Below are 70,905 nucleotides of genomic sequence, written 5' to 3'. Positions count from 1 at the left end.
ATCCTCATGCAACTGAGGCACATCCTCAGGTCTCTCAGTGACGCCCTCACGCAGACGAACCCGTTGCCTACGTGCTGAAGCAGTAGGCCTGCGACGCCGAGGAACATCAGCCTCATGTGCATCCTCACTAATGCCTCTACCTCTACCAGCTCCTAATGCATGACCTAAACCTTATGTTCTAACCATGATTTGAAATCATAAAGAACATTTATTTTTTTCGGTCAAATTAAATATTCAAATAATTGGTAACAAAGCTTTGTCATTACAAATTTGTTCAAACACATGTTTTGTATGTTTCTTACTAATTTGTTCAAATTAAGTTTTCAAACCTCTATTTGCATGTAAGGTTGAAATGCCACTGTGTCCAAATGTATCATTTCACGACTAATACAATTTAGTTTATGTTGTTTCAAAGTACAAATAGTATAACAACAATAATAATAATAATAATAATAATGATAATAATAATAATTATAATAATAATAATAATATTATTATTATTATTATTATAACTAGGTTAACTTATTAGATTTAAAAGATGTTTTGAATAGTCTAAGATCTGAAAATATTTGTATTGCCCCAAGCAAGGATCTATGGTATTTCTACTCATATCCTAAATAAATAAATGAATAAAACAGAAGAAAATATCATTTCCTCAAATATTGTTCTCTCGTTGTTTCATCTCAAAAAGAATAAACTATCCCAACATCGTCAACTAATCCACCAACCATGATGTTGCAATTGGCCCTATCCATGATGGTCTTCAATTCCTCTTGATGATGAAGTAACTCTATCGTATTTTCTTTTGATGCTTAAATGGAGCTCCCTTTGTACACATAATTTATTTTTATTCTTTCATATATAAGTATTTCATAAGCTCTTAATCTCTTCAATGAAGTAACTCTACTTAGGTGCTTAAATGAATTAGGTGCTTAAATGAGTCTCATCAAAATGCTTAGATTGTTACATTTTATCGATTATCTTTATTTATGAATTAATTAAAATTAAAAATTAAGAAATTTTTTAGACTATTATTATGTGAAATATTTATGATAAAAAAAATAATTCAACTATATTTTATTTAAAATGATGGCTATTATTATGCTAAAATCACATAGTTACTTCCCAATGCATATATAAATCACACCAAATATAATTTCATTTTCCATACAAACATAATTTTTAATAACAACTAAATAACACAAACTACCTAATAATATGAACAAATTCAGGTATAATCTAAAAAAAAAAACAAAATACACAGCAAAACATGATCCGCGGAAGAACTTTCGCAGGATATTCCGCGAGAAGAAAATGTATTGTGAATGTATGTATACATGATTTTGATGATGTCAAAGAAGAATCTAACAAGGCTGCTTCAAATGATAAGCATTTGCTTCAAGAATAATTCAAGATTGCTTCAACAAACAAAGCCTTGTTTCAAGATTCACTAAAGACCAAGCCTTGCCTTAAAACAAAGTGCTTTCAAGACATGCAAGGCTCTGGTAATCGATTACCAGGAAGTGTAATCGATTACCAGAAGACAGGGTTGAGAAATAGCTGTTGAAAAAGGTTTTGAATTTGAATTTTCAACATGTAATCGATTACCATATGTTTGTAATCGATTACCAGCAACGAAACTTTGGAAATTGAAATTCAAAAGTCATAACCCTTCAAATTATAATTGTGTAATCGATTACACAAACATTGTAATCGATTACCAGTGGAAAGTTTTCAGAAAATCTGCCAACAGTCACATCTTTTCATTAGATTTGTGAATGGTCATCAAAGGCCTATAAATAGGTGACTTGGGCACGAATTTTAGAAAGAGAGTTTTGCTTGGCAAAAATGTCTTATCCTCTCAAAAGACAATGAGAGAGATTCCAAAAGAACTTCATTGTCAAATGCTCTCTCAAAAGAAATCCTTGGCCAAACACTTGCAAAATCTATAAGGATTCCTACATGATCTTTATTGTAATATTCTTCTCTTGAAGAGAGAATTCTTCTTCCATTCTTCTTATTCAATGAGATTGGTTAAGAGACTGTGAGTCTCGTGTTGTAAAGGATTCCTGAACACAAGGGATGGGTTGTCCCTGTGTGGTTCAGACTTTGTAATGGATTTTACAAAGATAGTGGAAATCTCAAGTGGGTTGCTTGAGTACTGGACGTAGGCACGGGTTGTGGCCGAACCAGTATAAAACTGTGTTTGCATTCTCTCTTCCCTTATCTTATTTATGTTGTTGCTTCTTCTGCATTCTAAGCCTATCCCTCTTAAGATTATTGAGGCCACAAGGTCCAACATGTACCATGCGGAAGAAGCTTCCACAGGTTCTTCCGCGACAACAAAATGTAGCCTGCGGAAGAAGGTTCCGCTGGATCACGAGAAAAATCCTGCAGAACCTTCTTCTGTTGGATCACGCGGAAGATCCTGCAGAAGCTTCTTCCGCAGGAATCCGTGGAAGAACCTTTCACACTTCTTCCGCGGGAGTTCCCAGAAGCCCTTTTCCTACGCGCGGAAGAAGGTTCTTCTCGCAGAAGAACCTTCGTCTTCAACCTCCAGCACCACAGGTCACTAATGTCGTCTATCCTAAGGTTCCTACAACCATTTACGTCATTCAAACAGTTACGAGGAGGTTAGAAGACTAACCTTGATGGCGGAGGACACAAACAACAACTTCAATGGAGGATGCCAACTTCAATGGAGGACACGAACAACAACTTCTTCTCCAAATTTCAAATGGAGAAGGAAATGAGGGCGCACAGGAAGAAGAAGCACGAATGGAGATTGCTGGGTGCACGGGGAAGAAACAAGCGCAGAAGCAAGGGGAAGAAGAAAGCTATCGCGGAAGAACAAGCTTTTTTTTTAATTACGTTACTTTTATTTTTTAAACGAAGGGTATTTTGGATACTTCATTGAATTGCTGGGTGCACCAGCAATTTTGCTAGGTGCACCTAGCAACAGCCATTACTGAACATAGACAAAGCCCAAATTTCAAATCCTTACAATAAATTGTGTTTGTTTTATGTCCATGCCGGACACAACGGGAAGTAGCAAATTTTTTCCCTTATTGGGTGTCTCATCAGCTATGGCAGGCAGAGATAGATAGGATATGCCCTTTTCACCTATCCTTCCTCAGTTCGTTTCCTACACCGTACCCTCATTGAAGAGTGACTTTTGGTACACTAGCAAATTGGAAATGAAAAAATTATACATGATATTCATATTAAATAATTATATGAAAAAAAAAGTCATTCCTAAGGGGGGTTTATTAACACAACGTCTTAACAAGGAAGTGTTAATGTAATATATTCAAATTTAAAGAGGATTCGTATAGGAAAATCAAAAAGGGAGAAATTATGTGTAAGTTGATCAAAGTTAGGGGGTATTATTGTGATTTGCTCTTAATTTTATATTATTTTATTTTTGCATGAAATAAATAAATGTAACATTGAGTTTCAAATTGAAGCTATTCTCATCGAGTCAAATTGAAATGACTCAAATTCGACTGAATTATAGTCTAATTATATTGATTCTCTTAGAATTTAGTTCTAAAGTACTAAATAACTTTGTTTGGGAATAAATTTATGTAATTAATATAATATAAATTATTTTTAGTAGAGACCACAAATATTTATGTGAAACATTTTTGCTTAAAAGGATTAAGAATGATTAATATGTGTGACCAAAAATCTCATTTGAGTATCAAATTGTCAAATATTCAAACTCAAGAATATTAATTAAGTTGGAATAATTCAGTGACAATTAATCCAAAAATATTTGGTTAATATGACCCTCGAGCTGGTGGTTATATTTGATTGCCTAGTATATCCTCTAAAAATGTTAAAAACTAATCCTTCAAAGTATGAATGTCTATTTAAAAGGTGGATCTCTCTTAACATATTTTTTTTAATACACATAGACCTAAGAATTGAATACCTAACTCATGCTCTATGATAATATGACCAGGACGGATTTTTTTTGGGGGGATGGGGTCTCTCACTCAATATCCTTTGTATGTACATGAAAAAAAAAAGATATTAATAGAGAAAAATAGAGGATTAAGTTAATATTTATTTAATTTTCTTCCAACAATACATTTTATACATAAATTTAATAATAGATATGTTTGTAGAACTTTTTATTTATTATAAGTTAGATAATTAAGTAATCGTGTAAAAAAAAGTTGTAATTCTCATATGAGCTCACCAATAATTACATTTTACATTCAATGCGAAACAAATAAAAAAAAAATCCTTATACGCTTATAAAAATATTAAACTTATTTTTGTAAAAAATATTTAGTTAATTTCAATACTTTTTCCCTTCGTAGACTCCTCTAAACTCGCAAAATTTTTACAATAAATATAATCAAATAATTAAATATTTGTTTATATTATTTTACATTTATCAACTAGCTAGTTTATTTTTGTCAAAAATAAAACTAGCTAGTTTATCAACTAAATTTACTAAACACTAGCAATTCAGTCCCACTTTACAAGTAATGGTTATAGCTAGTTAATCAACCTTCAGTTTTTCAATTCCTAACTTCTATCATATTTGTGTCAAAAACAAAATAAAAACTTCTATCATATTAAGATTTCATCTTTTAAACTAATTTTATCAAACACATTAGAAAATAATCAATTTGAGGGGCTTAAATAGCTTCATGAGAATATCTAGTCTAAACAAATATATAATAATTTAAAAAAATCTGCCAAAAATTCGAGAAAAAGAAAAGGCGTTTCTTTTGTTTATTTTTCTTCCAGCTTAGAATCATTCATTATCCATGTGAGTACGTAGACATGGAATAATCATATAGTACGTAGTCATGGAAAAAATTGTAAGTGTGCAAATGTAGGTGGATGAGGCTTTCACGTTCAAGTACATATAATAATTAATAAATGATCATTACAATGTCCCAATGAATATCCCATGCACCTTTTCTCAGTGACCATATATAGTATCCTACTTCTTTACAGCAATATTATTCACTTGTTTAATAGGATCTATCCGAACAGTTGTAGCTTATTACCAACCATATATATAGGTTCATTGAATAAAGTTTTGAATTTAACTCTCATGTACATAAATAAAATTCTACTAAAAATTAATTTAATCATATTATAAATGTTTTTCACTCAAATAATAAAATTATGAAAAAATAATGTTACCTAGTTGTAGCTAGCGCTGATGGATTTCATCTTACTTGGATATGTTTTTTTCCTCCCTAAGTAGTCTTTTTTTTCAGTTTTAATTTGTGCTATTTAAGTTTTTTTTTAGTCATATATAGGAAGTTAGTGTTTTTTTTTTCAATTTTGGTTTCTGTAAATTTCTGTTTTTTTTTAATCTTTGTATGTTTGCATTTTTTTAACTTTAATTCCTTTTAGATTTTATTTTTTTTATTTATAATTCTCATACTTTTATATTTATAAGGATCAAAATTACAAAACACAAACTTACAAAAATTAGAAATGAATAAAATATTTTAAAGAAATCAATTTTTTTTAAAAAAAATCCAAAATTACAAAGAATAAAAATCTTACTGGGACCAAAATTAAAAAAAAAAATACAAAATCATATTTAACACATTTCATTATTGTATTTGTACCATTGAGACCATAAGTGGAGAGAGTGCTTGGGTTTACAGTAGATGTAATGTAATGGTGTGGTCCAGCCGAATGTGTCATATATATATATATATATATATATATATATATATATATATATATATATATATATATATATATATATATATAAATTAAATGTAAGAACAAATTGTACTGATATTCTTGTGATTATTTGGCATTGCACGATATTTTTTTTGTCCTTTTAATTAACTTTTACGCTATATATTACATCGACACTTTTGTTACTTAAAAAACACATTACATTACTATATCTCTATAAATATGACATTAAAAAGATAAGAAAAAATATCACATGCAATATGAAAAAATCACAGAGATATCAGTATAATTTGCATTAAATGTAACGACTGAAATACAGTCAAAGGGAATAAATTTATCATTTTATTGTTTAAATATTTTATGATGAAATAAAAAAAAGATACCAGTTTTATTTTGTATCCATAATTTAGAACAAAATGAGAGATATTTAATAAAATGAATGCATTATATATCAAGTTTTTATATTTTTTATTAATATTTTTTGGTACAATCAGATTTCATTCCATTTTATATTAATTTAAAGAATTTAAGCAATAGAGCATATTACCATTTGCTCATAAAAAAACGAATATATTGTCACTTCTAACTAACTATTTTGATCAATCTAAAATATGGCCTAACAAGTATGAATTGAATTAAATGTTAATTATATGTTTGAATTAGTTAGATTTTTTAAGCTTCAATATGCATTAGGTACTTTTGAGGGTAGCGAAATTAAAAGGTGACATATTCAACCCAAATTTGTACTCATTTATATACAACAACAACAACGCCTTATCCCACTAGGTGGGGTTGGCTACATGGATCAACTTTCGCCATAATGTTCTGTCAAGTACCATACTTCTATCCAAATCATTAAGTTCGAGATCCTTCTTGATAACCTCTCTTATAGTCTTTTTGGGTCTTCCTCTGCCTCGAATTGTTTGTCTTCTCTCCATCTGGTCTACTCTCCTCACTACAGAATCTACCGGTCTTCTCTCTACATGCCCAAACCACCTAAGTCTATTTTCCACCATTTATATAATTTTGATAAAATAAAACAATCAAACTTATAGATATATAGGTGAATATAAAAATATTGGTGCATGTTTAAGTATATCAGTAACCAATTGCATGATGTAATTGTGTGAATAGAAACACTTGTTTGGTTTCATTCTCCAAACCCCCACTTTTTTCTATCATCTCATTTAGTTTTCACATGGCTAATACATGCATGCACATGGGCAAGTGCCCATATGGTGGTTTATAAAAGGAAAAGCAAAATTTAAAAAGACAAATTAAGAGTTTTTAGACTTTGGACTGAAATGAAAGCAATCAAAGGAGTTGCTACGTCAATGTCTAGCCTCTAACTTCACGTTCTTCTGTTCCTTCCAATCTTACACATCTTTCGTCTTTTATAGCTCTTTCTCTCTTTAATTGGTTTAATTAAATTGTGTCGTTAAGAACCTTCAGCACCGTCTTCACACCCATGACCCATGTGAGGCCATTTATTTAGTTATATTCCTTCAAATTTTATCTTTTTGGTTAAAAAAATTTAAGAAGTGGAACCAGTGCTCAGAGAACAAAATGTATCTATATATGGTTTTTCTTGTTCGCATCAATGGTTACAAACAAACATACAAAGACTTAGTTCAATTTTAGATTTTCTGTTTTTATTTTTATTTTTTTTAGTAGGCCAATTGAGCTGTGCCATGCAAACAGCTTCGTGTTAAATATGTAATCAAAATAATTTTCTCTCGTCCTATTCCTTCCATAAATTCTTTCAGAGACTACTTCTGACATATCTTTTCATATTAATTAATTTGGTAATTGGAATAATGAATAAAAGTATTCTCTTGCAAATAGTTTTAACCAGAAAAGAAATTGCATGTTGAGCAGTTGAGGAACATAAATTTTGTTAGGGTCCATTGTGTCCTTATGGCATGAGGTTCCAAATCTGTCTTGATTTTATCTCGGGCAGAATTTAGAATTAGCCTTTTTTTTAGCCTTTTTCTCCCTTACAAAAAAAATACTTTCTCTATTTCTTTTATAATACTCTTTTATTAATGTATATTCTTATAAAAAATATATATTAAAATTATTAAATTCTAATGATACTTAAAAGATTCATAAATACAAATTAAAAGTAGAATATCGGAATGTTTCATTAGGGGAGGAACGAATAAAAAAGATTAAATGAAATAACTTATTACTAACATAAACTTATGTTTAATTTGCTAAAAATATATGATGGGATACGATAGCATGAAGTTTATTTGTTTCGTATTTGATTTTAAAAATAATTGTGAAAACGTACTACTAACATAAATTTTAAGTTACGTTTAATTTACTAAAATATACTATGATGAGATTTTTTTTTATCACAATAACATTAATGTAAAATATTTATCAATTTTATTGAGGCTAATGTACGGTGAAAATTAAATAATAAGTCCTACTATAATTTTGTAGTTTTCTATCCAGTTTAACTAGTAGCGGAGAGTTTATTAGAGGAAATGAGTTGTTAGAGTGTATTTATATAAATTGCTTATAAAGCAACTCTAATCTTAGTTATTATAAATTAATTAATTAATTAAAATAAGAAGTTTTGTGTGAGTAGAGAGATAAAATGAGTTTCATTAAAACTAAATTAAGAACTCAAATGGAATTCTACTTTTGGAGTGAAAATTATTAAGTGATTTGTTCTTAAATCATATTTAGCAAATTAAAGGATCCATTCAATTAAAATTAAAACCCAAAATTAAATTTTTGCGTTATAAATGCTCGTAGAAATTTTTTTAGAAAGTATATTATTGACACTTCTCATCCACATAGATAATAATATATAAGACAATTGTAATTAAAATTTCAGGGGAGTTTGAGCAATGAACAAATTGTTTGAATGTAATTCACCTGTGCAATTTCTGTCAAAAACCGATCTTTGACTGCCATCCAAAATCCTTCATCATGAAGGGTTTTTTTCTTCTTCTTAATTTTTTTTGGAACATCTCTTCCTTTGGAAAATGATAATCAAGCCCTCCCTTTTTTTTAGATAGAGCTTGGTGTTTATGGCTTTTTTTGCATGGATTTGGTACGTATAATATGCCCCCATGGTTCCGGTTTCCTTTGACTTTTGGTTTTCAGTTTAATATATTTTAGGCCCTGTGGTGTTCTTTCTGCTTGGCCTGTTTTGCTTTTTAAAAAAACTTACCTGTACAACTAACTAAGTTTAAATTTTTTGTTCGAAATGATTTATATATAAGCGTTAAGCAAATTAATGAAATGAATTTGAGTTCCATCACAAATTGTTGTATAGATATATTGTTTTGATTACACCTCATTTATCTCTTTGTGTGGTTCTATGCAAGTTATTATACAACGTCTAGATGACAGGTATATGTTTTTTTTTATATTTTTTAAAAGTAAGTAGTTTGAATTTGAAATTAAATTAAAAAAATTAGTTAATAATAGACTTAATTTGATTGTTCATAGATCCAAACCATGGACAGGTGGTGATGAAAAAAAATCCTAATACAACATTGAAATTAAAGGGTATAATATCACAAGGGAAGTTAATTAGTTAGTTCTACACTTAAGAATTTTTATTTTTAATATGACAGGAACCTGAATTAGGTAGAGTACGTTTGACTTAATAAAGAGTCATTTTATAGTAGATTCGTTTTTGTAGGATGTGTAGTGCTTTTAAGACACAACTCATTTTTTTTTTCAGTGTATAAGAATATATTCAGCCTTCAATTTCAGTGGATTAGGACTGGATATACTTTGAATTTTAAATAAAATTATTTAAAATTCAAAGTTTCCATGCTAACGATCTAACACACTGAACAAATATAATCACAAAACAAATATGAACAAGAAATCTCAACAACTACATGCCTTAATTAGAGTTCGTGTGGAATGGTATGTTAACGAAAGTACCCCACCTCATTAGGATATTATAGCACATAATTCTGGCAGAGTTCCACTCTTTAGTCACCTTCTAATGATCATTGCTTTTGTGACATGTACAATATATTAACTTTAGTTTTTAAGTTTTATTTTTTAAAATTAAAATCAAATTTATGTTTCTTATTTTAAAATTTGAACACTTTTGTAATAAATTAGAGGTCATGTGGGTTTTTCTCGTACTTAATTTAGTTTTGCAGAAAGTTTTGGGTGGGGTAACACTATAACAGTGTATTAATAAGCTAGGTGAATTTTCCAATTAGCTTGGACTGATATATCTTTTGTAATTTTGTTTTTGGCCTGACAAACCTTCTGTTCAATCCTTGCTCTTACTTAAAGTATATGTTTCTTTACCTTCTAAAAATAAAATAAAATAAAATTGAACACTTTCTGTTTCTATAATACAACTATCATAAATATGTCAAATACTGAAGTGTGATATTGTCATTTAATAATAGTTTTTTTTAGAAGCATTTAATATAGCTAGTATAGTATTTTTTTTTTTTTGCTGTAGCATAATTAGTATAGTATTTTAGTACGTGCATTACAGTGGAAAAATATTTACTTATATAATTAAAATTTTAATAAATTTGACATGTGAACATCAACGGGACTATGATATAAAGACTCCAATAGTACACTTAATTTGGCTTTTATAAAATAAAAGGTCAATTTAAATTTTAAAGAACACTTGATATCTTTACTACAGAGAAAAATATGTTTTGCGATAAATTCTAGTTAATTTTTTAGTAGTTGAAAAATTTATTTGATTATTTGATAAACAAGTTTTTTTAATAATTTTTTGGTAGTTTTTAATATTTTTTGAAACATTATTTGAAGTAGCATTTTTTAAAATGCTACATTTTAGTTTATAATTTTTTATTTTTATCATCAATATATTTATTTATTTTTTATTACTTTTTTAAATAAATCATTATTTTATTTATTTTATGTCATTTTCTACTTTTAAGTAAGAGTATTGTCAAAGTGAGTCCAAATTTAGTGAGTCAGCCTGGCTCACCACGGGTTTGGGTTAGGTTGGACCAAAAAAAAAAAATTCACAATATTGAGAAAAATAAATCAGTTCACTTAATCCATGAGTTAGACAGGTTATTCAAGTTGGATTGAGTCAGGTTGACCCGTTAAACCAAATTAAGTAACTAAGTGAATAAACTAATAACTTATTAATTGAATAGAAGGGTTTAGAATTTTAGGATACCAAGAGAAGAGTCACAGGGTCTAGAATTAATAATAAACTAATAAAATTTATGCATTTGAGAATTAAGATATTTGATAATTTGAATGGTTACATTCATGAATATATTAAATACTTAAATGGTTATTTAAGATATTTTTTTATTATTTGTATTTGAATAATTGGAATGCCTTTGGTTAAAAAAATGTCACCTTTAAAAAATAAAAAATAGAGAAAAATGTTTTTAATTTTTTAAAATTTTATTTTTGAATTTTTCATTATAAAAATTTGGTGAGTCAATCCACCCAACCCGCCAACCCATAATGGACGAGACAAGATTGATATTTTTGTGTCTTATTTAAAAGTGAGTTAGTTTGGTTCGTAGTGGTGGATCAACCTATGTGGACAATGCTGATTCGTTTTGACACCTCTATTTTTTAATTATTTTAACAACTAATTTTATCAAATATTTTTAATAAAATAATTTTTCAGTTCCTAATCACATGCTAACTTATCAACTTTCAAGCTAATTTTACACTTAATTTTATCGAACATAACCAAAAACACATTTAAGACTATGGAACTAAACAATTTGTTTTTTGGGAGATCGCTGATCAGGGTGGTTCAACTTCAAGTTGCAAAGATTGTGGCAAATTAGGTGTAATAGTCAAAATATGGGAGTCAAAAAAAGAAACCTTAGTTGGATTTGAGTAGAAAAGCTATACATAACATACTTCGACTACTGAAAACGCTTGACCCACCATATTATAAATTGACCTATAAAAAAAGATAAAGATAAAGATATAAAAGGCAAAAGTGAAAAAGAAAATGGTAACAATATCATACTAAACATTACGCTTTAATATACAATAATCTTGTTTAATTAAATATATATTTTTTGTTGATTATAATAACTTCAGGGATTTCAAACAACTTAGAATTTATTTGCCCTATATCTGGCACTCACATTCTCTTCTCCTTAATTTCCAGGGGATTCTGTAAATGTAGCATAACAAGAAAAGTATAATGTTCGCACAGCAAATAATTAGCCATAACATAACTGAAGAAAGGAATAAAGTAATCAATCACGTGGCTGTCGGTGGTTGAATCTTCTGCTAGCCTTTGATTTGGCATTTTCCTTTTTATCATGTTTATCAAAATTGAAAAACTACTCTTTCCTAATTGCAATAGAAAACTACTTAATTAGCTAAGGAAAATTAAAGTTTGTATGGTCAATTTCACAATTTGAATTTGCCAAAAGGAAAAAACTTCACCATTTTTTGTTTGCTACTAGGACTTGAGACTTTGCTCTAAATTATCTAACAAAGCTTTGCAAGTACACTTCCAATTGGCATATCACGACTTTGCTACTATTTGTATAGCTGTATTAGATTTCTAGATAGAGGGAATTCTTATTTCTAATCCGTTGACTATTGGGGTATATGTATTATTATTATTATTATTTTAAAGACTACGTTTGTTATATAGGAACTATAGGCACTAACGAAGGTGTTTGGCGTAGAATAAGTGGGCGTCCCAAACCCATTTAAAAAGAGGTGAAGAAAATTTCTAGGGATATTTTGTAAAAAAGAATTCCAGTCATCACGCTTTGCATTTTTGGATCTATCTTAGAGTTTGTGACTTATGAAAAAAAATCTTTTTCCTTTTTCCTTTTTATGTTTTCGTTTATCCAATCTACTTCATTTGTTCCTAATTATAACACTTTTTAAAAAAATTGTTTGTCTCTTTTTATAAGATTATTTTTTTAATTTATAGATATATTAATTATTTTTTTCTTACATATTCTTATTTAATTATTTTTTCTCCAAATATTAATGAGAAATAATTAAATAGATAAAAAAATAAATAAATGATAATATTAAAATGATAATACAATTAATTGACAGATTTAATGTAATTAAATAAATTAATTACTTTTTTAAAAAAATATAAATTAGTTGAAAGGTTCTCAAATGAGAACGGAAGGTATTACTAAATCTCTTTTTGTCAAAGTTAGGTGAATTTGATGAAATTTATGACTAATTGATTTAGATCATTAATAAAATTTAATTTCCTTATAGCGTGTGTTTGTGCTTAAAATTTAATTTTTTATTTTTATTTATATGTCATTTGTAAAGTTTAAGATCACATCAATTATTATTTTATTAATTATATCCTTAATGTGTCTTTTAATTTTTAATTAACTTACACATATATGTATTGTAGAGTGAGAAAAAGGTATTAGTTTCTACGAAATAACATTAAACCATAAATAAAAAGGTAAGAAGATAATACTTCTTAAAACTTGATCAACCTTATATTATGATGATTTTTTTTATCTTGAATGATAATTTGCTCTATAAACGTGCTTTAAGACATGAATCCTTTAATCTTTTAGGGTAGGAATAATTATTGGATTTTTAAGTTATGTTTGTTAAGTTATTTCAGTTAACTTTTAGTTGTTTTATTAGTTAAAAAATTTATTTGATGATTTGGTAAACAAATTTTTTTAGTAGTATTTAGTGTTTTTTGAAATAATATTTAAAATAGTATCTTTTAAAATATTAGTTTATAACTTTTTATTTTTTCTTTCATTTTTATCCTCAATACATTTATTAAATTTTGTTATTATTTTTTTAATTAAATCATGATTTTATAATTTTTATGTTATTCTACACTTTTCGACTACAGTTAGTTTTATTGACCATTTATGATCTAATAAGTTAACTTTTCAGCTTTTAACTAACTTTTCAACTAATTTTGTTCAACATAATCTTACCATCATTAGGAATTTTCACTCCTAATGTTTATTATAATTTTTTAATTTAACTTAAAGAATAGAGTTCTCCATTAAAAATAAAGGTTTAATTGTCATAGAAATCAATATTTAAATACATTAACAAATCTAATAGACAAATTTAGTGGTTTAACATCAATATTTACATCAATTTCATCAAACTTACTTTCTATGCCTTGACAAAAAAAAAAAAACCTCTATGCCTTCATCAATAAATAATGCTTTATTTAATCTTTGATTATTATTTCCTTCAAGTCTCAACAATCCAAATCAAACCGTTATTCTATGATTATTCCCAGCTATAGTAGATATGTCTGTGAATTCTAAGTCAACATTTTATCCCCTTGCAAATGCTATTCAGACCTAATGCATTTCAATTATTTACAATGATTCAATTGTTGTGATCACATCATATATCTATTTAAATTTATTCAACTTGGCTATCACTTGCATGGATGAGTAGCCTTGAGACGCTTGTTTGACCTAAAAGGTTTTTGAGTTGGTCCAAACCATTTGAGCCATCTTATAGGTAGATTGGAGTTGGCTAATTAAAGAACTTTAAATGAACTTATCGTCTTGATTAAAGTGTGACAGGAATGTATTAATGATGGCAATATTTTATATTGATGCACATATGGACCTGCAGGTACATTTCGATATATCAATTACTCACCATATTAAATATGTATAATTCAGAATAATAACTTATAATGCTAGAGACTCACACCATTAAGATTAGACTTCTAGAGGCAATTCCAGAAAAGGAAGTTAAAAAAACTAGACGTTTGGTAGAATTCCTGTAAGTCTACTTTTACAAACGACAGCGATTGGTTCAAGAAGAACATAATATAACCAATTCCCAAGTCATTAACATTGTTTTCTTTTATCTTTCTAACTAGTCATTTTCTTTTTCATGTCAAAATAAAAAAAAAATAGTTAAATTTATCTTCAAAGTGTGATACGATGATAAGTTAATTACTGAAAGATGAAAAATATAAATTTAGTCTTTAAATGTGTAAAAAATACGATAAATTAGTTTTGCTGTCAAATTTGTAAGACCATTTTGTCATTAAGTTATAATATTCAATGATCAATTTGAAAATAAGTTATATTTTTTATTATCAATTTGACATTAAGTTATAAAATTTAGAGACTAATTTGTCATTAAATTATTTACAAGACTAATTCATTGCATTTTTTTTTCAAATTCAAAGACTAAATTTAAATTTTTTATCTTCCAAGAACTAATTTGTTAGCGCCTCACACCTTTAGGAACAAATTTGACTATTCAGTCCAAAATTATATACGTATAACTTTGACAACTATTACATTGTTTTTATAACTTTATATAGAATATGATTCTTATTGATTAAACCTTTAAATTATATTTATATATTATCAAGTTCATTAGTATCAAATTTTGTCAATATCGAACAACAAGAAAATAATCAAATAATCTATATTTTATTATATTTTGAAATATTTATATTACATCAATTTAAACTTATATGAATAAGGTAGTAAATGATTTTAAATTAATATAAAATTTGCATATATATGTTGGAATTTTCTATTCCAATAATTAATGTGGGCTAATATTATAAGATAATTATATTAGCTATTTATCATTAATGAGTTTTATTTTATGTGATCAAATTAAGTGAGTACGTTAGACAACCAAATTAAATAATATAAACTTAAATAAGCAGATGTCAGTGTTGGTCCATTAGAAAATGATGAGAATCCTATTAGGTTAACACATTATAAGAAGACTATGGTCCCCAATATACCGAGCCGTCATATATAATTTCGCTTCTCCCCATCTGAAGAGTTACAAAGGTCCTATTAAGGAATAAAGAGGTTCCGATTGAGGAAGAACCATGAAGTCACCGGTTACCTACGGATTCAGATTCCGCTGCATTTGTTGATCAATCATTATAGATCCAGGTATTCCTTAAAACCTCTTGATAATCTGACGTAATGTGTTTTAGTGCTCATTTGATATTTTATAAGGTTTATTAAAAATTCCAACAAGTGGTATCAGAGCCATCATTACTATTAGATTATTGGGATTTAAAGTTATTTGATTCCAATTATACCTGGATTGCTTTGGTTATATGAACCCAAGTTTTTTTAGAACCACACATATTAATTGTTGGTAAATTGGATATTTGATTTAAATTTGGGTGTATTTTGTTTTTTTAACATCGTTATTTGGATTTGTGAATGATTTTTCTTCATGGCTATTGTTAATAATATATATAAGGAAGTTTTTTGTGCATGCAGTTTTTGTTTTTATTATTTGTTATTTTTTTTGTTAAAAAAAAAAGAGGGGAAAAGTTATATAAGGGAGTATATAATGAAAATGTCTAACTTAACATTAAAACTGAAAACACTTAAGATAGAGCTTGGTGAAGAACTACTCGTACATTTAGTTTTGATCTCACTTATTGTGCACTTTGGGCAATTCAAAGTGAGTTATAACACTCAGAAGGACAAATGATCCATTAATGAGCTTATATCTCATTATGTGCAAGTGGAAGAGAGGCTATAGAAAGACACATTTGACAGTGCTCATTTAAGCTTAACCTCTAAGAATAAAAAAGGAAAACTAAGGCTGCTTTAAGCAAAAGGAACAAAAGAAAGATGTTTGTGGTATTTTAAGTATAAATCAATGATAACATTAAATATAATTTAAGGATATGATATTTATTTGTCGTAATTAATGTTATATATTTTTTTGCTATCATGATTGAAGTTAATTTAGCAGTACCAGATCTTTCCCATTTATTTGCATATCTAGTGATTTTTAATTAAATTGATTGACATGATATATTGTCAAAGTAATCTTTATTGTGAAAATTGATTTGATTAAAATTACATAGATTTCTATATAAAATTATTTTATGCGAAATGTGTTCGGCCCAAAGGAAGACGCAATTTGACCAAATAATATTTTGTACCTGTAATGATAAATGTGTGACAATTATAAAGGTATTTTCATGTGAATAATAGTCAATCCAAAGAAAGACTATTATTTGACAGAATTTATTGTCAATATTTGATCATTGTGTTGAGAGTATTAATTAAAAATTAATTTTTGTGTCCAAAGACTATGAATTAATGTTGTACTAGGTATCTTGTGATGGATATGCTCTGTAAAATATTTGCATGTTTTGTTATATCTTATATAACTAAATTATATGTGAAAGTTGTGTAATTTTAAGACTTCTCATTTATTATATTAAATTATCTTGTATGTTTTTGGTTAAATTGATTGAAAAAACATGTTGCCAAAGTAACCTCTGTTACGTAAGTTAATTTGATTAAATTTATATGGATGTTGCATGTAATTATTCATGTGAAGTGTGCTTGGCCCAAAGGAAGACACAATTTGACAGAATAATTACATGCTTGCAATGGTAAACATGTGGTGATTATAAATAGTGTGATTTTTCATGTGAATAATGAAAAGTTCAAAGACAATCATTATTTGATCGGAGTAATCATCATATAAGTTTTCCATGTGAGCAATGAAATGTCCAAAGACAACTTTTATTTGACAGGACTTATCATCAATGTTTGATTAATGCGTTGAGAGTACCAGTTACAGTTAGTCTTTTTCAATCTAAAGATTGAGGATTAATGGTGCGCTAGGTATCTTGTTTGGGTCTTGAAATTTACCATAAAGATTATTTTTGCATTGCAAGTTTATTATTCTCTTCTTTAATTGTTGTTGTTACTACTATGATTTAAATTACTCATATCATAATAGCAATCACTTCACATAAGGATCCATACTTAACCATGTTGGTGGAGTTAATATTTTGCTATGAGACATCATATTAGAATTTATGATTGCTAAATTATTATAATTGGCTTGCCTGTTGTCGCCAACATTAAGTAGCCATCGAGTGTTTATTGGGACAATATCTTAGCGGTCTTATTAAGGATTCAACTAAGTAAAAGTTTGTTGACATAAAATATTTGGTTGTTAAATAAAGAATCTAGAAAATATAGATTTGTATAGAACATATAATGACTCATTTCATGCTAACTGATCCACTTACTAGAGGTATGACACTTAAAGTTTTTTATGAGCACAATGTTCATATGGGTGTATTTCCTGATAGTACCTTAGTTGAGTGAGAGTCTTACTTATGTTCTATATCTTGTGATTTACAAATATTTTGTTGTTTGGATTTTCTGTAGAAATAAAGTTGAAGTTAATCATTTCATTATAAGCTTGTTTTGTTTGCAATATTTATGTTGTGTTTGGATTGATTTCTATAAAGAATAAAGTTTGGACCAATTGGAAATAGGCATGACTGAGATCATATTGCATGTAATTTTCATGTTGCTTATTCATATTGACCTATGTCATTGAGTGTAGTGATGTGGTCGTCATTAGGGTCTAGTTACATTTGTTGTAGTGACAAAGACACAATGATTTCATTATTGATGCATGAGATGAATCAAGTTGTTAAGGTGGAAGTCTAAAGGTAAATAACATACAGATGCATGCATGCACGCTTAAGGATTTTTGATAAAATTGTTACAATATGTAGTCCAAGTGCGAGATTATTGGAATTTTCTATTCTAATAATTAATGTGGGCTAATATTATAAGACAATTATATTAGCTATTTATCAATAATGAGTTTTATTTTATGTGATCAAATTAAGTGAGCCCGTTAGACAACCAGATCAAATGATATGGACTTAAATGAGCAGATATCAGTGTTTGGCCCATTATGGGATAATGAGAACCCTATTACGTTAACACGCATTATAAGAAGACTATGGTCCCCAAGCCGTCACATATAGTTTCTCTTCTCCCAATCTAAAGAGTTACGAAAGTCCTATTAAGGAATAAAGAGATTCCAATTGATGAAGAATCATGAAGCCACCAGTTACCTATGAATTCAGATTCCGCAACATTTGTTGATCAATCATTATGGATCTAGGTATTATTAAAACTCTTCCTAATAATATAACGTAATGTGTTTTTGGTGATTATTGGTATTTTGTAAGGATCTCCTAAAATTCCAATAATGTAATCCATGTGAAAAAGCTTTTAATCCAATAATAAATTTTAAGAAAATATTTAGTTAAAAATTATAAAATAATATAAGGGAGTTTCGGTTCGAGTAATTCACAAAATAGAAATAATAAGAATAGATAACAAAGTGATAACGAGGACACTAGCTCGGTGTTGAGTGTTGACAAAGGAGATTTGATAGAATAAACATGACAATATATAATTAAACCAAGTCAATAACCATACCCTTCGTTTACTTTCCTATTTTTTATGCTTTGTTATTTCCTTCTTTCTCCCAATTTATTATTGTTAACACAAAATCATAATGGAAACAGCATGTTTTGAGAAACAAACAAAAAGTTGGGGACCGAAGAATAAAATACTACAAGAAAACCGTGTCTGTCTCACAAAATTCAAGAAGAAATTAAGAATTGTTAAAAGCGAAGAGGTTGTTCATGAATGTCAGTGGTATTAATACTAAAATCAAATTAAGAAATAGAAAAGGTGACATGGGCAGCATAGTAAGCAGCACCGCAGGGACAAAAGATCAATTAACAAATGTAGGAACGTGGCTACGTGAGAGCACTCTACCTCATTCTCGTATATATATATATATATATATATATATATATATATATATATATATATATGCTATTATTAGACAATGGTGTTGTTAGTGCTGAGGTTGTATTCATCCATCATGTTCGTGCTCATTTTTCTTTCCTAGGTTTTAATATTTACTAATAATCTGCAAGATTCCTGCATATACCTGAATAATTTAATTTAATATTAATTAAAATATATTTTAGTTTTATTTTATTTTGTAATAATTATTTAAAATTCAAATTTAAAATGATTTAAAATTAATTAATTGACAGTGTAAAAATATTTATATTAATAAAGTATAAAAATTAATCTTCTTTTAAGTTATTTTTTACACACAGGAAGTTATTTCATAAGCTTTTAACAATTATGATTTTCGTGAAATGCTCCTTGCTTGGTCAAATGCTCAACGAATATTTCATCATTTTTTTTTCTTCAGCCAAAAAAGAATTCGTATTGGTTTTTACGAAACAAAGTCATGATACCGAGTTATTACCATTTCATTTTCAAAAATCATTTTTAAGATAAGTGTTAAGACATCTAATACATTTGATAGTTATTTATTTATTTTTAAACTTATTGAATGATATGGTTGGTTGAGTATGTTATATAACTTTAAATACGGGTATTTAATATTTTTAAACTTATTGAACATAGTTTACATAACTAATGTTTAAAAAAAACTATATGATGTATGAAAATTAATAATCTTAAACAACTTCACCACATCTCTCTAACAATACAATTAAGTGTCGGCAGTGAACTCAGTTTGAAAACTTGAGTTGTTTCAAGTGTCAACTTTTGCGGGCTTCGCCAATCACATAGATAGATCCAATCTAATGATTTTGGCTTAGAGTGACTAATTATTATTATTTTATGTATTTATATGCTTTATGATTTCCAAAACGCAAGCCCCACTTGCCTTTGCCTAATTTCCTCTCTAAAAAAAAAATCCCTTTTCACATCTTACCTTATCATATCAGCAAATTATATGTAACTTAAAAAAACATAATTAAGAATTGAATAAATGTAATTAAATGAAAAATCTACACACACTTGACACGCATAAATAATGAAGGTATTTTTATATAAATAAATAATGAATATTGTAAATTTTACTTACACGTATTTCAAAGTGAAAATTTTAACACCTCGTTCTAACAGGCAACATTGGTTTTTTTTTTTTTTAATTTATTTATTTTCCACCACAATCTACCTATGAGAAAGCCTTTCGGTCCTAGTTTTTCTTTGTTGTTATTTTTTTTAATCGCCCTAACTTTTATTATTATTTCTATTATCTTTGTTGTGATTGTGACGCATTGATTTTTTTAATTCTTTTAACATTTTAAGATGGAGATTTTCGCTAAGGATATTCGCGTCAAAGTCCTCCTTTTTTTTTCTCACAGTTATTCTTTGTATTTTTCAATTTGAATATTTTAAATAATTTTATCTATAATACTTTAGTTTAGACTTGTGAAATTTAGTTTTTGTTTTGAGTTTATCCAATTTTCCTTCTGACGTTTTCAAAGTAGGTGTAATGAAGTGTAACAGAAAATGCAATGGATTAAATTGGAAAATAAATATACTGTTTACTGTTTAGAGTAAAATCAAATCAAAACGTCTTCTCTATGAAATTTGGATGTTTAGGCCATGGTTCCTTGTAGAATGGTAATACCTTAAAACCTATAGAGCAAAACTATTAACCATGAGGGTGTGCTAAAGCATGGCCTTGGAGATTGACAATTTAATGTTTGTGTGCATGTGTTGATCGACACAATTACTTTAATGTATGTGAAGTTTTTTTTTCAAAAAAAAAAAATTGATATATGTTTCTACTAATAATTACATAAATATTATCTTATTAGTTTTAATTTATTTTCTGTTTTTAATTATTTTGAAAGAAAATGTAAATTATTTCAAATGAAGTAACACAATCTAAACAATCCGAATTTGTCAAATAATGGAAATATATTAGGGTGGTTGTTATCATGACAAGCATGAAGCGTGGCTTGGTTTTCTGAAAATTTAATAATGATCATAGCTAGCTCTAGGAAATGAACAAGTATACATGTTTCTTGTGGTCTCAACTATATTCACATACTAATCATGATTTAGATCCCAATATATAGGATATCCAATTCTGTTTGGTGAACTTGCCATTAACCTATGTTTCGAATACATATTTCGTAGCTTATAAAACGAGCAAGCAATCCAAAAAAAGAAAAAGAGCAAGCAAGATATAGCAAATACTTGATGGGTAAAGTTTTTTTTAATGTAAAGTTTAGTTTTGAAAATACTTTATTAAGGTTTAGCAAATGAAGTGCAATAATTAAGTAATACAGTATCATTTTTTAAATACAAGGAAGCCAATTAACTTAATTGATATATTTTTTGTTCTCGTTTATCTATTCAACAAGTTAATAAAATTATTGATATTTATTTGTCCATTCAAAAGTTCAAGATTATATTAGTTATATTCTTAAATCACATAATAATTCTCAAATAATATTGAATTCTTACTCCAATATTGATGAGATATAGTATATGTATTAGAGTAGAATGGACAATATGGAGTATAACTAGAAATTTTAAAATATATAGTATATGTGTTAGAGTAGAATGGACAATGGAGTATAACAAGAAATTTTAAAATATATAGTATATGTGTTAGAGTAGAATGGACAATGGAGTATAACAAGAAATTTTAAAAATAATTTTAAGAAAGGTAAAAATATTAATTGCGCTTTGAAAATAAAAACATTAATTGCATTTCTTTAGCAGGATTCTAAATCAACTTCAGTATATCAAAACTATTAATTTTTCTTCTCATTTTTTCTCTGAATAACTAATTTTCATGGACCCCATGAAGTTTCATAAATACATAACATTTTTTTTGCCAAGAATATATATTTATTAACCAAGTGATAAAAGAAAATTAATATTTCAGGAATACAAAATTTGGACGTTTATATAATCAATGTCACTTGCAACAAAAAAGGAAACTACCAACAAACTCCTTCATAAAGTCTATGAATATAATATAGTATGTTGCTTTTGTAATTTAATTAAGTGTGATCCTTAAGGAATGTTGTTCGGTTCTCCTCATGTTTCTAGTTTTTATTGCGTTTGTGATAAGTAATCCATCCAGAAAACTTGTGTAATTCTATCACATTGCTTTAGAACGTACACCTAGTAAGTGTGAAGCTTTTGTATCTAGGTAAAAAATAAACTAAATTAATTCAAAATTAGTTTAAGAATTGATCGGATAATTAATTTGTTGAATTTAATTTATGAATTAAATAAAGTGAAATTAATTTATAACTTAAACTAGTTAAATAAATGAATTTTACTTTAATTATATATAATTCTACTCATTTAATTTATCTCATATGTGATCAATAAAATTCATTCCACTTTTTATAACATTGTTTTGTGAGGGGACAGATCTTTTTAAGTTAGATTTTCTCTCAAGGTGCATTCGTTTATCGAGAAAAAGGTTGAAAAATGAGAAAAATGAACACTAAAATAATGTGAGATCCATATTTTTACATTTTATTTTAATTCATTTTATTTATTTATTTTTACTCTTCCAAACAAATCCTTAAATTCTTTTATGTGAAAATTTTCACCATTTTTCTTTTTTTATTATTTAAAATTTCCTTCTCTCACTTTTAATCAAAAATTAAGATTTTACATCATAAAATGCCACGAGACAATATTCAAACTGGAGAGATAAAAAGAAGTAGAGGAAAGAACATGTTTTTTTTTTTTTTAAACATGATTCTCTCAGTGTGTATGATTGAGTTAAAATTGTGAAGAAAGAGATTTTTTTTTTCAAAAATGAGTGTTAATCTCACATTTTTTTTTTAATCTTTCACACAACCATACAAAACATTGGGCAACAAGAAATATTTAAAAGAAAAATGTACATGTACTCCATATACTGCTATCTTCAAAATCACCACCAAGGTTTGCCATGAATCATACCATCGTGACTGCATAGGTTCAAGTGAGCATCACTCATCGTCCATAGGTACAGCATTCAAACCAGTTTCACTTTTTCCCATAAAATATGAACAATTCTATCAGTCCGTACAATCAAAAGAGTCACGACTTTTTATTTGCATTCAGGAAGTATACCACTACGGAGGTGGCCCTATAAATGTTTTTATTTCTTATATTCTTTGAATATTATTTGTCACTAATGAATTATATGTAAATATTGTTAACTAATACTCCATCAAAGAGACATTATTTACCACTACGGAGTATAACTTTTTTTTTTTTATCAATCTAATTAAATTTTACCGACATTATAAAGCTCTTAATTAATTTAGTTTTTCAATTACAAAATAATTGTATGATAAATTCCTTAAATTTTATAATAATTACTATAGAAATCAAGAAAATAATAATTTATAGTTTCAAAACTTTTACACTAATAATAACAATAATAATAAAAAATACTTTTATTTGATAAAATTCACATAAATTGTATATCATCCAATCTCCATCAAATGAATTAGAATGAACTGATTTATACTTCATTCTACTCAAGATCTAAAAGCCACTCACTTTGAACCATTGAATGGAAATTGAAAGACACATAAGTGACAATAATTAACATAATTTACGGACAATACTATACCAAACGCACTTCTCAACTTGCAATCAATCTATTGGCGAAAGTGCTAATGTAACTCATTTTGGGCATCCCATATTTTCAGCAGATTCAGCGTCAACACGGAATAATTATACGGCGATTAATAATTATGTTCACAGACACTACTATAACAAACAATAATAACTTTTATTACATGGTAGCTTTAATTTTTCTTGCTCAGGCAAAATAGTGTCTTCTTAAGACATTTGATCAAGAAATTATAAAAAATAAAATATTTATTATGTAAATAATATCATAATGCAAAAAATCATGAATAATATAATTTTTCGTCTCTTAATAAAATATTTATTTTTTAAGTTTTTTAATAGAAGTCCAAAAATAATCGTTAGCATTTGACGTTTTTTCTTTGTTTGGCGTAATTAATTTAATTACTACCTCTATCTCTAGTCCTAATAAACAATCTAGTATAAATCATTAAAACTAAGGAAAGTGGTGATCAAACTTAATAATATCATGGTAGATTTAAATTTTATTCCAAAAATATCCTTCAGTTTAAATATTATAATTATTGATTTTATTTAATGTTAATAATTATAGTTAAATAAGTGAGTGTCTAATAAATAGAATTAATAAAAGAAATTAAGAATATAAGAGATATTTAATTTTGAATAAGTTAGAAAATTAGTGATGCTTATAAATAAGATTAAAGAAAAATATGTTCATATACCATAGGAGCTAGTATTAGATTACAGGAAGGAAGGAGAGAAGAAGGGACAACCAGGCACATGGCGAGCAAATAGTTATATATATGGTTGATCTATCTTTAGTTTAGCCTCACACACAAATCTGACTTATCGGTTGGTCCCTTCAACCTTGGCCTTTCACTTTCTCTTCCTATCTCTCTCTCACGTTCACATTCCATGCCAGTGTTTTAGGCAGCACCCCTTCATATTCTTTCAACCAGACACAGAGCCAGAAAACCCTGAAGAAGCCAGAGTCAGAGAGAAACAGAGTAATACTGTACACATATACACCCTTTTCATTCTGTTTTTTTTTTTTTTTTTCTCTCTCTCTTTCATTATCCTGTCTGTTATCTTTTGTATTTGTTCTCTTCTATCTTGTTCTTTCCATCTTGCAAATCTAGATCTCTTCAGATTTGAATGCCATACTCTGTTTTCTTCTTCTTCTTATTTTTTTGGTATCTTTGAATGTCCTTAACGCTTCTTGTGGTGAGTGTGGCGTGTTTATTCTGTGTGTTATCTTTGAAGCTCCTTTCTCTTTTTTCTTTCTTTCTCATTTTATCATTAAACTTGAGAATGGTATGAACCAAGTAGCCGGATTCATCTATTGTTATATTTTTTGTTGAGTTGAAACAACCCGTGCTAATTAATCCACATGTTTGGTGGTTGCTTTGTTATATACTCGAGATGGGGTTTCTTAGATTGTTGGAAAAAAAATCAAAAAATGATTTTTTTCTGTTTTTTTTATTGAGCTGGGAAATCAGCACACCTTGTTTCCGTGTTTTTTCTCGGTTGTCACACTTGCATAGCCATTGGTGGATGTAACTTGAGAGTTCAGACAAAACACAGTGGATCGGGTATCACTGACACATGCATGATGGGAGCTTTTCGTACGTGTGAAGAAAAATGTTTCACATTGGTGGCTTTTCCTTTTACGTAGAAGAAGGGAATATGACACAGTATGGTGTGAGATCCAGTGCTTCATTTTCCTTTTTGTGTGGAAAGGGTCCTCACAAGAACCGATTATTGTTGGGGCCCAGTGTCATGTGAACATCTTAAAGGCAATGTGACATGGAATGGAAAGTAACTAGTGTCGGTGGAAGTATCAGATTTCGTTTATTAATAAGCCCATGTCGTTTTAATGCTTGGTGACTGTGTGTGGAGTATTGACCAGCTGGAATTAATCATCAATCTCCTTTTCCTTATTTCTATTTTTTATTTTCCAAAATTGGATCTGCTATGGAATTTGTGCCTTGTTTCTCAGGTCAGGTTGATCTGATTTTATTTTTGGGAGGTGGGGGTCGGTGGTTTTTAGTTTTTTTTTAGTGTTGTTATGAGTGCTCAAGTTGCTGTTAATCAACCTTTGTTTGTTGTCTTTTCTTGGTTGTTGGTTTTTGGATCATGTTGCTTTTGTCAGTGTTCTGATCTGAATTGTTGTGGCCTTTTCTTCTTTGGCTTCTCTAGTTAGATGGTGGAACTTGAACTTAAAGGGTATGACAATTCAGATCAAGTGGTTTTTTTTTTTTTTACCAAATTTAATTAAGTCATGATTCTAGTCCTTGGTTCTTTTTTTGAATTCTTATTATAGGGGTGGTTAGAGTGGCTTTTCTAAGTTCCAGGTTTCCTTTTTCTTCAATCACCTATGATTGGAGAATGATGATTCCTGACACCTTGCTTTTCAAATAATAAAAAATGTGTATATGAGTAGGTGGAGGAAGTGGCATAGTTGCATTGCACTGAAGTTTTGTATGTTGTGTTTCTGCAGATAGTGGAATATTTGTTGGACCATGAAGCATAAAGATGGAAAACCGATTAATCAGCCAAATAAGAACCGGGCTGTGACTTTGGCAGTCACTTTAATTGCTCTATGTGGTTTTTCTTTCTATCTGGGAGGAATCTTTTGCTCTGGAAAGGATGGGGTTGTGGTTAATACCATTCAGAAGACCCTTGATTCTCCTAAGCAATCCTCAGGTTCTCTGCAAATTAAGCCAATCAGTTTCCCTGAATGCAGCATAGACTATCAAGACTACACTCCATGCACAGATCCAAAGGTATTAAATGGTAGTCATTTGCTAATACTGTAGGATTTGTAGAAGAATGTTTCATTGCTGATTGAGCATGCATAATTTTACAGAGATGGAGAAAGTATGGTGTGTACCGGCTTACTTTGTTAGAACGCCATTGCCCTCCAGTTTTCGACAGGAAAGAATGCTTGGTTCCTCCCCCAGAGGGTTACAAGCCTCCAATCAGATGGCCAAAGAGTAGAGATGAATGTTGGTACAGGTATGATACTATACACTTCATGATGAGTTAAATAACAAAAGGTTCGATTGATTTAACTCATTTATGTAGCTTGCTACTGCTATCTATGACTGTGTAGTCCACTTCAGCTTTTTTGTTATACTAATGTCAGGAATGTGCCATATGACTGGATCAATAAGCAGAAGTCTAACCAGCATTGGTTGAGAAAGGAAGGGGAGAAATTCCTGTTTCCAGGTGGGGGTACTATGTTCCCCAACGGTGTTGGTGAATATGTTGATTTGATGCAAGATCTGATCCCAGGAATGAAAGATGGGACTGTGAGAACTGCCATTGATACTGGTTGTGGGGTGAGTTTTACTTATATCTTATTTTTCTTGAGGTGTTTTATTTCATTTAGCTAATGATGGCAATGCAACATTGCAATTCTCAACACTCCTTAAACATCAACTTACTCTAGTTCACTCATTTAAATACTAATTAATTTCAGTTACAAATTTCGATCAGGTGATAGACAAGGAGTGCATCAATTAATCCACTTAACTCTGATTTGTTATAGGTTGCTAGCTGGGGTGGTGACTTGTTGGATCGCGGGATTCTAACAGTTTCTCTTGCCCCAAGAGATAACCATGAAGCTCAAGTTCAATTTGCTCTAGAGCGTGGTATCCCAGCTGTTCTTGGTGTCATTTCTACACAGAGACTTCCTTTCCCATCAAACTCCTTTGATATGGCTCATTGCTCCAGATGCCTTATCCCATGGACAGAATTCGGTAATTCTTCAGTGCATATTGGATTTTATTGGTTAAACAGAAATCATTCTTGTTTATGCTATATTGTTATGAACTTTGCCTGCATGAAACTGCTTCACAAATCTGGTGTAAATGGTGTGATTCTTTCTATAATGATTTTTAATTGGCATCTAGTTTTGTCAGATCGTACTAATAAAAAAATTTAGTACTTTGCATTTTTGTGAATGTAAAGGCAACACATTTTATGATTTACTATATTTCCCTGAGTTGATGAGTGATCATTGATAAGATGATATACAATATGCCCTTGATCCTGTAACTAAGATTTCACATAAACTCAGGCAGACAATTTCATTCTAATTATGCTGTTTATATGTCTTGTTAACTGCTATCCAAGCTCAAGCTAAATTTTCATTCACTATCTGATGGGGATGGATATTCATGTATGCTTTTAGGTGGTATTTATCTCATGGAAATACACCGTATCCTTCGTCCCGGAGGATTTTGGGTTTTGTCTGGTCCACCTGTTAACTACGAGCACAGGTGGCGTGGATGGAACACAACCATTGAAGACCAGAGATCAGATTATGAGAAGTTGCAAGAATTACTTACTTCAATGTGCTTTAAATTGTACAATAAAAAGGATGACATTGCAGTATGGCAGAAGGCTAAAGATAACAGTTGCTATGAAAAGCTGGCCAGAGAGTCCTATCCACCACAGTGTGATGACAGCATTGAACCAGATTCAGGATGGTACACTCCACTTCGTGCTTGTTTTGTGGTTCCAGATCCAAAATACAAGAAATCAGGCCTCACATACATGCCTAAGTGGCCTGAACGGTTGCATGCTACCCCTGAAAGGGTCACAACTGTTCATGGTTCTAGTACTAGTACTTTCAGTCATGACAATGGCAAGTGGAAAAAGCGCATTCAGCACTACAAGAAGTTGCTGCCTGAACTTGGCACTGACAAAGTTAGAAATGTCATGGACATGACTACAGTATATGGAGCTTTTGCTGCAGCCTTGATCAATGATCCCTTGTGGGTCATGAATGTGGTCTCATCTTATGGTCCCAACACACTCCCTGTGGTTTATGATCGTGGCCTTATTGGAACCTTCCATGATTGGTAATTTTGAAAATTTAAAATTATGAAGCATAAGGTTATTATTTATGAATGTATTTGTGTTAATATCATATGGTGTGGTATTTATTTTGAATTTTATTATTTGGTAGGTGTGAAGCTTTTTCAACATATCCTCGAACCTATGACCTCCTTCATCTTGATGGACTCTTCACTGCTGAAAGCCACAGGTGAGTATGTGAACTCATTTACTCTCATTAGTAACATAAACATGGAGACACTCACTCTAAACTTAGATTTTTGAATATGTTTCTGACAATGGTTGTTTTGTTACTTTACAGATGTGAAATGAAGTATGTGTTGCTGGAAATGGATCGAATTTTAAGGCCTGGTGGGCATGCTATCATTCGAGAGTCCACTTATTTTGTGGATGCCATTGCTACTATTGCCAAGGGTATGAGATGGGTGTGTCGCAAAGAAAACACCGAGTATGGAGTTGACAAAGAGAAGATTCTGATATGCCAAAAAAAGCTATGGCACTCATCCAACAACGGTTCAAGATGACAAACTCTGGAACCTGTGCAGTGGTGAGAGGGGGTGGCTACAATTGTAAATCCAGAAGCAGAAGCAAAGGGAAATGGATTCAGAGCCACCATCAACTAAACATTGATTCATTCTATAATATAGAAGCCAAGAATCGGTCGAGTTCAAATTTATCAAATGAAGAATTGGTAACTCAATAATCTGATCTTGTTAAGTTATATAGAAAATTTTCATATAGATACTATTCTTTATATGGCATCAATTGTATCAGCTACCACTCTCCTATATCTATTTTTTGTTGTTGTTGTTGTGTAATATCCAAGTGAATTCATGTGAGAAATGAAAGTTTTAATTCCGACAGAAAGCATATGATATGCTACCTATACATAAATTGGAATTCCGTACCAGACAATACTACAACATTTTGTATTAATATTCGCACTCTATAATCATTTAATTCAATGTCGTATTATACAGATTTTATTTATGGAAAGTTAGTTATTGAAATCGTAATAGAAGTGGATAATTGAATGCGAAACATTTACTATGTAGTAGTGGTTAAGTTGTTGTGTTATCAACGGGTCGTTTTACTTAACAAGATGATATATGGCATGAAATATAAGTTACTATGTGCACTGTTTTGGAGTCATTCTCAACCCAAAAGTATTGTTTCTCACTACTCCACGACCACTTTTTAGGTGCATTGTTTTAAAGCACCGATTAGTAGCAGTTCTCCTTGACCATCGAACTTTGAGTTGTGCAAGGTTTTGCACCATCCAACGTATGCAAAGAGGCATATTTACGTAGTGTTGGACTAGCCAATGCTAAAGTGGAAGCTAATTCAGTAGAACTAATCCTAGTTAGAACACTAAGTTCATGACTACATTTGTTTTCAATTCTGAATTTTCGCATTGCTGGATAGATTTCCCCGAGTGTGGTTCAAGTTCAACCTTATAATGGTTTGACGTCAATTTTAATCAATACATATCTTTCAGCTCTAGCCAAGGAAATCGAGTATGTTATGTTTATTACTTTTTTATATAAGATTTTTCTTTATATTCCATTTTATAATAAAATTAAAAAATGTACATTTATGCAATCTTTATTTAGCCCAAACTAAAAAAATATTAAAATAATGTAATAATTCGTGAGAATAAATAACATTCCGTATGGAATTAATCACTAACATGCTCAGCTTCATCCCTCAGGTGTAATTAGGCATCACCTATAAGAAATTTTATCAGAAAAAAACTAACAAGTAACATTTGTCTATATAAAAAATCTTATCAGCAACCCAAAGTTTTGTAAATGAAATAGTCGATTGCTTTACTATTAGAGTGGACTAAGTTGACAAGAAATTACACTTTAGCTACATTGGCACCTTTGGGTAGAGTCAACTCAACCAAACCCACCAGAGTTGTGGTTTTTCCATGCGTTGAGCAAATATGTGCACTTAAATCTTATACATTGTTGGCACTTAAACCTTGTGGCTTCAGATTGGATGCACAAGCCACAAGGTTCTACAGCCAGGACTGATGCCAACTGCCAACATTGCCCACCTTAGCCCGAATAAATAAACAAATATTTTTTTGGTATGAGAAAGAGAGCAGAGAATTTTTGGATCCAAAACAAGGCTAACAATGCATATGATCATAATGCAAAATTATCATGGCAAGAAAAAATATGACAGGATTCAAATTTTATAAACAACTTTGAAGTGTGAAGTGTAAATGGCCAAATGCTCTCTCATAGTAGCATATTTTTTGAAGGTTAAATACACTTTGCCCCTGAATTGTAGGCTTATGTTAGCTGACCCCCCTAATGTTTTTTTTCCTTGTATCACTAAACCCCGAGTAGCATGGTCCTCGTTGAAAACGTTATCTCAAGTTAAAAAAAAAAAAAAGAAGCTTTTTGAATATGAAAAAAGCTCCGAAAAAAAAATTGGTTTTGGAGGTGTGTTGAAATTGAAACAGAGAACAGGCTCATGGATTCCTTTGATTCTTTGCCCCTATTTCATGGTCCAGAGCGTTCATTGGTTTCTTATGTTTTCTTCCTTATCCAAATATGCCAACCAAAAAAGTAAACTCCTCTCATTTGTTTTTTAGAGCCTTTGCGCTGTATGTGATGCTTAACATGAGTATTCCTCCCATAAGATTTTTTTTGGGTACCTACTAAGCTACTGCAAAGATAAACTACTGCTAATGAAGGTACATGTTGAGAAATCTCACTTCTGCTGGCATGCTTATGACAAATGCTACCACCTACACGGCCAATACTGAAGAGCAGCCTCTTTCAACAAGGGAAGAAAGAAGCTACAGTTGTAAACTTAAGGTTGCTTGCGTCTGTTTTGCAGATTCACAATCTCAACTTCTCTGAAAGCGAGAGAAGAAGAAATAAAAGGGGTTGAAGGGACCATCAACAAGACATCAAACATATTGAAAAACTTGCAAAATGACCAAGTATTGAGTTTCATTGTCATGCATATTGAAAAATTTGAAGCTCCCTATCTTGCCACTATGTATGGAATAAATTTGGCATTTATGTTTCTATGCATGTAGTTTTGGATATGATACTTGATGAGTGTAAAGTGAAAACATGGAGCAAAGGGACTCCTCGCTGTGAAGTGCTAGTGATTTTGGTGTTTAAGGCATTTTATTTGAGTGAAGTGCATGCAAGTGTGAAATGTAGCTAGCAGAGGAATTTAGACCATGAAGATTATGGATTAAATCCACCAGTACTTAGAACTCCCCACTGTAGGATAGCAATAGCATTATTTTTTTTTAGCCCAGGTAAATCCAGGGTATAACTTGTACAATCTTTCCATTTTCCAATTTGGTACAATCTATTTGTTCATGGATATAGGTGAAGGGAAGGCGAGGTCAATTTTGGACATTCAGAAATCACTGGCCGATTGAAAAGATATGAATGTACCTATGCTTTTTGAGCTTTGGTACTTGGAAGGTATCATAACAAAATATAAAAGAAATGTAGAAGGCAGCCATTTGGCATTTTTAGAAATTCTGACATAGCAACTTACATGGCAGTGTTACAGTCAGCCTGAATGTATATATTAAAATAGAATTCATCAAGCACTAAATGTAAAAATTACTATTATCAGTCATGGTTACACATAGTAAGAAGTTATCCATTGAAACCAATAAAAAATGAAGAAAACAGTCAGTAACACTTATTGATCGATCACATTAATAATGGAAGGAAAAGTTGAAACATGTTTTTGTTTTTGTAAATTTATCTGGCTCAAGTGTTTTCAGACTTACTTAAAGAACTAGAATACACAAATGGAGTGCTTATAATGTAACTAAAAATAATAAAAGTAGTAGATGTGCTATGTCATATATTTTTTTGACTGTTTATGGATTTTCTCCCCACTTATGTATGGTGTTCAACTTTTCTATTTTTTCTAGTGATATGGGACTTCACCTCACACGTCAACCATTAAGTCAAATTCAGTTACGCTTAAACCATGCAGTATTCTGCTCTTGAAGAAGGTCCGTGACCACGATGGTTGAATTCTCTCTGCACCCAATTTCAAACATCAACATATACACTGTGCAAAGGACTCGATGCAATTTTTCATGGACAGTTTGACACATTAAGGAAAAAAAAAAAAGCACTCATTAGTATCCTCTCATCCCAAAACTCTTGAGAGTTGAGGGAGGTTCAAGGGTTTCCAGTACTAGCTCAGCGTTAACATTAGTACCTTCTGAATTACCCCATGACAAGTTTCAGCGATTCAGCTTCTTCTTACTAATAAAATTTGATTGTTTAGCATCCAACCCATAGCCTGACTTTGAATCTACGATGAAAGTGCTCAATGTTCTTAGATGGCTCAGCATGCCAATATTGAGAGGCATATCTGCTATTGAAGGACATCTATAAATCACAAGATGTCTTAGATCCTGTAATGGTGTCAAGTCTTTAGGCAACAAATTATGCGACCCAAAATATTCCAGTTTCAATATTTGCAATTTCTTCAACCCACAAATAAAATTAGGCAAGCTTGTGACAGAATTTCCATGCAAATTCAAGTATCTCAAATATGTTAAATCCTTGAGTGGGGATAACAGAGAAGAGCTTGTGCGTAGTGCTCGGAGACAATGGATTGATGGCAACCAATGATTATGTCCAAGTTTAAATCCAAAATCAAGAAAAGTCCCGCAAGGATTCAACTTTCTTAAAGGAAACCATATTGACGGACTCATTAGAATTTAACAAGAGTAAATGATGAACTCTACTTGACAAATGAGTCAACCTTATATGATCATGAACCACACATTCTTCACCCATTATAGACCGGGCCAGATCATGAAATAGATCATGCATCTTGAAACTTGTAATGATACCTAACCCATCTAACTTTGCTTCTTGAAAAAATGATCTATTGTATAATTTTCTCCGCACTTTATTTCCAACATCCTCCACCTCTAAATTTCCTTCAGATTTAATAAATCCATTAGCCATCCAGAGATGAATTAGTTCTTCCTTGACAATTTCAAAATCTTTGGGAAAAATTGCACAAAAAGAAAAATATCTTCCCCAATGACAACTCCAAATTAAAATAGCTTAGTTTCAAAGCACGCATGATAGAAGTTTCCTCACCAGTGATGGAACTTTCTTCCCGAATATTCCAAAACTCACTTCCCTTTATATTCTGCCATTGTGTTACCTCAATTTCATCACACAAAAGGCTTCCTAGTGTTTTGATTGCAAGTGGCGAACCAACGCATTTTCTCACTATCTCTTTGCCGATTGCTACAATCTCTTCCCTCTCTTCTCTATTTGGTCCAAATGCATGATGTTTGAACAATGACCAACTGTAATCTTGAGACAATTTTATCAAGCGATAAGCAGGGTGGGTTTCCATGATGGACGCAACTTGCTCAAGTCGAGTAGTGACCAAAATGGTAGCTCCTTTGGTTCCCATTTGTTGAACTTTTTTTCTCATTGCTTCTAAAGTATTGAGGTTGTGATTTTGTCCCATGCCACATTCTATGATGGATTGCAGTATTGTCTTTGTGTTGAAATCATTAGAAACACAAACCCAAATAGTCAAGTCAAAATTTTGGCATACCCTATCATCATTGAATACCTATTTGGCAAGTGTAGTTTTTCCAAGTCCACCCATGCCAACTATGGGATAGATGGAGAGGTCTTCACTATTACTAGCATGTTCCAGAAGAAACTCCACAGTTTTCTCTCTATCTTGGTCTCTACCGTTGACTATGGGCTCAGTAATGATAGAGGTAGTTTGGCGTCAATAACCATCCTCTCCTTGCTTTTCTGTGACACTGGTGCGTAATTCAAACATGCGCCTTTCTTCATTGATGTCTTGGAATCTTTTGGTAATGTCTTTCATCCTCTTGCCAATACAATAATGAAAAAGAATGTTCTTGAGATGGACATGGGCTAATAAGCATGAATTATGCTCATCAGAATGCACCCTTTTGGATTGTATTGAACATTCATCCAAGATATCATCGAGCACATATGCTGCATTTGTTAGTTTTTGCAGCCAATCCTTCAGTACATGGCCTGTTACTTGCTTTTTCTCAGCATCTTTGAGAACAGCACGGATTGCAGTGAGATTGGTGCAAAGCTTATGAGTCTGTTGGCCAACACCCCAAAACATAGTAAGTTCGTCTTGGACAAAAGATGGCAAGTTTTCAATCACAGTTCCCAGCAAAGCCTCAGCCATTGGTAGAAACCAAAGCTAGAATAAACGAAAAAGCTTGGTGATGATTTTGGATCTGGACAAGGAAGTATGAAGAAGAAAGCTATAGACGAGTGAATAAGAATTTCATTGGAAAGATCTTTTGCAGTGATTTAAAAAATTATTAATTTGCATTGACTAACTATTGTTGGAGTCATTTGTTGCGAGCGATGGCAAGAAATCTAATGTTAATTCCACCCTTTTTGTTTTTGTTATCAAGGAGTCAAGAAATTTAACGTTAATTCCACCCAAATTAAGACTAAGTTTGTGTTTGGTCTTCTGTTTGGAATTGATTCTCAATATAAAAAAAGTGATTTTGAATATATTTTTATATATTTAATTTTATATTGAAGAAGAATTTAGAAGTAATTCTAGATTTAAAATTGATTTTGAGTAATTTTTACATCTAAAATTTTATATTAATTTTTTTTAATTTAATTTTATAATAAAATATTCAAACATAAGATACATTATCTTAAAATTAATTTTATTAATGTTGATCCAAACAAACACTATAAATCTAACATAACAATCAACTCCTTGAATTTTCAAACCTTATATATTTGTCTATATATCCTAATTTTCTTGCACCTCTAACCACAAAATGACTCTCGTATAATAATAAATTGTTAATAGAATAAATTTGTCATTCACCTTGTAAAATAAAAAATAAAAATAGCATTGTCATCTTTGGTTACTTACAAGAGATAAATATATGAATAGGTGAGAAGAAATAACTAATGAGATAAGATAGAATATTAGAATACAACAAATGTATGATGAAAATTGATTGTGAATTACAACCTAACCTAGACGACCAATCAAGTAGCCAGTGGCCACTATCCTGACCGAACTTCATCCATTATTGAAGTTTCTGTCCCAACTTCCCAACATTATACACTGTGCACTCCTACATTATAGGGAAAAGCAAAATGCTCTTGACTTATATGGTACACAAAAATTGATTAGTTGAAAGACAAACAAAATTAAATAAGATATGATAAAATATAATTTTGACTATTATTGATTTGGGAAAATAATTTGTTAATATATTAATCTTATAGCTAATAAATTTATAAGAGAAAATTTTTCCATGAGAAGTTCATTCATTGTTATTAACTATCAATAACATCCCGTAAAAAAAACTATCATTAACATGTTTATTTACATTAAAATGCTGAATTTAATGTAAATAAACATTAAAGTATAATATAAAAACTTTCTTTCTTATAGGAGGTATAGATTTTAAAATAAAACTAAGTGGAAAATACTAAATTAAATAGTAAACTAAACAAATGAATTGAATAAAGTATATTAAAAATCATATATACTGTGTATCATTTATTCATTTAAAATAAAATTTATTTTAAATAATTAAAATATTTGATTGATTTAAAATTATTGTATCAGACATTAATTTAACCATGAACCAAAAAAAATAGTAATGTAACAGTTTCAAAATTTTATTGTACATTTTATTATATTTGCACTAATTAATTTATAATAATCTTGAAACTGATGATTTTGTTTTTTTTGTAATCATGCTCCACGAGAGACATTTCCATTAAAGTTGAGAGGGATTATTGGTGGTAAAATTAAATCTGAATTTTTAACGGAACTATATACATAAATCTCGAACTTAAACAATTAAATAAGTTGAAAAAATGTCACATTACTTGATTCGAGTGCTTGGTAGTTGGTTTTATTTAAGAAAAAAAATATTATTCTCTCTAAATTATGGATTTTAATTTTAATATAAGAGTATATGTATTGATTTAAATTATTACAACGGATATGAATTGATTTGTTTAAGTATTTTTGTTTTGAATAATTTATAATAATATTGAAATTATAGTTGTTGGTAATTTTTAAAAAAATATTGTAAATGAAAAAAATAATAGTAACATTATCATGTATTCCATGATATATGGTAATAAAATTTTCTTTTCTAATTTCATGTAGTTTTATATAAAAACTTGTTATAGTTAATTGTAAAATATAAAAAAAATTGGCATGTGTTATATGTGACATAAATACTTTCACAAAATCTATATCATGATTAGATGTCACGTGAACATGTGTAGTAGTATAATACAGTGATCATTTGATACTACTACATTAAAATGAAAAGCCATAATTACACTTACATGAGTGGCAAAACATCACAATTCACAATAGCTTTTAAAACGTGTACCTGATGCGTTCCGTACTAATAGTAACACTTCTAGCTCTTGATTTCACTTTATTTGTTCTTTATATAATTTTTTATTTTAATTTATTTTTTATTTCAAAATATTTAAAATTTTGCTTTTTTCTAATATTAATTTTTAATATTTGAATTAATAATTAATCACATATACTTATTTTATATAACTAACATTTATAATGAATAAACACTTCTGAATATACAAGTTATATTATAATTAAAATTTGTGATGAATAAATATATTTTAAGTTTTAACATATAATTATATTTTAAATTTAGGATAAATAATTTATATTGTGATATGAGGTTATTTTAATTATTTATTTTTTAAAAAAATAAAAATGATAAATTGAAAGAGATAACATATTAAGAATTTTTTTTGAAAATGCTTTTATTAAAAAAACTCAAAAGCACTTTTTTTATCGTTAAATATAGTTATTCTAATTTAGACATAAAGTTTTAGTTCTCTAAAAAAAATCCTCTAAAAAGTTTTTTGTCTTAATCTTCGTAGACATTTTTATATTTTGTTTGGCAGTTCATTTGAAGATGTATTTAAAATTACCCTCGTTTTATCTTTAGTTTTTCATCCTCATGATTGCTTATCATTTTTTTTAATCTATCGTCTTTTATCTTTATCTTTAAATTGAAATTTAGTATTTTTTAAAAGAGATTATTTATAGTGAAAATCAAACTTATATAACAATTTAAATTGTTCATCAGAAATCTAATTATAATTTACATATTTAAAGATATTTTATATAAAAACAAACGTCTATATTGTGACTTGTGAGGAGAAGGAGAAATTAGCCTTTAAAAGTAAGATACACGTCTTATTCTCCCTTTTCAAACTAATTATTGTGAGGCAAAAAAAAAAAACTTTTAGGTAAAGGAATTGTTAAGCTAAAAACTACCAAATAACTTTTACTTTTAACTCATTTTTTTTAATAATTTAAAAGTTACTTTATGTTAAATTTTAAAATAAGAAATTTTAAATTAAAATTAAATTTGTTGACGTGTTTTCCTTTATTTTTCAAAATGCATTTAAATGCTTAGTTTTTATAGGAGAATAATAACTTCTTTTACTTAGAGGTTATAAAGAGGTGAGATTTGATATTTGAATATTTTTTTCAGAAACAATTACCATAATTATTATAATATAAAATAGATTATGTTAAATGCTTACTTTAAACCATATAAATATAGAATTTAAGAATAAATTCTATCTTTACTTTTAATTTAGACCTCAATATTAATTTAATTAGAATTTAATTAAAATGTATTTACATCATCATTTAATCAAAATCAATATGTATATTAAATTTATTAATTTTTATAATAATAATTTAAAAGATATTTTTATAATATTTTTTAATTATTTTTTATTGTTTATGCCAGGAATATCTCTAAATAGATAGAGATATATCGATTCATTTTGAGATATATAGATTATTAAAGTAATTTTTGTGACTATAACTTATATTATTAGAAATAAAACTCAATCCGTAAGCATAAAAAAATACCTAAAACCCAATTATTTATTAACTGAGTTAAAATAGTTTTTAATTGATTAATAGTTTAAACCTTTTATACTATATATTTTATGTCCCGGGTTATATTTTATATTTTTAAATAATTTACTTGCAGTCACTGTTAATCCAAAAAAAAAAACATACATTAAAAAATTAAACACATATTTTCACTAAATAAATCATTTTGTAATGCTATGCTATCTTATATCACTAATCTTATGAGTTTTTTTTTTTGACATTATACATGCTATGTAATATAATGTTTTACATTACATATATTACATATTATATAAGAATGAAACTCATTCAATTATTGTCTCCTTATGTATACTTGTACAATATACTAAATATAACTAATCAGACAAAACAATAATAATAAAAGTTACACAGTGCAAGAAATTTAACTCAATTTTAAGAATTGAGTAATTAATGATAGGATATCTCAAGTTGCACAGTCTTTTTTTTTGTGATTTTAAAATTAAAATAAAAATGAAAGGAAAGGGTAAGTATGAAAAATTGAATTAAGAAAAGGATGAATGTGAGGTGGAAAGAATATAGGGAAGATGAGGGATGACGAGGCAGTTGTACCCACGCGGAGAAGACAAAATATAAATAGGAGTCCAAGACAAGGCGGTGACTAAGGCCCAGCCAAAAACGCATAAATTAGGTGCGTGTTGTGAATTGTGTGAGCCAAAGAGAGAGAAAGAGAAGAAGAAGAAGAAGAAGAAGAAGCTCTGGATTCCACCTCTTCCCGTCCTTCGAGACGGTTGTTGTGCTGCTTGCTCTTCAGGTTTCTCTCTTTACTCTCCGTGTTTTTTTTTTGTTTCAGATCCGATCCGATTCCCTTCGGATCCTTCCGATTAACTTTTCGCAATCGTTATTGCTTTAATTTCGCGGTCGTTTCTGATTTTTCTTTTTGTTTTCGTGAATTTCGTGAGGTTTTTGACGGCTGACAATCGAGGAATTGAATTTGTTTATTTTATTGATTTTGGATGTTAGAGGATCGTGCGTTGGTTGAATTTGGTTTCGGTGATGGATTTTGAGGGTTTGGTTTTAGTTTTGTGGTTATTGTTTGTTTCTTTGGTGTTAGATAGGGCTTGGAGATAGGATTATGCTGTGCTGATCGAGGGATAGCTCCTGGAGTTTCATATTGATTGTAATGGCTAGTTATGTATGCTATTTTCTGTCTTCGGTGATAATTATTTTGGTTGAATTAATCGACTCAATCAATTCCTCGTAGGCTGTTTTATGGGGAGAGATTTCAATTCTGGAATTTAATTTACGCAAAGTTATTAGACTGATAATTTGCATTTTTATCACTGGAAAACTTTCAGACTTCCTACACGATTTTCAAAGGTGTAAATGCAATTAATTTTACTTGCTCATAGACTTGAAGTCTTAATATAGCTGTTTTGTTGTGGCATCTGAAACTATAAGCTGTCTGATTTCATGTCATTCCAGTTTTTGTTGAGATTTTTATTTATTGATTATGTATTGCAGACAAATCTGACATGGATTTACTAAGATTTGTCCATGTTCTTGCGTTCTAGGTTGACCTGGGATTGAATCTAAAGAATCTTGATTTACATTTTGAGATATGGAGGGAGTTTGTTTCTGGACAAATTGCTACCAGTATCGGTTTTTTGCATTCCAAGAAGTGCTTGATTGGCGAGTTTTCATCCTTGGAGATTTTCTTCGGGTTTCCTTTGTTAATTGCACTTAGGGTTCTGCTCCGCTTTAATGATCAGCACAGGGTACGTGATGCTACATTCTTCTGATACAGGTGCTGCATCTTAAGTGCACTTGTACAAGTAAGCGCTTATTCTTATTCTTTGCAAAACTCCGATCCAAAAAGAAGTTTCTTGATAAGTGTTCCTTTGGCAGTGCATTGCTGACCCAACATTCAGTTAAAACTTTTGGTAAATCTTCTTCTTGGGTAAGATTTCTATCGTGTAGACCTCTATAACATCATCATCTGTTTCAACTTGAAAAAAATTGACTTGGCCTATTTTTGCTTCTACAGGGCTGAAGCATATAGATTTGTGACTGAATATTGGATTCTGCCTGCATCTTTGAGTGAAGCATTTGCATTGAATCAGTGCGGACTGTAGTTATTGAAATTTGTCTCCTTGTTGCTCTCGATGGGTATTGTTGCTGACAATACATCAGTTACCGGATGTTTCTGAAATAAATCCTACATAGATTAGATGAAGTAGACCTTACTATAGTTCTGAAGTCTTGGGTCAAGGTGATTTTAGCTAGAGAGTGATGCTATCGCTTTGATCAGCCATTTTAGTGGGACCTGAGAAGTGTCAGTATGATCTCTGGTTCTTGTTCATTTCTACCACCTTTGTCCTGCCACTATTTCAAAGCCGTGGGTTTATTAATGAATAAGGCTGAGCAGCCCATCCATCTGAAAGTTTCTGCTTCCATGCCTTCTTTTGCTATGACAGAAAATTGATGGTGGATTTTGCTGGACCAGCAGGAACCTGTTAATATTTTATACGCCTCTGAGCATCATCTACATGAGATAAATGCCATTTATCCTTAGTGTTTTTGTTTTCATTTGTTGAATAAAGGAAGTGCTGCTTTGTGTTCCACGGGAACAATGGAGAGGTGATTTCTTTCTCTTTTTGCAGAAGTTACTATAGTCCCCCTTGTTTATTGTTAGTTTTTTTTATTAAAATTACCTGCAAATACAGGTACAAGTTAATTAAGGAAGTTGGTGATGGGACTTTTGGGAGTGTCTGGAGAGCTATTAATAAGCAAACCGGTGAAGTTGTAAGTATGCTTTAACTGACATGATAAAGGTATCTCTATTTCAAGTTGGATGTTGTCCTAAATCCTAATAAGTTGTAAAATTGCAGGTTGCTATCAAGAAAATGAAGAAGAAATATTACTCTTGGGAGGAGTGTGTAAACCTGAGAGAAGTCAAGGTTCCACATCTTGCCGAACTTTCTGTAGCCTTATTTGTCATTCATTGTTGGATATGTATATAATTATTCTCTAATTTTCCTTGTTGACAGTCATTACGTAAAATGAATCACCCAAATATTGTGAAGCTGAAGGAAGTTATTCGAGAAAGTGATATTTTGTACTTTGTTTTTGAGTACATGGTGGGTGACTAAACTACTTGGTAGAGAAGAGCTGGGTTGGTTGATGCAAGATCTAATTTACTAATTTTAATGTCAATTTTTGGGTGATGTAGGAATGCAACCTATACCAACTTATGAAAGACAGGGAAAAACTGTTTTCTGAAGGTGAAGTTAGAAATTGGTGTTTTCAAGTTTTCCAAGGCCTTGCTTACATGCACCAGCGTGGATACTTCCATCGCGACCTGAAGCCTGGTACTTATTTTTTATTTCATCCACAATCTGGTAGATTATGGTTTAGGATGAACTGGGTGTGTTCATGTATATTACATAGCATGCAATGTATATTGTCTTAGCATATTGTTCTCTTATTACTAGTTCTCTAGTTTTATCTAGTTAACGTGGTTATATGCATTTTGTAGTTTTGGCCTTCTAAATGCTAATTAATTGAACAGAACTCCCTATTGTGAGAGAATGACATAATATTAAAAAACCGATAGCACAGTCTACTGCTTATATTTTTATTACTCTGTTGCAATTTTTTTTACTGTTTTGATACAAAGGTGTGCTGCATTTTGCAGAAAACTTGCTGGTTACCAAGGATTTTATCAAAATCGCTGATTTTGGCCTAGCCCGAGAGATCAGTTCACAACCACCCTACACTGAGTATGTCTCCACACGATGGTACGCGCCTTCATCTTGCAATATATCACATTCTGTGTTTTAGGTATTTATTAACATGTATGATGGCCTTTCCTGTGTAGGTATCGTGCTCCTGAGGTGCTGCTTCAGTCTTATCTGTATACCTCTAAAGTTGGTGAGTGTCTGACTGGGAGTTTGGGACTAACTAATGGTGTCATTTATGTTCTTCACTAACGCTTTCTGCATTGATGATGATGATGAGTACCATTCTACCATTTTGTTTATTAACATTTCCCCCCCTTCTAGACATGTGGGCAATGGGTGCTATAATGGCTGAGCTTTTCTCTCTTCGTCCTCTTTTCCCAGGTGCCAGGTATTTAGCTTCTCACTTACTCCCCCCCTCCAAATGATGGTTTTTAACTGAGAAAGAGCAAAAATAGATTTTCATCATGGAAAACAAAAATTTAGCAGCTGGAACTAATGCAATTTATAAAATCTCATGTCATCTAATTTGACTGCACATTCTTTTTTAAAAATATGCCATTGCAAATTGTTATGTTTTTTCTTTGCTGTAAATCAAGTGGAATCATGCTCTAAAGCAGTCCTGATTAGCAACTGGATGCTGTAAATAATTATGTTTCTTTCATTGTGACACATGCAGTGAAGCGGATGAGATTTACAAAATATGTGGTGTGATAGGCAATCCAACCTTTGAATCATGGGCGGATGGACTCAAACTTGCAAGGGATATTAACTACCAGTTTCCACAGGTTAGATATATAACTTGGATCTTGCTATTTTTGGTAATTAGCCTCTGGGATGCTATTTGCTTAATTAATGTGCTAGGTGTAATCACATTTTACTCAACACTTGTATGCTTTTACTTTCTACAGCTTGCCGGTGTGCATCTTTCTGCTTTAATTCCGTCTGCTAGTGATGATGCAATCAGCCTTATTACAGTAAGTCGTTTTTGTATATTGCTTAGCTGTGAAACACTGATCAATAAATTGTGTGTAATCCTTGTTTTTTTTCCTGTTTTCTTCGCTTTAATGTAGTCACTTTGCTCCTGGGATCCCTGCAAGAGGCCAACGGCTTCAGAGGCACTTCAACATCCTTTCTTCCAGGTGGTCTCTTAACTAGTTGTTTTTCTTTTCATCAAGAAACTTTATCTTTTCTTATACTCTTTATTTTTCTGTAGAGTTGCTTTTACATTCCTCCATCCCTTCGCAACAGAGCAGTAGCGAGAACTCCTCCACCCGGTTTGTATTTATTTATTTTGTTTGCTAGGGACGTGCTTTTTGTATAATTGTATGGAGATGAATTGTCTCTTTTTTCTTCTTTTTTTTCTCCAGCTGGAACAAGAGGAGCACTGGATCAGCAAGGAGTCAAGAGATATTCCGGTGCTTTACCTACTTCAAAGCTCTCCAATAATTTTTCTTCCATGAAATTACATCCTCCTTTAGCTTCAGGTGACCCAATTGGTTTTACAATTTACATATTTACTGATTAGTTCCATGAATGTATGCACGTTTTTTTATTTTGTGTTTGATGTGGACCAACAGGACCACAAAAAGCACACGGGTTGCTGAAAAGAAAAACGTTATCATCATGAAAAGAGCATAGTAAATTATTTTACTATTCTACATCGATTTTCTAAATAAATTACTCAAGCTTATCATTCTTAGACTTGATATATATATAATAACTGTATCGGGCTGGAACAGTCTGTTCCTCCTTAATATCTCGATCAAGTGTCAAAAGAATTTCCTGTTGCTACCATATAGTATTCATCTGTACATGGTGATAAATAAAGCATGAGTTTTCTTTTTTATATCAGAGATTTCATAAAATGGGCTTTCTATGAAACCCCAACTACCAATCCTCACACGAATTGCTAGAAGATCCAATGAGTCCAACATTGATTCCTTTTGACGTGTCAATTGGGCAAATGCATCCATAGTGACTAGGGTGGATATCTGGTATCCGAAAACTTGCAGTTTGCCCTGTCAATCCTCCAGGGTCCAAATAACTCAGTTTTCTCTCATGAACTATTTGGGTCAATGGATTAGTTTGATCCAAAACTTGAGATAATGGATGTAATCCAAAAAAAGATTCATAAGTAAAGGTTATGATGTTCAATACAGAAAAACTTCAACTGTATGTCCCAACTCCAGTGACAGTTACTTTTTAGAACATTTTTGCCCCGTTATGTCTCACAGTTAGCAAGTTGATGGCCGTGTTTTTACTTATGATAGCTTTCTCTTTTTACTCTTTAGAATTCACAATAAGATGATAGAAGCGTGCCTCGTCTAAACCAGAAAGGCTCCTAGGTGCCATGAGATGCTACTACCCCCAGTCCCTTCTGGCGCCTGGCCTCCGTGCCTTGGACGCACCTATTGGTTACCTTGATAACTTTGGGTAGAATTAAATTATGTTATTCCATTTGGTTTAAAATATCAGTGTTTAAGCAGTGAATTATCCATTTTTTATTTGAATGACTGCTGAGCAATATAAAAGCCTTTTCCCGTTGGATTATATGTACAATAAATAGGGTCGTTTTTGGTTTGACATACTCGTTTCATAATTTTTCTTGTGAAGAACTAGGTTCTCATCCAATTGAAAATGTTACAGGTGTGCAACGGAAGCTGGATATGGTAAATCAGGTGAGTTGTTCTCTCAGCATTCTCTTCTTGCCACATCTCTCACTGAAAAGCTCTACGCATGCTTTCTTTTTACACCATGATGTCAAGAAAATGAAAAATCCAATTTTTAATACCTCTTTATAATGCTTGATCAGATGTTATTTTCATTTAATGTAATGCTCTGGTTCCTTTCTTAAATCCCTCTATGCAATGCCAACAATTTCTCTGTTTCTTCTTAAGGATGGAATTAAGAACGAAAAACCAATGAGGACTACTAAACCAAAATATCGTCAGCCAGGAAAGGACAGCCCAAGTAAGCTTTTCAGTCTCTGATATTCTTAATTATTGTTTCAAGAATTCTTTTATAGATGATCACCAAAATCGATTTGTATTAATTATTTATTTTAGTATTATATCTTTGAGAGAAGTGGTTTCTTCTTTTCCCTAATGAACTAAAAAAGATTTTGTGTGGATCTTATTGTTTATGGAAACTTATATGTTGGTTGTTGGCAGCTTCTATGAACAAAGGGAGGTCTGTACGTGGGGTTTCAGAAACAGCTGAAAAGTTGGGCAATTTGTCTGTTTCCAGTCGAAGACAATCAATGGGGCAACCTCGTCCTCCTCCACCAATGAAGGCTGGAGGCAATTGGATTTCTGAATCTGGAAACTTCATCCTTGGGCCCGCACAGCAGATTCCGACTGGAAGAACTTTTGCAAGAAAAGTTGCCTGATGACAAGTATGAATGAGTAAAATGTGAGTGATGATGATTCTATAATGCTCAATGATGTGATTGTGAATGTATCCTAATATCAAATAAAAATAAAAATAAATGTATGGTTAGACATTCTGATGACTTTGTCGATGTCTAAACTACAAAACTAGTACTGCCCGTGTGTTATTACTTGTTGGTAATCGTTTCGTACTTTTGGGACATACAGAGCTAAGTTGATGCTTTTTACTATTACTATAAATAAATGCTATTTGTATGATGTGGAATGTTCTACAGCTGTGACATGACATGATACACGCATTGGGTCGAGGTGTTCATAAATCTTGTCTATGTTCTCTATAGATGTTAATATTTTTGTGAAGACTTGGGATACCCAGAAATATTTTGATTTTTTTCATATTCCAGTTTATCACTTGATCTGGTGAATCTTCTGAGTTTTCTCTATATATTTTTTGTTACTTGAAGAATACTAAATAATATTTATTTGATATACCTAGCAAATACTTTGTTTTTTTTTTTCTTAACAAGTATATCGACTGGTTTATTTTTTCTTTTTTTTGTTTAACCCGTATAATTAGCACATCATTAATGGGGGCCTTGTGAGCCTTATCTAAATGGTAACTTCTTGATTCCTTAATGTGATAAATTCGCTAGCCCGTCAAATCTGTTAGCAATGGAGATCGCATTACCTTTTTTAACCGAATCAGTGTCATTTATCATTTGGCAATTTTTGCTCGAAACAATCATGGTGAGTGTTGTTCACATAAACGCAACCCTAATAATTATTCTCGAAGATTTTCGTAACTTGACTTGTAACTACCTCTTCCAATATTACGACCTACGTTTTTTTTTTATTTACAAAATTTTTGTTTCTGTTTATAGTTATTTCAAAGTTCAAGGGAACATTAGTAATTTTTATTTTTTACTTAACTTTCAATTAATTTATTCACATGCGTTTACTGTGAAATAGAAATGAAAAATGATAAAATAATTTTTTATAATTATTTTATTTAAATAAAAAACATTTCATTTCTTGGTTTACCTAAAAGTTTTAGAAGGCATAAAAGAAAACGGAGGAAGTATGATTTCAAGAGTTTCTTTTACAATAGTAACTCCTTGATTCGATTATTGATAAATTTGTTAGCTCATCAAATTTTAGCCTGGGAGATCATTACTTTTTCTTAACAGAATTCGTTGTCATTTATTGGTTGTATTTTAGTTTTGCATGCAGGAATCCAATCACTATGAATTTCGTTTCTCACATTATTATTGCTTGTTCGAATCGTATACCTATCACCATATTATTGCTATTGGGATTGTTCGCAATTGTAACTTTGTGTCGGCATCATATATAAATTCTTATACTATTATTTAACAACTTTAATGATTTTTATAATATGTGGTTTGCTAACTTTATTTAATTTTCTTCACTTTATAGCTTTATTTGAAGGATGGAATTCACTACCTTCTATTGCATCGCAATGACACAAATACTGCCACGATGATGCACGCTTATTCACGAGAAATTTCATATTTGGGCCGTATAAAACATTTCAACTCATTATTAGCAAAAGGGAATATTAATATGTAGCTAGATATTAGAAGATACTCGTTATAATGATATTATTTATATTGTAATTTTTGTAATCTTTAACTTTACCATGAACTCGTTATCTACTTACTAATTTTATGATGACATTTTACTACAATTCATTGATAATTGAAATAGAATAATACATGTGTAGGTGTTTATGTGCATTTGTTGTGTCTATTTGAAATCTATATAACACAACATAAACATGTTTCACGGAGTGTTGTACACATGTATAAAAAATATACGTATCAAAGACATATTTTCTTATTTTCATTGAGGATGTGTGGCTCTTGATATATAACAAACAAATTTTTTATTGTGAATTACAATTTACAAAGTCACTACCCCTAGCATCAATTATAGTTCACAACAAAAACATATTTCATAAAAAAAAATCCTTGAGAAAGTTTCACCAGGATATAAGAATCCATATATATCGGGGAGAGAAAAGAAATGAAGTCCATTCCGAGGATTAGAAATGCCCCATACAATAGCCGAAATTCTCTTCAAGATATTAACATTCCTATTTCCAAGATTTCTAAACTTATAGCAAATACTTCTTTTTTGTTTTCCTTAGCCAGTATATAACTCTGCTTACTAAGCAGTTTCGTTTTATTTATGTTTAGCTCCCATAGTAATGCTTACACTTGAAGCATGCGTGTTGTATAAATTTGTATTTCCATGCTTACATTAAAGTAATGCTTATAACTTAAACATTTTACTAATGTAACCAGCCAAGAATAATGCTTAGCATCCGCATAATAAGCATTAAGTAATGGTGTTTTCACTTGCTTTGATAATTAATTCACGCAAAGACAAATACAATGACCACAAAAGCATCCCAATAAGATTAAAAAAAAAAAAGATAATAAAGAGAATGGGGTGGGTGAATAAATACATCTATATATAATATGCAAGATTATACCTCCCAATACCATGGCTACTGACCCTTAAATAGAGTCACCACAATGCCAAATTCTGGGCTTGCATTGTTTGTGAGGGTATCAACAATTTAATTAATGCCATGAGACCATCACCAATGGTATTGGAGAAAAGGCTAGTTTTCTGTATACAACTCCACTCCATAAACTGGAGTCAACAACACTACAATCTCTAGAAAACAAAATTGAGGATTCGACCAGCTTGGGACATCCATTTCTCTTCAATGCCACAACACTTCAAAGATATTGAGCTTGTATTCTTTCTCTGTTGTCTTCCCACCATTTCTTTGCATGTCCCTCCCCAAATCTCTCCCGGCTGCAGACAGAGTTGATAAACAGTCAAATCAAAACCTACTAATAATCTTCTATCCATAAAGTTAACTTACTCTCTAGATGAAAATTTTAATTCTAATGAAATTTGGGAACATGTCAACAACATGGTACATGCAATCTAAAGACCATTTCATCAAATTAAGTACATGTTCCTAGGAACATGTCACGTGTTTTTGTGAAGGAACCACTACAAAACTAGGAACGTGCATGATATTATTATATTACCTGAATCTGACACGGCGAAGCTCCTTTGTTCCGTCAGCTAATTGCCTGATTGTAATGTAGACTCCAGGTTCATCTTGCTCTATCCATTCTGTCTCCAAATCACTGGCATTGCTCATTGAACGCTCGTCTCTAGAAGAGGTGGTTGTCCTTGATGCTTCCACGGATGAAGCTGCATGGAAATTTTGGCCACCACCACCTTGATCCATAGCTTCAGAAGGGTTATTCCCTGAGGGTTTATAGTGATTCCTGGGTGTCCAGTCCTTTAAAGACATTGAGTGCATGGGGCTATCATGTCCAGATGTCATTCTTGAGTAAGAAGAATCTCTTTGCTGTTCAAAGGCAATAAATAATGTACATTGAAAAATCTAGAACTCAATATCAGTTGTTGGGGGAAAAAAGCAAAATCTTTTCATAATAGTGATAAACATGGATGTAGGTAACCAAGTATGATTACAGTTTTGTTTCATACAAAATAACAAGGTCAAGGAAATGGATTGTTTACAACTTAACATCATATTGGTGTAAAAGTTGTAGATTACCTCATCCTCAGATCTTGAAGGAGTATTAAGAGCTTGTCGATTGAATCTCTGCACGTTGTAAAGTTCCATGATTCTGTCATAATTCTCACCCCACCATTTTTGAGCTTGCCACTTGTCAAAAATCTCTCGGCTTCAAATTTAAATGCTTAGTATTGTCAGTCTTTGCTCCTACTGGACAATTAACTTTTTCAACAACTAAAATTCCTATATACTAATGGTCTGAATAAAGAATCAAAGATCAACATCAGTACAACAATTAATAGTATTCTTTGTATAACATTAAGGCCTTGAAGGGACGTATTCTTTCACAACTTAGGACATGTTGTAACTAAATCTTTTGGCTCCCACCTTCAAATCTATCTTTACAAATGGAATCATATGTCAAGAGCAGTGGCAACAATGCAGAGTTAGGCCAACAATTAATAAACAATTTAGTCTGAATAGGTTTATTATTTAATTGTCTAAATAAATAATCAAGGATCTAACATTAGTAAAACAATTAATAGTATGCTTTGTATAATATTAAGGCCTCGAAGGTAGTATTTTTCACTACTTAGGAGATATTTGCAACTAAATCTTTTGGCTCCCACCTTCAAATCTATCTTTATAAATATGTCAAGGGCAGTGGCAACAATGCAGAGTTAGGCCAACAAATAATAACCAATTTAGTTTGAATAGGTTTATTATTTAATGGTCTGAATAAAGATCTAACGTTAGTAAAACCTTAGAACTTTTTTAAGGTTTGAGAGGTAACACTAACAAACAAGGTTTGTGATTTCTTAACATACCTAAAGCGAATTCTTTTGAGATCATTTCCTCCATTAGGAAGAGACACAAAGGTAATGTGAACCCCTGGTTCCACCTGTGCCATCCACTCCTTGGTTTCATCCTCATCCTCAACAACTACATCACAGGCTGGTGCTGATTGAGGCCCTCTAGGGGTCCTATCACCACTGAATCCCCCCATAAATCTTTGGTCTGATCTAGCACCAAGGAAATTGGAGCTTGTGAAGTCCCAAGCAGGGGTTGAAGTTGAGCTTGCACCTCCAATATAAGGGTATGGAACCCCTTCTGAAATGGTGTCAAAGTCAGGATATGGCCTCTGTCCTTTCTTGTAGGTACTAGACCCTGTGCAAGGTTTGCACTGCTTGTAGGCACCTGAAAACTTCAGTGCCATATCCTTTAACTGCATATGCAGAAGAAGAAAAATTCAAATTAACAACCAATGCAATGAAAGTTTTAATTATGTACCATAGATACCTATTTTCTGAGAAACATACAAAATTAATGACCAAGTGACATTTGATAAGCAAATATGTCCTTTTTGGATGAAAATAAAAAATTAACAAGAAAAATCATACCTATATCGATCTAGCTACAGAGGGACATTTTGATTTGAAATGGCAAGATATGATACTTTCAATTGAACAATTATTTTAAGATTGATTATTAACCGTTTTATCATAACACGCCACCAAAAGATAAATTTAGACGTGAAACGTGCCATCAGAACACTGTTACATAAAAGTGCATTCAAATTATTTCAAGACGAATATAACTGTATTGTATATTTATTTTCAAAAGTTGCATTATAAATACATGTACTTGGTCAACACTACACCTTCATGTAAACCTACTTTTACAGATCATGTTACTTTAACAGAATATCTCAAACTTTTTGAAATTTGAGATTCTTGAATAGTTACACAGTTTCTGCATCTATGTTTTTGATACCTAAAATTAGGAAGCATCTGATCTGAGGGGGGAATTTAAAAATAATTTTTTAACACTTAAGAATGTGTTAAAGCTTTCAAAACACCTGAGTGTTGTACTTTCCCCTACTGCTAACAATGTAGATCCCCCTTCAAATATTCCCTTCATTTTAAAAATCCAATATAATTGTCTTGTTCAGTGATGCAGTTGATGCACAAAAAGTTTTGTTTTTTTTTTTTTTTGCTGAATAAAGGACAAAAAGTTATATAGGGAGAAACCAATTCTTAATTTGCAAGAAGAAAATACAATTAATGCAATTAAAATTTCCCATTATCAAAAGCAATTTAGTTGATCAATGTTGATTAAAAAAAACTAAATTAAGCTAAATAATTTACAGACATGTACCATGATTTAAATAGAGCATGGGAGCAGAAGTGTTGGTCAAATGACATACATGGGAAGAGTAGGGAAATTAAGTCTGGAGGTTCTGAAACATCAATTAAAAAATGTATGCTTGGATGAAACTAGACGGAGTCTTAAGGTTTCAGGATTGTGTCATTTTCGAAGCATCATGAAATACTTTACAGCTGGTATGGTGGAGAATGTACTTGGGTGTAGGATACAAGTGGATGACAACAACATGAGTGAACATGAAAGTCCATGATAGGAACCTTATACATATCATACTATCAACTATGTACCCTCAATGGAAAGCATTTCCTGTTTGAAGAAATCTCCCACAATATCTATCCAAATATTACTTGTCAACATTTTCACACTAATCAGAAACATAAGGTTCAAAATACTTAGGATGGGCATCAGAACGTGCCTCACATACTAGTTTCTAATCTGATATTTCAAGCTAAGGTTTACTATCTTTTTAAAAAGTTGGGAGCTTAGCTTAAAATTGCATGTAACATTTACTTTTAAGGATGAATGATAAGCATGAAGATGAGGTAACTAATATGCAAATATAACAGGAGAAAAAAAATTGATAGGCTCATTCATGGCTAGTGATAACGGTCAACCTACTTTCAATAATTTGTAACCGTTCTCTTCATAACGAGTGTTACAATCCCTTAACAACATTATCAGGACTCATCAATCTACAATTAGCATTATACGTAGTGTCGATTACTAGTAGTGTTTGAATAGCACACAATAATCAATTCTATCTCACAAAATCAATGCCATATCATAAAAGTAAAAACAATTATGTGTTGCTTTACCTTTTTTATGAAAAAATAATTGATTATTTTTCATCAGGAAACTAATTCAAACACACTAAGTCTGCCTATTTAAAGAGGCTTAAAAAACACAACGAAAAACAACTCACTCAAACACATTGGTCCTCTACTTCTAAGGGACCTACCAGTATTCTATTGAGAACATTAATAAATGTAAATATATTTTTCTCTCATGATAAATATTCATATATTTTGCATATGCACATAATAGAAAACTTTAGGGACGACAAGAATTCAAGGATGGGCCACACCAAGATACGAATATAGCATTCCCTTCTGTGCTAGGCATCTTTTCCAAACATTACTTAAACCGCAGAATGTGGAACATGTTGCCACAAAGCCACTGCTACACTTCCCATCATCCCAAATCAAAGAAAGATGATTTTAATTTTCACCACACAATTGCTTTTACTTCCAAAATTAAATAAAACATAAAACAAAAATGGGTAAATTAAGGTAATGGTAAGTCAATGATATGCGAATAATCCTAAAGTACTTAGGTTATAGTGCTATACTAATAGTCAAATGATAATTAAAATCAGGCACATTTGGTGGTAAAAATAAAACTCTTCCAAGCTCTAGCTATTACATTGGAAATGCTGTCACTATTGTAAAGTTTGAATCGAACCACCTTTTGCTCCTCTCATCTCATCTCATCTCATGTGCAATTATAACTTATAAGTAGCCAAAAGGGGTACTTGGGAACCTACTTGACAAGTTGGTTCCATAACTTCTAGCTCTAGAGAGAATAAGCCACTAGAACCCACTTGATTCGTTTACGATGCTATGCTATTGCTAATGCTATATGGTCACGTCAGGTTAGCCCCGAGGCACCACCACACCACATGCATGAAAATAAAAGCCACTTAATGGACCAAACCGTGGGAGAAAGTGGACCATCACTCAACAGCAAAAGTGCCCAAAAACACAACACACTCTTACGTCATCCTAAACCAAAACAAGAGTGGCCCTCTCATACATAAATTACATAAAATTATAAATATCACAACAACGTGTGTCTGTGTGAATTTGTGTGTAGGCCGTACTATATATATATATATATATTTACTTGTTTTAAATACCTCATAAATTCTTTTTATTTTTTTCTATTTCGATCTTCTAATCACATCATAAATTTTATTTTAGCATAATGAAAACATTTATAATATATTATTATTACGTGGAGGTAAAAGATTGAAAGGGGGTGGGGAGTTGATTTTGTTTGTTTTCACCTAAAGAAAAGGTTTGTAGGCCTAGGGTGTGAAGAGTAAGAACCTGAGCACTCAGGCTTTTGACGGCTTCTTTATTTGTACTCGGCGTGCCACTCTCACCCTCTTCTTCCTTCTCCTTCGCCGCTTGCTTCGTGCACGCTATGCATGTAAACATTTTCACCACTTCTCACTTTCCTTCCTGCACAACAAAGAAACAAAACAAAAGCATTCATTCATGGTTAATTAAACACACACAAAAAAGTGCCAAATTTTAGAATACCATACATCAATATGCATGCCATTGTTGGTTTTCGATGTTAGAAAAATAAAACATTAAAAAACAGAACTATCTAACAAAGCAATTTAGGATAAAGCTGAGAGATGAGAATAGGAGGAGGGAATCACTTTCATTGAATAAAACAGTGACAGAGAATGGCCATTTCCGGTAAGTAAAAGCAATGGTTAGAGAGAGAGAGAGAGAGAGAGAGAAAGAGAGAGAAAGGCACCAAAATAAAGAAGAGAACCAGAAGAAGCAACCCAGTTAGAATGCTAGTAACTAATGAAACAACAATAACTATTCAAAAATGAAAACTGCTCTCAATTCCCGAGTAAGTAAGTAACAATATCCTTCACGAGAAACAAAATGGTCCTTGGCTAAAAATACAAAAAGGAAAAGCAATCTCGAACATGGCTCGGGATCAGAGCAAGAGCAAAAGCTATAGCCACCCCAAAAACCGAAAAGAAGGGAATAATAATTGAGAAAGCAGAGAGAAGCAAAATGGAGGCAATTCTTCAATTGCAAATAAATGCAAAGACTTCAGAAGACTCTTTCATTCATCCTCGTTAGAAGAATGATCAAAGAAGAAGAATACATACTGAATGGTAGTAGTACTAGAAGTAATAAGTAAGAATAATAAGTAGCAATGTGGTGGGGTTGCTGCTTTATCAAAAATAAGTAAATAAAAAAGAAGCAAAGCGTGTCGAAGCCGAAGTTTTCTGACACGTCCCTCACGCACCCGTCTTCTCTTTCTGATTCTCTCTTTATCTTTTGTGTAAATCACAATCAATCCCCGCTCACCGAGATAAGATCATAAGAGAGAGAAACAAAACCAGTGCTATTATTACTCGTTAGAAAGAAATAATGGAAACAAAAACAAGGTTATTGTCACATTAAACAAAAAAGGGTGAACGTGAAAAAATGTATGTCGGAGGATGAAAACAAAAGCTGTTTGTGAGGGAGGCAAAGATACATAAATAAGAAGAAGAAGAAGAAGAAGAGAATTGTGTGATATCATTGGTATTGGTATAATAACTATTGGAAAACGACTTACCAAGGAAACCTGAACTGCTTCTTCTTGTGCTTTGTCTCTCTGCACAGATACACACACAAACACGCATTAAGAATCTTCCACTACTCTTGTTCTGCGCTTTCAGGTTTTGGGTCCTCTCTTCTCTTTTATACTAGTTTTCCTTCCCTCGACAGCATCGATGGTTCTGCAACGCAAGCACATGTTTTTATTTCGCTTTCCAAGCTACTACTTACTACCCGCACCCCACCAGCACACAAAAAAAAAAAAAAAACCGTGCTTTGCTACGTTGTCGTTTTTCGCATGGCAAAAATTTGGCTTGGGATCTGAGACTCAGTTGTCGAGTTCTATGGCAATGCAAAACAACAAAGAATGCTCTGTCAGTTTACAGAGTAAGTGAAACGCTACTAAAATGATGCCATGAAAGAAAACACTGACACGCGCCAATGAGAGTGACACGAAGAGAAAATTATTCAAGTACAAGTGTGAGGTGAAAATGCTGGAAAATGCAGAGGAAGAGAAGAAACAAAGAGGTGTGTGGGGGTTACGATATTTTGAAGCGAGAAAATGAAACGGTTTTTGAGGTTGTCGTATTTATATTTGAAGGGGAGAGTGTGTTTGGGGGGGTGACGGTATCATCAGGTTTGGGCCTTAAGTTTGACAGAAAATGTTTTTGAGTGAGAGAGAGAGAGAGAAAGAACGTTTGTGGCCTACATGTCTGGTCTGGGTTTTGATCCAATGGTGGAATGTGGAACTTTTTTGTAAGATTATGCTACGTGGCGTGTTGTGGTTGGGTTTGATGTGTTTTGAATGGAAATGGATGGCTGGGATTTGCTCAGGATATTAGGGGGTTTGACAGGTTTGAATTTTTGGAAGTTTCCCATCCAGGTTGTACTCTTTAGAACTTTAAATGTAGCTTTAATTATAATTTAATTATCAAATTTAAATTTTATATCTAATTTTAGCTTTTTTGGAAGTAATTGATTAACACGTTTAATTTGTATAATTTCTAATTTTTTAAGGACAATTTTTAATTTGTAAAATCAAGTATTTGTTTTAAATGTATAATAATTAAAGAGAATATAAATTTAAATTAAAGATCATAAGCAAATCAATGAGTTGGTGAATTAGGCTTATTTGAATAAGATCTCAAATTTAAATGTTATAATTAAAAACATATGATAAGGAGGTAAAAATTCATTAACTTGAACGTGGTCTTTCTGATTGTAGAAATTAGTCACAAGCAAAGACACTAATGTCACACACCAATGTAGAATAAAAAAAAGGAAATACAATTAAAGCCTAACTTTTACAATCAATTATGGGAAGCCAACTTGGGGGGAATTATTTAACTTAAAGATGTGTTTCCTAAAAATATTGTGACTTGACGATAATTTGTATAAATTAATAATATAAAGTTTAAACAATTATTAAAAAAATCTATTGTATATTTTCTGTTTTAATTTCATCTATCTATCTATATATATATATCTATCTATCTATATATATATATATATAAAATGCAATTTCATGTCTAATTTTTGTTGTATTTCTATTAATTATTTGACAAGTTTGGAAATGAGAGCATTGTCACTCACTATATATGATATTATGCAAAAAGATACACATGGTCTCATACGATAAAAAATGAAATCATAAATTTGTTTTTAATAATTACAAAAATATGAAGGTTAAATAAAAAGTTAAAATAGAATTTTGATCTCTTATTTATATTTTTGTTTCAATTGAATCTTTTAAGTTTAAAGAAGTTCACTTTGATTTTGTGCCTTTGGTAGAACAAATTGAATCACACTAATTTGATCAACTTAGTGACATGTGTACAATGTCATAAATGTCACATAAAATAAACTCTACTAATTGAGACATTTTAAATTATCAAAAGTAAAACTTTTTAAATTGAAAGGACTAACCTAAAGTAAAAAATGCAGATAGGAAACTAAAACCAAAAATGTAAATAATTAAGAGACTAAAACCAAGCTTGTCATGGGGTTTATAATTGAATTTAAAGCAATTGGATTCCACTTGTTTAATATCCATGTCAAGCTTAATCTTGAGATGTTGAATGCTAGCTTCTAACATGGCGACAAAAGATGCAATCTTCACTTTAGTCAAATGTTAGTTTTGTACAATATATAATAGGCTTAAGTGTAAATTTTATTGCCAAATTTTTATTATTTTTTAAATTTTATCACTCAAATTTTATTTTGGTGAATTTTATTATTTAATTTTCATAATTTTATGAATTATATCACTTAAGTTTTTTTTGGCAAGTTTTAGCATTTAACTTTTAACTCTTTACAAATTTTATCATTCAAATTTATCAATTTTTGTGTATTTACCACTAAGTTGATAAAAAAAATGACATCATTTTATTTTATCTTTAATTTTTTTTGTGATATGATAACGATGATAAAATACATAAACATTAAAAACTAGAATGATATAATTTATGAAAGTATAACTTAGGAGATAAAATTTACAAAATAATAAAAATTGAGTGATAGAATTTACAATTAAACCTATATAATATTATTTCTGATCCTATTTATAAAAAAAAGTGATATCATATTTTATATTCTCATTTATTTCTTATAAATAAGACTAGAGAGCTACTATCAAATTTATCCCTTATTGATGGCAAAGCTTATTTATTTGTTCAATTCAGTTCTGGCGTAGTTCAGTTTAATTCAACTTTTTGGAACACCCCTACAACGTATAGCGTTATTGCTGCCATAAAACTCTCATCATATAGTAGACTATATTTAAACCTGTAAATCTAATCCAGACTAAGGCACAAACTACCTTTTGGATTTGAAGAGACAAATTCCAGACTCTAAATATTTGTAAAATCAGTATCCATGTCCATGATATCATATCCTCTATTCAATTTTCATATTCTCGACAATTTATTCTTCATAATTAGGGGTGGGAATAGGCCAGACCAGGCTTTAAAAGGCCTGAGCCTAGCCTACGATTAATTTTTGAAGCCTGAGCCTGGCCTATAGCCTATCAAAGGCTTTTATTTTGGCTCGACCTGGCCTTTTTAAAAGCCTAGCCTGGCCTGGTAGCCTATTTAAAAATCTTCTTCACATTAAATCTTTAATATTCCTAGTTGTTTTTACCAAAAAAAATAACACACCTCCTATAATAGGCTAAACAAGGCCTTAATATATAATTTTCCTTAATTTTTAATCTAACGTTAATTTAGTTGGTAGTCCTAAAAATATATTAATAATATAAACAGAAATCACCAAATGATATAAAATAATCTAAAACAAAAGAAAACCTCATACTTGAGGTAGTATCATCCAAGTCTAGCAAACCAACATATTAATTATTACAACAAAAAAATAAAGCCTACATCTCCATTCTATTTGAACAGAATCAATGCATAAAATATCTACCAATAAAATTAATAGTAACGTCATTTCATCATTAGCTCCTCCATATTCACCATAAGATAAGATATGATAGGATATGATTGATTTTTGTATATGAACGTAATATGATATAATAAGATATGATTTTTGTATAGGAACGTAATAGGATATGATAAGATATGATTTTTGTATAGGAACGTAGGATACGATAGGATATAATTTTTATTTGCTCTAGAATATAGTAACGTAATAAAAGAAAAAAGAAACCTAATAGGAATAGAAAAATGAATTATTAACAGAAATAAGAAAACTAATAAAAATAATGAGAAATATAAAGAAACTCACACCTTGTAATTAAAATTTTACTTAATTATAGGAATGGAATCTGCTAGTTTTTTTAAAAAATAATATTAATTGTATCCAAAAAATAATATATATATATATATATATATATATATATATATATATATATATATATATATATATATATATATATATATATATATAGGCCGGCCTATCAGGCTTATAAGGCTTTTTAATAAGCTTAAGCCTGACCTATTTAATTTAATAGGCTTTTAAAAAAGCCTGAGCCTAGCCTTTTAATTAAATAGGTCAAGCCAGACTTTATATAGGTCAGGTCGTAGGCTCCTGTAGGCCGGTCTAGCCTATTCCCACCCCTATTCATAATGTTGTAAGTTTTTCAGCAAAAGCATCCTGCCACAAGCTACATAATTTTGGAATACACATTCAATAATAGTCTAGCTATTAACTCCGTCATGTTTCAAATGTACTTCCCTTGATTTTTCCTGTATGGATTATGGCTCAGTTGTTTGAGGAGAATATGGCACATTCCATCGTCCATAAGTATGAAACTAGTTATGATATTTAAGATTCAATCCTAAGAGGGCCATGTAATCTTTTAAAAATGTATATATGTTATATGTAATTAATTTTCTTAATACTATAAGTGTTTTATTAAAAGAAAAAACAAATTAGAGATATGTTCTCTGGTATTAAATATTCATCCACCGCACGTATGGGGCTAGAGACGTGTTAAAACAATTTATTTAAAAAAATATATAATTTTCTGAAAAATTGAAAAACAACTTAAATATACCCTAATAATGAATGAGCGTTCAATAAGTGAAAAAGCATTTAATGGTTTGAAAACTTAATCGATCAGTATTGATTGTTTTCTTATAAAGTTAAGAATAAGATGCAAGGAGAATCAATAGAGAAAGAATAACGTTGCCTTCCATGTTAAGCGTACGTTTGAACTTTAAAGGGTTGCATGTGCAACAATTTTTTGCCATGCTAAACTAACTAGTAACAACGTACTTTCAAACCTAGCTAGATCACTAGCGATCGGATTATTCTAAACTTAGATGAGTTTTTGTGCTTTTTTGTGATCATCCTTTTCATAAAAAGTTCATCACTGTCTTCATCAATGCCTCAATTTTCTTTGACAAAAAACCTCATGCATTAAGCTTGTTCGATCGAAAGAGATATAGAGTAGCAATAGTGCTTTGCCAATTCATACTTGTCAAAATTGAAAGATGATGCTACTAGTTATGATGATAGATTTTTAGATAGACTCTAGCATAACAAAGCATGAAAACGTGTGTGTGTATATATATATATATATTCAATTCTGAGAGCTGAACTTATATAGACGCAATTCCATTGATCAGTCTCCTTTAACAAGGTTGATTGGACCAATCAAACCAAAATTGATCATAATTAATTTTTATGTAAGGTCGGTTATACACAACTCATTTCTTATAATATTTAAAATGCATCTACTTAACCATTATATTTAAATTAGTCCGTTATTTTAGGTTTACTAGAATTCAAACTACAAAGTAGATTAGTTTAGTGTGATTTTTCCTCTTACATTCGAATTCATAATTTATACACAAGAATTAAACATAAATACACTCAATCCTTCACCGTTATTGTCATATATTAATTCGATAACTTCGGCTATGTTTGTTTTACTGTTTTATTCTATGGGCATGGATTCTGTTGCGTCATTTTGTGAGAAATAACAACTTAAATGTCCGTTGGACATGTATTTAACGAAAAAACAAACACATACTTAATATCTCGCATCGCTCTTAGCCAAATAAAACGGAGGAAAAAAAAAAGGCATCTCAAAAGAGACAAAAGTTCCTGCACTGTTGGAAAATACTCTGCTCAAAATACGACATTTCGCTATTCTGTCTGTCATTTGCTGAACTAGAATTGTACCTAACTATGCTTTTTTGGGCCGGTGAATGTTACATGGGATTCTACAACTAAAATAAAAAGGAAAAAATAATGAGAAAAGAAGGATGAGATTGATGAAGGGTAGGTTACTGAACCGTTTGGTCCAATCAGGTTGCACGAGTTTAAGTGCAATTTCCCATTTGGCTGGGTGAGAGAATCAAAATCATAATTGGAATTGAAGGAAGATTTTCAATCTTGTCAAATGGTTTCATAACATTTTTTTTAATATAATTATGTTTGATTGAGAAAAAAAAGTAATTATTTAAGATTTTTGGTAGATTAGACAATAAAAAGAGAGAAATTTGATTTTATTTCTTCTTGTTTAATTAATTACCTCAACATAACTGTAAAGTTATGTCTCAATGACCCATTAGTCATGAGCTTAAATTCAAAAACAATCTCTTTTTACATGTGTACAAGATATATTTAGTTGCATAAGAAAAATGAGATGTGATGTAATATGTGTATAAAGTTATATAAACACTTTAAATAAATAAAAAATGACATGTGACATACACAAACTTTTATGTTTCTTAGATTGATAAAAAAAAAAAAATCTTTCTTTTTGTTTCTAATTTGGAAAGAAACACTTTTTAGGTGGAACTCTCATATTTTCTTTCTTATTTCCCTTTTATACTTTGGCATTATCAAATGAGGGAAAGATTTCAAAATGTAATGTTTTCTTTTCTTGCAAAATTATTTCTCCTGTTAAACTTAACAGATTTATATTCATATGCACTGTGCTGTTCTGGTTTTGCTATTATGTTGCTTCCTTTCCCTGACTAATAATTATTAAAGCATTCACAGAGAGTGTGTAACCCAAACCAACCACACAATTAGAGTAATATGTACGGCAACCAGACACAACAGCACTTGCTACCGGCTATGGCCGGTAACTAATGTTACTTTTTGGCCTGGGAAAGGAGAGTGTGATACTGGCTATTGCAGGTTGTCAGCCGCAAAATTTGCACTCTAGGTAAGTGATAATGTGCTTTACCCTTAACTTAACTCATCACTTATTTTATTTTTATTTTTTGTCCTTTGCTTTATTCTTGGGGCTAACTCTCTCTTTAAGCAAAGAATGCTTGGAATTGATGGACAACCAAACTACCCCCCAAATATAAAACTTCTACAAAATCTCTTTTTGTATTTTTCTCTATGCTGTCAGCAAGCCACAATATTTCTTTTGTTACTTAGTGTAAGAGGGTTATCTCTCTCTCTCTCTCGCTCTTCTCTTTCTGATGAGCCTTAGAATGGTTATTCCATGTGTCACCATCTGCGGGGCCATGCATGCATGCTTTAGCTAAAGAAGTTTTTACCGGATCTTGTTAATGAAGAAAGCATATATAGTCAAGGTTCAAAGCAATCCCCTTCTTCCCTCCCTTATATGTTATTGGTTTTGGTTTTGAAGAGAATTCAATTTAAATATATCCGACACTTTAATTAGCTCTTTGTTGTTTTGTTCACCTCTCTTTATCTTCTGTGTTTATAAAGAGAAAAACACAATTGTTAACTTATAATATACAATTGTTTTCTGTTACTTATTTGCAGGCAGTAAAAATGAAATCTTAGTTTTATCTTTTCTTTTCCACCTGTCTTCTGAACTTTAAGGAGAGGTTATTAGATAGTTTCAGAATTCAGATTATCATCTATCTATAATTTTAATTAATAACTATGAAACATTTTTTTATTTGACAATTATCCACTTTGAGGGTCTTTTTAGTTTTATATGATGAACCCTTTAGGTTTTATTTTTTATATATCAAAACTGTCAACTCATGCACCCATGCTATATAATACTAATTCCATTTGTCCAGAGGACACGTACAAGTCTAATGGATCCAAATATTGTAATAACATTAAAAACCATAGAATCTATACGTTTCATCAAGCTTGTCAAAAGTCAAGTTCAAAAATCCCATGAAAGGTTGAGAGGACATGAAAACATGGTGGAGATTATGCCACTTTTTAACGTTAGGAATGTTCTGTTTTTTTTTTTTTTCTAGTGAGTAAGAACAGGCAGTAGTTGATAGATATATAATAATATTGTACTATAAAAGGTGATCATAAAGCTCTTGGTTCGGTAGTCCCCTCCCCCTCAAAGCAAAATCTACATAACTCAATCCCCAAGTATTTTCTTTCCCCATTTCCAATGTTTTAGCTCTGATAACTTTGGTTTTTTATATGATTCTTTTGATTTCTTGTTTCAGATTAAAAACATTACTTATACCATTTGTTAAAAGAAGAGACACAAGTGCGCTGTCTCGTGCAAATACTGTTTATTGAAGCTTTAAACCTAACCCGTACGCGTCTTATTTATACATGTATACATGCTCAAGCAGCTAGCTGCAGTATGCAACTTCTTTCTAACTCAGTTTTCATATGCATGATGATGCAAATTCAAACCAAAGAATCTTGGGGTTTTGCCAAAATGTGGATTCCTAGGTCTTATGTGTAGTCTTATCTATGTGGCCTCCTATAAAGTAGTACATGAAAGCAAGGGCCAAGTTGGGAGGATTTGCCTTATTCTTAAAGTAACCCCTGTAATGATTAAGGAATAAAGAGTCTTATTAAGATATGATAGGTTTTAATATCATTAGAAGTTTGTAGATTGATTTTATAAAAGGAGGAGAATATATTAGCCTATAGCATGATTCGAGTTTTCATGATTTGATGATAGGGAAAGAAAGGAAAGAGGTTTGATTAGATGCAGAGGACAAATGCATTTGTTGATTTGTTTTGTGGTGGAGGTAAGGACGCAATTAAATTAAATAGGGGCAATCTGAATATTCAGCTTGTCTTGATTCTTCTAGGGTAGAGAACACATCAATTCTTCAATTGACACAATTTTATTTGAGGAAGTGAGATTATTATAAACATAAATATCTTTATTAGAATATTTAATATTGTTGTATATTTATTTAAATTTAAATAACTTTACGCTAGTTAATCCACACATTTGTTAGTAGCTTATTTTGATTCTACATATCAGGATAGGATTTTCTGTAAAGGATGAAAAATTAGAAAAGAAAAAAAGGGTCACAAGAAAAAGATAAAAATGTGGCTGAACTATTCTCTTCTGATCTACAAAGAGGAAAATGTTCAATAAACCACTTTCTTTTTCATGTTGGTCCTCTTTACAGAGACAAGATGTAAAACTGTCCATGTATACCAAACCCTTTAAAGAAAAGAAAACGGAGTTGCTAGCTGCAAATTCGTATGTTACAGCAATTTGATTGATTCGCAAAGGTACGTGCTAACTGCTAAGTTCTGAATTAATATTTTGTATTTGCATATCTTGTGTTGTGTGTGCCCTACTTTACTGTGAAGGAAAAGGACATAATAGTTGCACCTGCCTGTGCAACATAAAGACATGATGAGTCAATGTAAGTTCAGGTGTAGAATTGCACGTGTTTTCCACTCCACCATGCACTGATTGGTCATCAATCGCTTGAATAAGTTCCAACTGATGATACAGTAAAGCAAACTTTTATTTCCCATTTGATTGATTAAAATATTGAGCATGCTTCGGTAGAAATTGACTAGGAGATATGGCTTTGACTATCTACAAGTAATAACTCAATGGATAAACTCAGCTATTGCTTGTTCTTGTATATAAATCTTGCAATAGGATTTTTTATGATATAAACTATATAATATATCTTTTAACTGATAAAATAAGGCACAATTTTAATTGTGAGTCTGTGGCAACGTAAATTGTCAGACCATGTAAGGAGTGGCACAATGGAGCCTCTCTTGAAATTTGGAGTTTGGACCCTTTATGGGAATTTCTTCCGCATGGTCACGATTGATTTATAGTATGATTCTTATGTGCTTGAGACAAAAAAAAAAAAAAAAAAGGCTCTGGTTTCTGTTATTGTTCTATTTTAGTTCATTCATTAATTCTATATTTTCATTTTTTTTCTGTCGTTTATTTCTTTATTTTCATTGTCGTTAATAAGCACACACTTTTGGGCTATGATCACCCGTATCTTCAACATCAGTTAAGGTTGGATCAACTATGAATGATTGATCCCAGCAATCAAGCCTAGACAATATTATGATAGGCTTGAACTTTTTTTTTTAAGATCACATTTATCTTTCACTTCAAGCAATTTTGCATTCCTTAATTTCAATTGCTCACATTTAATCTCTTTAGTTTTCTAATTGTTCAAACTAAATTGGATCATCACCTTAAAATTAAATCTAATGATTAATAGAAATTTAACAAAAGTTTGACGTATCATTAACTTAGAAAAATACATAAATATTTACATAAAAATAATAAACAAAAACTTTATTATTTTCACTTAATTATTTTATATATTTTTCATTCACAAATCTATAAAAATCAGTGATAGATTACACCTATATATTACATTTCTGTTAATTATCATGTAAAATTTTAAGTAATAAACTTAATTTGAATTACTAAGAAACTATTAAAACTAAACATGAGCAATCAAAACTAGCCACGGAATCAAAATCATACGTATACTGAAATACAAAGATTAAAAATGCAAAAAAAAGAAGAAGCATAATCTATGACTAACTTTTAGTCATAGTCTCCAAAATTTTGTTTAATTATTTATTTCCTTCGTAATATAAAGAATCTATTATAATCTAGTTTTCGCCACAATTACCAAACAAGAGAGAAGAGAATTTTAGAGATGTTTTATAACTCATACCAAACAACCTCCAAGAGTGCTGGCCAGATACAATATGCATTGAAACAAAAGGGTCAAACATTTAAAGGGCTAAAGAAAGAATGGGCTAATTCTTCCTAGATTCACCACCTCTAAGGGACTGCCAAAAAACAGGCCAATTCTTTTGGGCCTCAGTCCAACCCCAGAAGGACCCTTCCCTCAGTGGGTCCCAGCTGGAGGACACAATCCCATAACTCACACCCAACAGAGCAGACCCAAAGAAAAAGAAGGACACAATGAATGGCACCCAAGTGGGCACATCAATCTTCAACCCAACCTTGAGATAGTAGAAAAATGGGAAAAACAAAAGCCCAATACCCAGTGGAATTCCTACAGACACTGCCATTCTGCTCATCATTCTGTTGGTCACTACTTCAGGAATAACTCCCCTGTCTGGTTCTTCTTCCTCCTCTTCTTCTTCATCATCTTCTTCTTCATAATCCCTTCTCATCTTCTTGCTCTTCTTCTTTTTCTTTGGGGTAGGACCAAACCCCTTGGGTTCCTTAAAGGTTGCACATATAGGTGCAAGGTGTGAAAAGTAATGAACCTGATGATGAATTTCTGATCTATAAATAGGGAACCTAGACTTCACATTTCCACTTAAGTAGCTAATCCTGCTTAGTGCCCATATGTTAACCCTACCATGCTGCACTAAATAATTTAGCAATCAGAATCGTTCACACGAAATTAGACAAGATTTTATAATTAATTCTAAAGTTATGAACAGAAGAACTTTTGTCCTACATTAAAAAGTGAGGTAGAAAGAAAATCCAATTGGTGACAAATTAGCAATAATTCTTTTAGCTGAAAGAAATTTCTTTCTCAAACAGATGACCATGATTAATAGAGTGAATATCTTCTAAAGTTCTTAAGATCACAATTCTTAAATAAATAAAATGAAAAGTAGAGTAGAGAGAGAACCGTGTGAAGAAATAGTGGATTGAAAAATGTGGCGGCAGTTGCAACCATTATGTTGTTGTGTTGAAGGGGGAGATTAGCTGGGTGGGGTGTGAGACATGTTTTGTTTTGAGTAGAAAAGAAAATAATCCTAAGACTTAAGACATAGGAATAGGAATGAGATATTGATGAGAGTTAACTTAGCAATTGGAAAGGATAAGGTTGTGTTGTGAAGGATATCATATCTGGTTTCCCCTACTTCCAATATTTGCTCCCTTTTAGATACGCACTAATCTGCGTCTTCTTGTCTCCAGACGCCGCCGTATTGTGTTTAAACTTAAAATGATTTTATCTTCAAATTTATATCATTCAATTCAAAAATATTAGAAATGAATATATTTGTCAATTTTTTATATTCATTTTAAATTATTTAATATCTCAATTATATACTTTAAAATTAATATATACATTATTAGTAATTATTAAAAAATTTCAAAATATTATTCTATAATTTATTTATGTATCAACAATTTAGTTTAATCATTATTTATTTACCATTGAATTTTTATTTTATAAATTTAATTGTAGTATATTAAATTTTATATACTTTAAATAATTAATCAAAATCATACATATTATACAATTTAAAAGACCTTTTATATGTTAAATAAACTAAGTTGCATTATTTCATATATATCATAAATAAAATAACATGGTTAAATTTCTTAATTAATATTTACTTACATGTGCAGATAAATATAATAAATATTAAATTCAAATTGTTCGAGACTATAAATTTAGTTGTAAGTTCATTTATGAGAAACTCAGATAAGCAATCACGACAGAAGTTGCTCGTGATGTGAAATGTGAAACTTATGAAAGAAAAAAAAAAGAGTCTTGTAAGCATCTTTTTAAGAAACAATAAATTGTAGATTTTTTTTATAGATTATAAGTATATTTTTTATTGGAGATAATATTATTCAAATGAATTAAGACTATTATAAATAGTAAAAAATTTCTGAGCTTAAAATCTATCGTTAAGTTATAACAATATATTATGGGTGTTCATAGAATAATAATTAAACTTGTTTACAAAAATTTGTGTTAGGAGTGTACAAGTGTTGATTTAAATTGGATTTAGTTAGATTTGTGATCTAACTCAATCAAATTTAAATATGTTGATTCGGATTGATTCTTTCAAGAAAAAAAATAAAACTCAATCAAAATCAATCTATTTGTCAAAATATTTAACTTTATCCAATAATTTTTACAATGAAATACCTTTTATTAGCTAATATTTTTATTAAATGAAATATCTTGATACATTACTTAATTATTACATATAGTTAATAAGTGAAAGACAATATTAGAGGAGAAATCTCATTATTATCAATTTATCATCATTATCACATAAACTAACATACTATATTAAACATGATTTTAAAATTAAAACATAATAAACAAATATTACACTCACAAAGTCTAAAAAATTCAAAAACTAAAACTATTACATTTTGAAAATCCCAATATTTTTAAATAGTCAAACGGCTAATACAACTCAAATTTTAAGTAAAACTCAAATAATTTGAAACAAATTAAAAAACAAAATAATTGTTTTTCAACTAGATTTGTTACAACAAATTTGAACCAATTACTTATATATTATATATTACATATATTAATAATAATAACAATACTAATTATAATGATTTAATACAAATTAACATATAAACGGATAAAGTTAATAAGTGCATATATTAAAATTTATAATCCAACTTAAAACTCTAAATTTATTTGATTTGATCATATCCAAATAAAAAAAAATTCTTAACTCAAACTATTTAAATTATTTTGGGTCAATTATACTCCTATTTCGTACATGGTGGCGTTATACCTAATTGATCGACTTATTGACACGACTTGATCGTTCTCCTTGAAATTGAAAGAAAAAAGCAATAATGGTCCCTTGGCGTTTGCAATAATGGTACCTTGGGTATCCATTCCCGTGTGCGTTAAAATATTTAAGAAAAACCCTCGTGAAAGATGGATGAATAAATAATTAAACGGTACAGAAGAAAACAATATAAAAATCCATTTTATATAATAAATCAAAGCTTATTTTTAAAATAACACACATTAGTATTCGTTCATTTATAGAAATTTTAAATTTGAATTATCTCAAATTAATCTAACCTGTTTTTATATTATTCTTTTTCTAAATTCAATTAAAAATGTCCGGGTTGCTGGTTTCTCTATTCTCTTCTTTCACAGCCTGCACATTTGCGACCTATCACTACTTCATCACTGTACTCTTTTCTTTTAAGAATAATAATACTTCAGCACTTCACTTAATAATTATATTTAACAGTCAATGCCATAGTTTTGAAAACAGAAATGGATGGCATTAAGATCACTAATTGAACCATATTAAGTTAATACTACTACTCCTTTTGTTAAGAAATAAATAATAATAGGATCATTTGTTTCTTATAAAAATGACAAGAGAAGTATCATTTGCAAGCTGTCACTCACTACTTCAGCAGTGTAGGTTTGTTTAATTTGTGTATTTTTTTTCCATGCTCATAGTCATGGCTGCTTCAAGCTCTCTTTTGAGGATGGAACAAATACCTGGCAAAGGAAGAGGTCTTGTTGCATCACAGCCTCTAAAAGCAGGTCAAATAGTCCTCACTGAATCCCCTCTCATTCTCTACTCAGCTTCTCCTCTCCTCACACCCTCTTCTTCACCTTACACTTACTGTGACCATTGTTTCAGAATCTTACCTCTCACTCACAATAGTACTACTGTCACGTGCCCTTCTTGCTCAAACCACAGTTTTTGTTCCCAGAAGTGCTTCTCCCTTGCACTCAAATCCTCACACTCCACTTGGGTATGCAAAGCACTCATGTCTCTTCAACAACACCCCAATTCAACACTTCTTCAACAACACCCCCAAGAACGCCAAGTCCAAGCCCGTTTAATTGTTGCTTCTCACAAGCTCTTCCTTCACAATCACACCCCTTCTGAGCTAGACACTTTTCTTTCTCTTCATGGCACCCCAGATGATGCTATTCTTGATGCTGCTAACTTTCTTCACTCGCTAATCTCACCACTTTTCCCACCTCAGGCTCAACTCTCTGTGGATCTCATTGCACAACTTCTTGCAAAGGACAGACTCAACTCCTTTGGCTTAATGGACCCTTATTCCCCTGATGGCCCTCAGAGATCTATTAAGGCTTATGCTATTTACCCCAAAGCCACGTTCTTCAACCATGACTGTGTTCCCAATGCATGCAGGTTTGACTATGTGGACAGTACTAATGATGATTATGAACACAACAGTACTGACATTGTTATTAGGTTGATTGAGGATGTTGATGAGGGGAAAGAGGTTTGCATCAGCTATTTCAGGATTGGTAGGGACTATTGTACAAGGAAAAGGATCTTGATGGAGGATTATGGGTTTACTTGTGGATGTGATAGGTGCAAGATTGAAGCTAATTGGGATGGTGAAGAAAACAACAGTGACCTTCCACACGTGCGGTTTCTTAGCAAGTATGTTTGTGAGAGGAAGAATTGTGCGGGAACTATGGCTCCTCTGCCTCCAAAAGATGATGTGCCATCTAATGTTCTGGAATGTAACTTCTGTGGTAATTTTAAGATTGATGCTGCTTAATTGGCCTTTAACACCTATCAGTTATTATATTTCATCTTTGGTAGAAATATATATGTTGAGGTTGCTCTTGTCTTTTAGCATTGCCTAGAGAAAGTGATATTGCAATTCTGTATTTTACTTTGACTCTGAGAGTGGAGTCCTTGCATGTTCTCATTCACACCTCAGTTTGGTGGATTTTGCGTGCAATATGGAAGATGAATTCATGTTTTTTCAGCAACAAGCTCAGTTTCTGAGTCCAGTGTTGTTTAGTGATGTTATTGGAATTCAGTTCCTCGTTATGTTTTAGTGTAATCTTTTCTTAGGTCTCCTTATTATTATTTTTTTTTTCAACAGAACAATCAAATATGTGATTTTTCTCATTTTCTTCTTTCTTTAACATTCTATTTTTTTTTTCAACAGAACAACAGAAAAGATCAAATATGCGATTCTTTAACATTATTGTTTCTTTAACATTCTATGATTCAACAAACCTTCAGTGGATTTTTTGTGTTTTATGTGAGATTTTCTTATCGGGACACTAAATAAAAATATGTTTAACTACTTATTTTTGTCCATATATATATTGTTTTAAGTGTAACTATCTCTAAAAGAAGAAAAACTCCCTCTAAAAAAATACTTTTTTTATAATCAAACAAAATTTTTTTTTTGCATAACTTCTTTATTTAAAAATATTCTTTTTACACACATAGACTCTTGACTATTGAGCACTTTGTTTTAGAAGGAAAAAAAAAAAAGCATAAAGGGGTCCCCAAAGTTGAATTGATTTGGAACCCCTGCAGATCCATTGAAACAACACTCCCATATTCAAGGCAACACTGGTTTTAGTGCTTCACTCTATAGACATCGTGGACAAACACCAATTAAAAAAAAGGGGGAAAAAACGAAAAATAAAAGAGCTGAATGAGATTTTTTAATGTTAATGCCAAAATAAAAATGTGTTTAGAGAAATAAGGTAAAATTAAGCTCTATTTATCATAATTGTTAGATTAATAATTTTAATTTTAAGTGTT

The 70,905-nt window shown here is 30.8% G+C and overlaps 5 protein-coding genes and 1 pseudogene across 14 annotated transcripts; 3 read left to right on the top strand and 3 right to left on the bottom strand.

Moving 5' to 3' along the window:
• Positions 1-24,621: 24,621 nt before the first annotated feature.
• On the top strand, positions 24,622-29,744 carry LOC114418325 (probable methyltransferase PMT20). Of its 4 annotated transcripts, none has more exons than XM_028383618.1 (8): positions 24,622-24,904; positions 26,398-26,683; positions 26,767-26,915; positions 27,046-27,241; positions 27,451-27,661; positions 28,096-28,768; positions 28,876-28,953; positions 29,065-29,744. In XM_028383618.1, the coding sequence occupies exons 2-8, from the start codon at positions 26,420-26,422 to the stop codon at positions 29,285-29,287; spliced, it is 1,794 nt and encodes a 597-aa protein (XP_028239419.1). In that variant the 5' UTR covers positions 24,622-24,904; positions 26,398-26,419; the 3' UTR covers positions 29,288-29,744. The 4 variants fall into 4 exon arrangements, with proteins under 4 accessions (XP_028239419.1, XP_028239427.1, XP_028239435.1 ...); XM_028383626.1 differs by having other exon boundaries at positions 24,622-24,912; XM_028383634.1 differs by lacking the exon at positions 24,622-24,904 and adding an exon at positions 25,402-25,896.
• Positions 29,745-32,172: 2,428 nt separating this feature from the next.
• Positions 32,173-35,163, bottom strand: LOC114418317 (annotated as a pseudogene).
• A 4,197-nt stretch (positions 35,164-39,360) lies between these two features.
• LOC114418277 (cyclin-dependent kinase F-4-like) lies at positions 39,361-46,200 on the top strand. 7 transcript variants are annotated; one of them, XM_028383597.1, is made up of 19 exons: positions 39,361-39,522; positions 40,283-40,486; positions 40,617-40,651; positions 40,756-41,348; positions 41,435-41,513; positions 41,600-41,668; positions 41,759-41,848; positions 41,941-42,079; positions 42,406-42,508; positions 42,589-42,641; positions 42,773-42,839; positions 43,128-43,236; positions 43,360-43,425; positions 43,522-43,590; positions 43,665-43,725; positions 43,819-43,935; positions 45,098-45,129; positions 45,349-45,421; positions 45,622-46,200. In XM_028383597.1, the coding sequence occupies exons 4-19, from the start codon at positions 41,341-41,343 to the stop codon at positions 45,837-45,839; spliced, it is 1,353 nt and encodes a 450-aa protein (XP_028239398.1). In that variant the 5' UTR covers positions 39,361-39,522; positions 40,283-40,486; positions 40,617-40,651; positions 40,756-41,340; the 3' UTR covers positions 45,840-46,200. The 7 variants fall into 7 exon arrangements, with proteins under 7 accessions (XP_028239398.1, XP_028239373.1, XP_028239389.1 ...); XM_028383572.1 differs by having other exon boundaries at positions 40,617-40,668; XM_028383588.1 differs by having other exon boundaries at positions 40,283-40,543.
• A 2,099-nt stretch (positions 46,201-48,299) lies between these two features.
• Positions 48,300-55,590, bottom strand: LOC114418268 (protein BREVIS RADIX-like). Its single transcript, XM_028383536.1, has 8 exons — positions 55,388-55,590; positions 55,238-55,296; positions 54,974-55,136; positions 53,707-53,841; positions 50,260-50,657; positions 49,472-49,601; positions 48,933-49,261; positions 48,300-48,690 (listed from the first exon to the last, which is right to left on the bottom strand). Exons 4-8 carry the CDS (start codon positions 53,815-53,817, stop codon positions 48,612-48,614), a joined length of 1,047 nt encoding a protein of 348 aa, XP_028239337.1. The 5' UTR covers positions 53,818-53,841; positions 54,974-55,136; positions 55,238-55,296; positions 55,388-55,590; the 3' UTR covers positions 48,300-48,611.
• Positions 55,591-65,270: 9,680 nt separating this feature from the next.
• On the bottom strand, positions 65,271-66,520 carry LOC114418260 (protein PAM68, chloroplastic-like). Its single transcript, XM_028383524.1, has 2 exons — positions 66,246-66,520; positions 65,271-65,970 (listed from the first exon to the last, which is right to left on the bottom strand). The coding sequence occupies exons 1-2, from the start codon at positions 66,291-66,293 to the stop codon at positions 65,392-65,394; spliced, it is 627 nt and encodes a 208-aa protein (XP_028239325.1). The 5' UTR covers positions 66,294-66,520; the 3' UTR covers positions 65,271-65,391.
• A 2,207-nt stretch (positions 66,521-68,727) lies between these two features.
• LOC114418252 (histone-lysine N-methyltransferase ASHR2-like) lies at positions 68,728-70,180 on the top strand. Its single transcript, XM_028383511.1, has one exon. The coding sequence runs from the start codon at positions 68,798-68,800 to the stop codon at positions 69,893-69,895; it is 1,098 nt and encodes a 365-aa protein (XP_028239312.1). The 5' UTR covers positions 68,728-68,797; the 3' UTR covers positions 69,896-70,180.
• The last annotated feature ends 725 nt before the right edge of the window (positions 70,181-70,905 follow it).

The sequence above is a fragment of the Glycine soja genome, chromosome 1 (assembly GCF_004193775.1).
Source record: "Glycine soja cultivar W05 chromosome 1, ASM419377v2, whole genome shotgun sequence".
NCBI lineage: Eukaryota > Viridiplantae > Streptophyta > Magnoliopsida > Fabales > Fabaceae > Glycine > Glycine soja.
Note: the sequence above shows the minus strand (reverse complement) of the source record. Positions and strands in the feature narration are given on the sequence as shown.

Bases quoted from the DNA above. Each gene is read 5' to 3' on its own strand.
- LOC114418325 (XM_028383618.1), top strand. From the start codon at position 26,420: ATGAAGCATAAAGATGGAAAACCGATTAATCAGCCAAATAAGAACCGG. The intron at 27,242-27,450 runs GTGAGTTTTACT...GATTTGTTATAG, and splicing joins CCATTGATACTGGTTGTGGG to GTTGCTAGCTGGGGTGGTGA. The intron at 27,662-28,095 runs GTAATTCTTCAG...GTATGCTTTTAG, and splicing joins TATCCCATGGACAGAATTCG to GTGGTATTTATCTCATGGAA.
- LOC114418277 (XM_028383597.1), top strand. The intron at 42,840-43,127 runs GTATTTAGCTTC...TGACACATGCAG, and splicing joins CCTCTTTTCCCAGGTGCCAG to TGAAGCGGATGAGATTTACA. The intron at 43,591-43,664 runs GTGGTCTCTTAA...ATTTTTCTGTAG, and splicing joins TTCAACATCCTTTCTTCCAG to AGTTGCTTTTACATTCCTCC.
- LOC114418268 (XM_028383536.1), bottom strand. From the start codon at position 53,817: ATGTTTACATGCATAGCGTGCACGAAGCAAGCGGCGAAGGAGAAGGAA. The intron at 49,602-50,259 runs GTATGTTAAGAA...TTAAATTTGAAG, and splicing joins CTCAAAAGAATTCGCTTTAG to CCGAGAGATTTTTGACAAGT. The intron at 49,262-49,471 runs GTAATCTACAAC...GCCTTTGAACAG, and splicing joins CTTCAAGATCTGAGGATGAG to CAAAGAGATTCTTCTTACTC.
- LOC114418260 (XM_028383524.1), bottom strand. From the start codon at position 66,293: ATGGTTGCAACTGCCGCCACATTTTTCAATCCACTATTTCTTCACACG. The intron at 65,971-66,245 runs GTTCTCTCTCTA...TATTTAGTGCAG, and splicing joins ATCCACTATTTCTTCACACG to CATGGTAGGGTTAACATATG.
- LOC114418252 (XM_028383511.1), top strand. From the start codon at position 68,798: ATGCTCATAGTCATGGCTGCTTCAAGCTCTCTTTTGAGGATGGAACAA.